The sequence below is a fragment of the Periplaneta americana genome, chromosome 5 (assembly GCF_040183065.1).
Source record: "Periplaneta americana isolate PAMFEO1 chromosome 5, P.americana_PAMFEO1_priV1, whole genome shotgun sequence".
In the NCBI taxonomy this organism is placed as follows: Eukaryota; Metazoa; Arthropoda; class Insecta; order Blattodea; family Blattidae; genus Periplaneta; species Periplaneta americana.
The window spans coordinates 143,481,372-143,553,460 of NC_091121.1; positions in this window are offsets into that span (position 1 = coordinate 143,481,372).

Below are 72,089 nucleotides of genomic sequence, written 5' to 3' on the forward strand. Positions count from 1 at the left end.
GCACATCCATATAACCTCTGCAGTTGCGAGCGTCGTTAAATAAATCATAACATTTAACATTTACATTAATACAGTAATAAACAAATATTTCTGAGAAAGACATTTTCATTGAAATTCTCAGTTTGCATCGAATGGCTGGCCATCCTTCTGAATAGCCACATTTGAAATTTTTCTTATTGCTTCTCTTCACTTCGCCGCAATGTCCATATTTCTGTCTCATTCAATGCTACACTTCACATAAAGCATTTCACTAGTCTCTTCCTTTTTGTACTATTTAAGCTTATTAGCTCCTGAGTCACACAAAATAGCACATACAAAAGAAACCTCCAGATCGAGAAATGAAACGTATTTAATTTTTTATTTTTATAGTGGGTTATTTTACGACGCTTTATCAACAGCTTAAGTTATTTAGCGTCTGAATGACACGAAGGTGATAATGTCCGTGAAATGAGTCCGGGGTCCAGCACCGAAAGTTACGCAGCATTTGCTCATATTGGGTTGAGGAAGAACCCCGGAAAAACCTCAACCAGGTAACTTGCCCCGACCGGGAATCGAACCAGGGCCTACCTGATTTCGCGGCCAGACGCGCTAACCGTTACTCCACAGGTGTGGACTTTATTTTTTTATTATTTTTTTTTCGAATACTCTCGTTCTATTCTTTGTCTTTACTCTTTCGAATTCTGCACACTTCAACACCAAATTATCTTTCGTCTCGTTTCTCTTATCAATACTCTAACCACGACGTAAATATCAGATCACTTATCTGTGGCACGCTAAGTATACCGCTTCATAGAACATCTTGTTATTCATCATCTTTTACAGTATCCACCTCGCGACAATGGAATTCCATGTTACAAAGTATTAGGGGCTGCAAGCGAATAAACACTTTTAAATACAGCTTAAAAGATAACCTTGTCAGTATTTCACTCCAATCATACTGACTTAAACTATCACTGACTACATTGTTACTTCTTCCTTTAGACCTGCATCCTGATAGTGCTGTATTTTCAAAAATGTCTCATAATAATTTCTATTATCTAACATTATTTGAAATATATTAACATTCTATGTATGTTAACTTAATTCTGCGATACATTTCGTATTTTATTGTTTAATTAATAGTTCATAATACTTTGCTGTCTAATTCGTAAATAACTCTTGTATACATGTAATTCTTATCTAAATCAAATTGTTGAATTCTTTGTAAGTTCATACATATGTATGTATACTTTTTGCTGGTTGAGTGGAAGAGAAAGCCATACGGCCAGCTAAAATAAATTATTATTATTATTATTATTATTATTATTATTATTATTATTATTATTATTATTATTATTTATTAGTATTATTATTATTATTATTATTATTATTATTATTATTATTATTATTATTATTATATTCAGAATTTTTAACGTGACCTAAGAAGATATCAGATGATAGACGACATTAAAATATGGATCATATGCGGAGACAAAGAGGAACACAGAAAATAGGAAAGACTGGAGAATGCTGGGTTTGCAGTGAAATACCTGTCCTTGGGCAGAATGAATGAATGAATTAATTAATTAATTAATTAATTAATTAATTAATTAATTCCATCTCCGTGACCCTAAGCTTAGCTTCTTCTGGGGAGGAGGCCGTGCAGAGTTTTTACGCCATGTCTAAAAGTTTATTGTAAATTTGGTGTAATGGCCAGGATGACAAAAATTACCAGATCACAGAGGACGACCTGACGAGTCTGTTACAGGAGAGGAGGGTGCTTGCAAACATCTGACCCAGATCACTTTCTGACGCTGACCCCTTCCCACTGTGCCCGCATCCCACACGTTAGTGCCTCACACATCACACACCGACCGGCACGCCTACCATCTATCGGACATCTCTGCAGCGATTTATGTATAATGCATTGACCTACGCCGCGGACGTATCGTATTTGACAGGTAACAGGAGGATATCATTTTACTTACAAATTTTTCCCTTCATCAAAATATAATGTAATTTCCATGTCAGAAGTTTGACGGCTTCAGGACGTTTAAAACTGAAGGCATGCAATTCAGTACTTAGCACTGTTTCTCTGACCCAAGCTACTCTGGATGAAGTGTAATTATTTTGAGTTCAAACGCCATATTAAACAAACATCTCTACTGTCTTTGCAGGTGTACAAATTAATATGTAACGAGAACTGAAAGATTTCGAGTTTACGGTAAAAAGATTAAAAGATTGAAATTGAGACAGCAGATCAAAAACCCACTAACTCCAATTTTTGACAAAATTGAGTTATGGGCTGGATGATGCTTTTTAGTTTGTCCCGCATGCGTGGAAGGCAAGAATATACTAATATCGACATTCATCTGCATTCTGGGGGCTGTTTTAAAACTCGTGGAACTCAGAACTCCACTTAATAATCCGTGGCGCTACAGCCCGTGAAGGGCCTAGACCGACCAGCCGGCTGCTGGCTTCACGCCCACATGCCGAAGCAGAGGTGGACGATCATCCATCCAGAATGGAGGTATCGTGTGATTAGCACGATGATCCCCCCGCTAGTATTCGCAACCGGATTTCGCTACCTATCGTAGCTCCCTAAGTGCATCACGATGCTGGGTGGGCACCGGTCCCATACACTGGCCGAAATTTCATGAGAAAATTTCTTCCCCCATGAGGACTCGAACCAGCGCGCATTCCGTAACGCGAATCCTAGGCGAGATGTCTTAGACCGCGACGCCACGGCGCGGGACTAGAACTTCACTTACTCCATGGAATAAGAGAGTTTTTGTATTCCAAGCTTAATTTCCCGGTAGGTGGCAACACTATCGCTCAATCAGCTGAGTAAAGTGATACGGTATTCAGAATATCACAAAAATCTATTAAATTCATGTAAGTAAGACTACTAAAGACACAATATTATAGAGTAGATTAACTTCCAGGAACCCAATACAGATGCATCATTCCCCAGTCAACTAAAGTACAATTCAGCATTGCCATTGAAAGAAAAAAGCAAAATCAGTTTATTTCTGAGGAAAGTAGGATGAATTACCAAACTCTGTTTGCGGACAGTAATAATCTAGAATCTAGACACAGGAAGAACATGAGAGTGAGAGAAAAAAACAGAATCTGTAACATGAATCAGACTGTGTTAACATTTTAATATTTTTTGTGGTTTTATTTGTGTATTTTGATGTGCTTTATGGTAATTTGTGATTTTCTGTCTGATATATTTGAAATTTAAAAAAATATAGCAATATTAATCTTAATAATAAACTTCCATTTTCTCGTATATTCCAATGTGTCATAAGGGAAATACTTATTTTTTCTTCACATGGCTCATACTTATTCACTTTTCTTAATTCATACACTGTGGAAGTCAGAAAACCACTAACTCCAGGAGTCTTTATTTCAAATTGTAGCGTAAGATAATGTAAAAATTTAGGTTTTGAAGTATTTAATTGATAATGAATGTAATTTTACACAATATTAATAGATAGATGTATAATATTTAAAGTTAGTAAGAGAAATAAGAAGTTTTTTCTCTCTCCTGTAAAATTTGGTTTATTGGAATTAGGGAGTTTTTGATTTCTCTGTCTCATTATTGCAAGTACGGTGAAAATTATATTGTAGGACTTGTTGTGCAGATATTATACCGGTATAAAACACAAATAATGAAATATAATGTAAAAAAGTGACATGTCAACGCATTGTATATAAATGTTTGGCAAGAAGTTTTCCATAACACAAATCAATCCTGTATGTAATAAATTACGAGCATAAAGTTACAGATGGATCGTTGTTGAAATTAGCTTAGGTACGTACGTAAAAAGAGAATACTAAAGCTACCACCTACAACACTGCAGAGTAGCTAATAGCCCCTTGAGGGTTGTAAAATGTCGGTTGAAAAGTGCCCATGCTAATTAATCCCGTGTAACTTTACTTCTTTTTTTTTTTTCCTCTCGCTCTTTAACTCTGACATGTAGATGCAAAATTTAACTCTGTCAAAGTGAAAAACAGACATCCTTAATAATTTATTGTAAACCTAAAATAGGTTTCCAGTCCGTCGTGGTATCCTCCAATACTGCTTATTTCATTAATTCGTTCCTTATTTCATTCACTCGTTCCTTCTCTCATTCATTCCAGTGTTCGTTCTTTCTTTCGTTCCTTATTTTATTCGTTCGTTCCTTATTTCATTCATTCGTTCCTTATTTTTATTCATTCGTTCCTTATTTAATTCATTTGTTTCTTCTCTCATTCATTCATTCATTCATTCATTCCAATGTTCAATCTTTACTTCGTTCCTTATTTTATTCGTTCGTTCCTTATTTCATTCATTCGTTCCTTATTTCATTCATTCGTTCCTTCTCTCATTCATTCATTCCAATGTTCGTTCTTTACTTCGTTCCTTATTTTATTCATTCGTTCCTTACTATTATTCATTTGTTCCTTATTTCATTCATTCGTTCCTTCTCTCATTCATTCATTCCAATGTTCGTTTTTTATTTCGTTCCTTATTTTATTCATTCGTTCCTTACTATTATTCATTTGTTCCTTATTTCATTCATTCGTTCCTTCTCTCATTCATTCCAATGTTCGTTCTTTCTTTCGTTCCTTATTTTGTTCGTTCGTTCCTGATTTTGTTCGTTCGTTCCTTATTTCATTTATTCGTCCCTTCTCTCATTTATTAATTCATTCATTCATACATTCATTCATTCATTCATTCATTTATCCCAATGTTCGTTCTTTACTTCGTTCCTTATTTTATTCATTCGTTCCTTACTTTTATTGATTTGTTCCTTATTTCATTCATTCGTTCCTTCTCTCATTCATTCACTCATTCATTCATTCCAATGTTCGTTCTTTCTTTCGTTCCTTATTTTGTTCGTTTGTTCCTGATTTTGTTCGTTCGTTCCTGATTTTGTTCGTTCGTTCCTGATTTTGTTCGTTCGTTCCTTATTTCATTCATTCGTTCCTTACTTTTATTCATTTGTTCCTTATTTCATTAATTCGTTCCTTCTCTTATTCATTCATTCATTCATTCATTCCAATGTTCATTCTTTCGTTCCTTATTTTGTTCGTCCGTTTCTGATTTTCTTCGTTCGTTCCTTATTTCATTCATTCGTTCCTTGTTTCATTCATTCATTTATTCATTCATTCATTCATTCATTCATTCATTCATTCGTTCAGTCATTCGTTCCTTCCAATGTTCGTTCTTTCTTTCGTTTCTGATTTTATTCGTTCGTTCCTTATTACATTCATTCGTTCCTTACTTCATTCATTCGTTCCTTATTTTTATTCATTCGTTCCTTCTTTCCATTCATTCATTCATTCATTCATTCATTCATTCATTCATTCATTCATTCATTCCAATATTCGTTTCTTATTTCTTTCTTTCGTTTCTTATTTCATTCGTTCGTTCCTTATTTCATTCATTCGTTCCTTATTTCATTCATTCGTTCCTTATTTCATTCATTCGTGCCTTATGTCACTAATTAATTAATTAATTAATTAATTAATTAATTAATTAATTAATTCAGTGATGCGGATAGCGATCAAACTTGATAAGCTGCATCTGATCGCTACCGCGGAGTAGAAAGCTGTACTGCCCGGAACGCTGACCGCAAGATCGCAGCCTGTCTGAAAGCGTGTATTACGTTCAGTAGGAAATATGACCGCTACCGCCACTGCGAACGCCTTCGCTCTGTTGTATGGTAGCCTTAATGTAGAAACGTGTAATCTTTTAAGGTTTCGTTAGAAAGTTTTCGAATTGAGGCAGAATTGTGGATATAAGAGAATAATGTAATTTCTCTGACACAGTAATTTTTGGGAACTTGAGGATAACACAAATCAATTCCTCTCATTACTTGTATCATAGCAGACAAATGTAGAAGAAAATGATTATTTTATTTTTGTTGTATCGTCATTGATTAATTTTTTAAATAAGACACTATTTTAAGAGAAGACGATTTTATTTCAAGTGTGATTTTCCAAAAAATCAACTTTTAGACAATGAATATAAACAAAATCCGTAAAACACCTTGGAAAAAAGACGCTGTGCATTATCAAAGAAACTGAGAGACTTTATTTACAGAGATGAAATGCTGAACGGAAAATTTCAACCAGCAATAGATTTTCCGGTATTCCACCGTGTTCTATAATTTAACATTTCCTACGTTTCGGAAGTATTTACAAGTTCTATCTTAGCCTAAGGATAGATAAGTAAGATGAGACGGATGACTTTCTCTGTTTTGTATTTATTTATTTATTTATTTATTTATTTATTTACAGTATTTAATCTATTTATTTATACATTTATTTATTTAGTTATTTATTTATTAGTTATCCATCTATCTGTCTGTCTGTCCGTCCGTCCGTCCGTCCGTCCGTCTGTCTGTCTATCTATCTATCTATCTATCTATCTATCTATCTATCTATCTATCTATCTATCTATCTATCTATCTATCTATCTATCTATCTATCTATCTATCTATCTATCTATCTATCTATCTATCTATCTATCTATCTATCTATCTATCTATCTATCTATCTATCTATCTATCTATCTATCTATCTATCTATCTATCTATCTATCTATCTATCTATCTATCTATCTATCTATCTATCTATCTATCTATCTATCTATCTATCTATCTATCTATCTATCTATCTATCTATCTATCTATCTATCTATCTATCTATCTATCTATCTATCTATCCCATCCCATCCCATCCCATCCCATCCCATATTATCTCACCTCACCTCACCTCACCTCACCTCACCTCACCTTATCTAATCGTATCTAATCTCTCTTTCTGTCTGTGTGTCTAATGTACTTATTTATTATGAAAAGGGAACTACAAAATACAACAAAATAATACAACAGAAACAGAAATACAATAGAAACTATTATGTATATTAAACAGAAATAAACATGCCAAATATTCAAAACAAAGACAGAAATATTTGCTTCGTTATGTCTTACTACTCCAGGCAGCACACGGTAGAATACCAAAAAGTATATCTCTGATCACATTCACCGTGAAAGCCTAATAACCATAGTACCACTATTTCCGAGAGGTTAAATTCAAACCAGATAATCGGCCCGAGCATAGCATTGTTATTCAAGTTTTCACGTGGACGGTATTTTGTCATGAAATCTTGGCCAGTGAATCGGACTGGTGCAGGATGGATCCAACTGCTAATCTAACTGGACAAAAGTATTTTTTCCACTACCTTCGTATAAAAAACAGACAATTACTCAACTGCTTTTAGAGACAAAAGAAGGTTCTGTTTTGGCTAAACTATTCTATTCTTTACTGAGAAATAACTTTCATTATTTGTTTCTATGTTTGTTTTTTTGGTTGTACACGCTCTAAGGAAGGTGACGAGTTCAATTTTGGTCGTTTTCAGTCAAAAATCGCACTTTTGTTTTCTTATGGAAATTATTATTATTATTATTATTATTATTATTATTATTATTATTATTATTATTATTATTATTATTATTATTATATTGGGTTATTTTACGACGCTGTATCAAGATCTAGATTATTTAGCGTCTGAATGAAATGAAGGTGATAATGCAGGTGAAATGAGTCCGGGGTCCAGCACCGAAAGTTACCCAGCATTTGCTAATATTGGGTTGAGGGAAAACCCCGAAAAAAACCTCAACCAGGTAACTTGTCCCGACCGGGATTCGAACCCGGGCCACCTGGTTTCGCGGCCAGACGCGCTGACCGTTACTCCACAGATGTGGACTTTTATGGAAATGAATTCGCAATCTTCTATTCATATATTGAGCAAGTTTCAATGCTGTGCGATGTTCGAAAGCATACAAATTACACAATATAGGCTATAAATGGCTGCAGCTTTGAACTTCAATTCCATGCAGATTTTACAAGCTGTTTTCTCACATATTTTTCAGCACATTTTGTCAGGTTCGAAGTGTGAAGGCTCTTACAATTTTGATGATGAGAACATGACATTTCTGCTGCATGTTCTGTATACTGTGGTTAACAAAATAGCATATCCGTTGTATGACTGGATAGGTAGATCGATATTTATTTGTCATCAACATTTATATTAGTTATGGTGTACCACAACTTATGTATACGGGTTTCACCATAACTTTCTATTAATATAACTACAATTAGCGTGCAATCTCGACAGCCTATTCATCTACTCTCGCTATTAACTTAACTCCAAACAGTCAATTTCTTCTTAATGATCTTACATGTCCACCATATCATTATAATCTTATTAAATCTTGACATGAGTATCTAGTTGAAGCTGTAGTCGAGTGGTCTAGTAATAGGAAGAGAAATTTCTTTTATATCAAATACGGTATAGCTTCATCTCAGATATTTCTCCGTTTCTCAAGGTGTTCGAACCCAAGCGGTGGTGAACGGCGAAGCGCATAATAGGTGTTTTGTTCTCACAGACGTGCAGGCGGCAATTACCTTAAGCCTAAGTGTGTGGGCACTCAACCTGAAGACGCGCACAGGTTACTGAACTCTAGCGCAGCATAGGTTCTGGAAGCGTGGGTTTTCATTGTCGAGGAACGCGCGCGATGTCTTAAGCTAGCCAACACAAAAGTAGCGTCTTGAGAGCGCGTCATTACGGCAGGTATTTAAACGTGTGGCGAACCAAGACGCCTTCTCATATAATTCCCGGCCATTGAGCCGATAGTGGTGGTAAAGTGCCGACCCCGAATGGTCTGTTTTCGAGTTTGTGACTTACTCGGGAAATAGTAGTGGTGATTTAAACAGGCGTTCGATAGAAGAAAAACGTTGCCGAGATTACGGAGAAGATAACAGCCAGTATTCCGTCGCTCATACTCACGTAGGGACGTGATCATAATAAACCAGATTAGTGGAACTTTACTCCATGGTTTTCTCATTGTGTTCGTGTGATCGACAAAAATCACCATAAAATCCTTCACCCACAAAACCACAGTGTCCCTGAAAAGAGATCATGTCCACCGTGGGACAGCAGCGTATATCGGCGTCCCAGCAGAGCTAACCGATCCGGACTTTGTCGGCGACGCGGCAGAGGAAGGAGAGAGCAACCATCGTGATTGGCGCCCACGTGGACCAACACACACGCATTGACCGTCGCAAATGGCGCAACCAACGTGCGGCACAGATCAACCGTCGCATATTTCACTTTAGTTTGATCATTCATTTCTTAACCACAATCAACACTCAGAAAAAAACCATAGGAAATTGTAAATACTATCACTAAGATCATCTGTCATAACTTCACTACATCACTTTCTAATATTTACTTCTTTACAGTAAACTTCAATCAGTAACTATATTTATTAACTAGCCACTTTTTAATTTCTCAACTTTTGTTTTAACTTCCAACCTGATCTCTATATCTATGATCCCCTAAACACATTTTCATCGATTTACGATTTACGACATTAAATCACCAAACTTCCTGTTGTATTTTCATTCAGACTTTTCATTTATTTTTTACCGCTCATGCACCAACTTCTAAGATTATAATTTTTTGGCCCTTAAATGTACCCGTCAACGATAAAATACTGCCTTGTGGTGACGAAATCACTATCTATTCCGCTGCATGATTAAATGAATACTTTTTGAAATAAAAATGTAACATTTATTGTAGCAATGCGAAATTTCTATTTTTAGGTACGCAGTGGTAATAAAAAATTCCCCTTTTGTAGTAAAGATACAGGACAATTAATGCGTAATCCTTTTTTTTTATAATTGTGTCACTGATCTTGGAAAAAAATTTCAAACATTTTATTGAAAAAGTGAGCGACACATTTCAATTTTAAATATTCAATTGTTTTTAAATATTTTTGTTAATAACTCAGAAACTAGAATGAATTTAATTGTCAGTAAATTCCCAGTAGACCTACTCAAGCACACAATTATCTACTTACTTATTTAATATTAAATATATTATTTGCTTTGGTTATAGTAAGTCACACATCATAAAATCACGTCACCGTAAACTCAGTCCGCTTAGCCTGAATGCCAGAGTAGTGATGAACTCAACCGATGCAATTTCTCCGTAAGAAAACTGAGTAAAGAAAAGGGGAACTGTGCAAACACAAATATACTCATACAAGTGTCTTATCCAATCACCTTCCTACGAGAAGAAGCTGCGATTAAAAAAACTGGGGAAGAATAAACACAAAATCCCTGGTGACATTTGTTCTTCTCTTATATGATAATATGAGGAATATGATAAAAAAATTTAATCAATTTTTTGTTCTTGTTCTAAAAAGTATTTAACTCAAATTCTAAATAGTTTATGATAATTAAAATAGAAAATAAAAGGAAGAAAAAAAAAGAACTTAGTTTTGAAGCAAAAACCAAGAACTCCTACAAACAATAAATTTAGTGTAAATTATCCTTTTATCCCTAGACGGCACTCAAATTCCCTGCAGAAAATTGAGCTTAAAATAGCACGTCAGCTATTTAAATTACCCGCATTTGTTATCTTAGCGTTCCTAATCTTTCAGACAATATGCCACCTATAGAAATGTAAACAGTCAATATAACATAACCATAATTACAATTTTCGCCTAATGGCATGAATTTTGAGTTAATGTTAATTAAATTTTTCTAAAGTTATTGTCTTTGTGCGTATATTATATTCTTAAGCGTATGAGATTTTATTTAAAAATGTATTAGCTAGGCCTATATAAATATAAATAATTTGTTATTTCGTGATTTCAATCTATATTGCTTTCAATAAGAAACTTTGTATAATTAAAAGCGAAAACAATTTGGAACATTTTCCTTCCCCTTTAAAAAGGCGGATCCAATTTTGTTTCGAACATTCTTTTTTACTTAACTGAACAAGGAGGAATGTTTGGCATCACTGACTTCCCCTCCACTCACTTGTTAAGTATCTCTCAACTTCGTTTATTTAATTTCAAGCATGTGCAATTAATTTCAAATTAGTTCGACACTTGTACGCATGGAAGCTAAAGGCTCTGTAGACGACGAACTGGATTGCTACTGGAAATCAGTAACTGCCTGTGAATTCTCTATAACCTTCCGTTTACGTACTCCTCAAAATTCACCAAATTTAGTAACGGAATCTTAAGCCATGGACTTCTACTATAATTATTGAAATAATTGAGATTTGAGATAAAGCACCAAATTGAAATGGTGATTCCAAATAAAGTTAACAGGGTGAAGAGATCTAGCTACATCTTTATAGAGAAAGTACTATAATTCTGGAAAAATATACATATTTCTATTATTTTTAACAAAGTTTAGACATAACATTAGCATAATTAAAGGCAAGAATTTCTTTAGCATGCAAGCTGTTATTCCTGTCACCTTTTATCTTCCGTTTCTTTGTAATTTCGTTCATGCACGAAACTTGAAACTTAATTATTCCAGTATTCGCAATAAATACGTATAATATATTTACCTTAAAAGGATAAATAGCATTCTTTTATATCCTTAGGACCTAAATTATACTAAATACTGAGTTTAAAGCAAATATTAGGATATTTTTCTTAGATTGTTCTTAAAAATATAGTGCAAATAATATGACATAAGACACACATTTATAGGTACCGATACTGTAGTTGTAAAGCTTTCTTGTCATAATATTAGCTTGTAGAAGTGAAAGTGTCCTCGTTCGTTTACATCTTTTTGTTGGTGTGGAAGATAAATTAGCGGGAAATGAGATGTTGCATAAACAGAATCTTCAAATAGACGTTCATCCGTGAGTGTGCTGCCGTTCGTGGCGGCTGGAAGCACGCTGTTTGCCGGCAGAGTAGCATATTCATAGCTCCTTAAGTTAAGCGCATACATTCCTCTTGCAAATTACAATTAACCACCTAAATTTGTTATAGAATATGTTGGAAATGTTGGAATCCACTTCTTGAAGTAGATATTATCCTTCCCATATAAACACGTCCCCTGCAATAATGATGTTTTAAAGGCGAAATAGTGTAATTCCGGCAAGGAAGAGGAACTGTCCCGTATAACACCGTGTTTGTCTACCACAGATTCTGCTTTGACTCGTTGGGGTATGAAATCCGATTTTCAACCTGAAAATCGATGATCTGGTCGTTGGGCTAGATTTGCATAAAACAGAAACAGTGTCCATCTACCTGACGTCAGGCGATCGAGCTCGGAATTGAAGTGAATCACAATTATGTTTTTATATATGAAACTCCTGTTGAAATTATTCTTATTATCAATAATGGTAGGTCTATATCTAAATACACAATAAGTAATAAATAACAATCTAGGGAACTTGCGTACATCAATAGAGTCCGGTTTTTAGGTGTTGACCTATTTAATCCCTTGTTATTATACTTGAATACTTTTAAAACTTTCCTCGGTTTCACACAGCGTAGAGCAAAATATGTGAATTTTATTCGACCTAAAAAGACTGAAATTGGCGTCAGAGCCTAACGAGACATAAATCATTCCTCTTGACTGTAGAGCAAAACATGAGAATTTTATTGGACCTAAAAATGCCTGAAAGTGATGTCACAATTTAAAATCAGCTAAATCATTGCATTCGATTTATGTTTCCCCACATTACAGCCGTCATTGAAATGCATACGTATGAACGCATGCACACACATGCTTTTAAGAAGGAGATATAGAGAAATTTGTACAATAATGCATTATTGTAACAAAACTTCTAATTCTCTAGCTGGATTCAGAATAGAGTCACTTCTTTGATTTTGATTCCCCTGCCTTTTTGTTACTGTTTCATTGATATACAAGGTGAACAGTAAGTTACTCCATTAACTTCAAGGAGTTATTCTTTGAGATATTTAAGACAAAAATTTCAATGTAATTTTGCTCGTTTTTCTTCCTTCTCGAGAAAGAAAAATATTTTATATGAAACATTTCATAGCGTATTTTGAGAAAGCTATTGAATTAATTCCCAATATGCTAAGTGAATTTAAAGCAGCAGTGTATTATGATAGTAATGATTGAAAGAATTTTAGTTTTGTCCTTTAAATGTGCAGGAATATGATTCGAAACAAATGTAAGTTTTCTTTCTGCAAATACATTTTAAAAGTAGTGCACTGTGACAACGCTGTAAAGGTTATTGTCTGAAGAGATGCAGGTCGCGTATCCGAAGAATGGGCGAGACAACGATAAATGTAGATATAACACAATTGCTTTCAATGAAGGGTCAGGAAATTTGATTTCTTGCAGGTAAGTTTATCCGTTACTGCTTTAAAAATTTAAAATTAAACTCGGAGGTAACCATTTCTAATTAGCTTGAACGTACGAAAAATGGAGATTTTTTTTTTTAAATATTAGACTTATATAACGTCAAATAAGCTTTTCTTATTACCTGTGTTCAATGAATGTTTAATTAACACCTCAACAATTTCTGTGTCTGTTTCAATAAATTTTTCCAATGAAATTGTGTTTTCTTTCTGTTAACGGCCCCTGGCGAACTTATTTTTTACGGCCCTCGTAATTGCAGTTGAGTGGCCAAAATTTGTATGAGCACTTCTTTTGACATTATTAACATGGTGAAAGAAAAAAAATAACTTTTTTATCTGCCCCCAGTCCACACCTGTGGAGTAACGGTCAGCGCGTCTGGCCGCGAAACCAGGTGGCCCGGGTTCGAATCCCGGTCGGGACAAGTTACCTGGTTGAGGTTTTTTCCGGGGTTTTCCCTCAACCCAATACGAGCAAATGCTGGGTAACTTTCGGTGCTGAACCCAAGACTCATTTTACCGGCATTATCACCTTCATATCATTCAGACGCTAAATAACCTAGATGGTGATATAGCGTCATAAAATAACCCAATAAAAAATATCTGCCCCCATCAGAATGTTTGCTTGTGAGTTTCCATGAATAAGTTCCCTCTTCTACAGATACCTTTTCCTACTCCAACATCAAGGTTCTAGCTTGGCTTACCTTGAGCAGTTGTTGAGCCTGCAGTGCTTCTCTTATTGATTTATTATCCTTTTACAAGGCTTGAACTGGAAATGCCAAGCTGAAGGAGCCTTTACTGTATCATTGACAGCTGATGTCCAGTCAGATACCTGTGTCCTACATCTATTCCCAGTTTTAATATTGCCCTAAACTAAATAATATTTGTAACATAATGTGATTCATATTTGAGGGGCCCGCGCGTAAAACATGGTAAGTGACATTTTGGCCAAAAATGAAATATGTAACGTATAATATAGTATCTTATATTCTGCGTCTGATGTAGTAGTTAGTTTTCCAACATCTCAGCAGATGGCAGGAGTAGGCTGTGCAGATTTCACTTTCCTATTAACTATACAAACTGTTGCATATATAAATGTTTAACTACCTAATAACTTCAAAACACTGAAACGGCATTTACCATTTTTCACTCCCGAACCCTTCATTTGTTAATTTATCAGATATTATTGATTCAGAAAAAGTGTGAATATAACTTTGTTTGCAACTGTTTCTTCTATAATGCCCTTTTTACTACTGGAATTAACAGGCTTTGCTGCTATATACTATCATGAACATAAAGTTTTATGGATCTATAGGTAACAGTCAAGGACTTGAACTGTAGCCAACATTCAGTAGTAAATTTGAATAGGGAATAAGGTCTATGATACCTTTGAATGTAGGTTAAAAGATGTAAGACAGTGCCATTTATCAAATGATGTACAAAACTCAAATTTGAATTTTTTTAACTTAACGGTTTCTGGAAATGGGCGACTCTCTTGATATAATTCGCGCATGGAACGATTACCGAAAAGCAATGGTGGCGTTGCTGTCTGTTTTGACGTGTGTACTTATGTAGGCACGCCGAGGGGGTGAGAGATGAGGGCCGATGGAAGTACTGTCTCTTCCGAGAAGATGAACAGGTGAGGACATCGCTGTGGAAATAAAGAACGTAGCAAGAGAAAAATTCGAAGCTAATTAAACGCACAACGCATGTTTACGAATGAAATAATAATATCGTGCGATACACGACACGTATTCACATGTAGTGGAATAAACTAAAGTCGTAATGTAACTACCACAACGCAAGTCTGAACTTATCGATATCATTTCTCTTCCGACTGTACTCTTGAATATCATTCAAGCTATCTCGTGACCTTTCCTGTCGCCCTCTCTTCCTTATCGCATTGTTTCATTCGCATTCCTTCCGTCGGTATTCCCTGCTTGCGAGACTTATATAGATATATTTCCTGCGTAATGTTCCGTGTTTTGATAAGAAAATAAAGCAGGCATGTCAATTGATGCCCACAGGAGCAAGCGCTTTAGATCCCAGGAGAGCCTGAGCGCTTTACAGCGGAAAGGAAAGAGACAGACGAAAGAGGTAGTATATGCCGCTTGGTCTAGCTATATTCAGGGATGACCAGCACTGATTCAATGGATAAAGGGAAGAGAACTTGTTAAAACTGTATCCATGTTAATTTTTAGATTTGCCTGAGAATTATAAGTGCATTATAAGAATGTAAGTTTTAATTTTAATGCTCATTTTTCACAAGTTTGATTTTTTTATTCAAAGAAATATTTTCTCAACTTTTCGTATAGATAAGTGAAATTTTCAGGTATAGGCCTATTTATTTGGTAGATTTACAGAATGTTTTCGTAAATCTAGTATACCGTATATACGTATTACTGAATATAGTGTATTGAAAATTTTGAAAATATTCGCATGGAAATTGTTTGTAAGGAAATGAATTAACAAAGCAACTACTGTTACATCATAAGCAAAAGATACGTGCTCATGTTTTGTTAAAATGTCAGCTCTATAGCTTCAGCAGATTTCGAGAAAATAATTTAATATTCTGATGATAGGAAGTTGCTCACAAATATCACCTTAAAAGCATACTGCGATAAGAGTTTTGTTATATAATATTAGTTACACTTAAAACAGATACAGTACCTAGGTAACTTTGCTTTGTACTGTAATATTGTTTTGATTAGTTTATTGATTACTTTTGTAAGGCTAAAGATACCATCAATATAAATTCCAACTTATCATGTCATACTCAATCTCTTTCTCTGGAATATCATTTTCTTTATGAATGATGTGTTTCATCCACTTAATACAGTATAATATTATACTACTATGGAATTTAAGTGAATATTCCTTCTTAACTCTCTTTTATGTTATTAAGATTTAAAACACAAGTTCAATATTAAGAAATCAGTGTTAGTACTTTTGTTTTACAGACAATAGGCCTATATAGTGGGGATCACGTAAGAGTAGTTCTTAAAAGACTAATTTGGCCGTCTCTTCAGTGTTGCCAACTAAGAACTAATACCAGATATCACCAAAGAGGGAAAAATCACAATGCTACGTTCTGACATAATAATAATAATAATAATAATAATAATAATAATAATAATAATAATAATAATAATATAGTGTTAACAATAACAATGTCCTGCTTATTTACCACATCTCATCTTTATGTTGCGAGGTGTTTCCTAAATGGTTCAATAAATGATGAAATAGTAGACCTATATTTTCTTCCTGGACTTTTCGCATATTATGTGGTAATTAGGATATTAGTATGTTCTAATATTATAATTTATTTTGTTAGGCAACATGAAATTTATTGCTTTGACTAAAGAGTTTACGATTCATGAGATCTAACCTAAAAATGTACCTACTTCCATTTTCATCAGTTTGCTTTACTGTAAACCGAAATCATTGCTGCCAACATAACAGAAAATAACTGCCAGTTGTAGTATTTGTCAGTAACCGAAATTCGAAAAGAAGTTGGTAAAAGAAAATTCAACCTGAGAGCTAGAAAATCACTATAATCCACTAGCATATTTAGTAATAGTTGAAAAATGGTTATGTTTCACCCTTAGGGTATTAAGTAAGCTGATCCGGACTATAGATAATATTAAACAGAAAGAAGCCATATAAAAATAACGACATAAAATTTCACGTTCCGTTTGAAGTTTGTGTACCACCGTTTTCTTAACCCAACAGGTTGCTTATTCATATACACAACCCTTCCTCTTTCCATACTTAGCGCTTGCTGCCCGCGCACGACGTCAAGGTCAGAAAAATGCGCTTGATTTGACATCACTGCTATAAAGCAACATCTTACAAAAATTTCCGGTTGTATGGTAACTAAGCACTAATTATCACACAAGACCGTTAACAATATAAATAAATTTTGTGAGAAATAGGAACATCCCACTCGTTCGTAGAAATGGGACTCTTTGATCATGTTTTGAGCATGGCGGAAGAACGCTATATAATAGAATCTAGGTGACCAGGATTCTTAAGGAATTTATAAGTCAGAAGTTATTCAAAGCACAATACTTAGGCCTGGTTTCTTCAACCTTTGTTAAAATGCACCTTACATAGCGTTAATTAACTGTAAGTTAAAGGTATGAATTGCTGTTAAAAATATTGCGTTTCTTCAACTTTATATTTCACATTTTAACATTCTGTTTGTTAACTCTCTGTTAGGACCAGAGATTCTTAACCATAACCTATAAGCAAGTATAGGCTCACTTCTGTTTTCTGAACTCTGACAAAAATTACGGTTCTCGCTTGTTTCCGTTGTTTGATTCAGAGGGGATAGAAGTCTTTCTATTCTCTCAGGTTTGATTTCTGCTTCTTTCCTCGTCTGTATCACAATAGTGTGGAGCGGCGTATTGGTAGTGCTGTTATGAAATGGAAAACACTGGAACAAAAAGAAATCGTGGGACTAATTTATCTTCGTTCGAGAGAAGCCTTCTGCTGGAAATTATTTCGCAGTATAAACCAATTGATGAAAGTAAACAAACGGATCTAAGTTGAAAGCGAAAAGTGAGGCTTGGCAGAAAATAGCCTATGCCTTTGTATGAATTTCTATTCTGTCAAATCACAGAAATCATCCCCTCTGTTTATGTATTCATGGATATCATTTAGAAATAATCCAGATATACAAGTTCAGCATCTAACGTACCAGCCATATTGGATACTTCTATGCTAACAGAGGATTAAATTATTTAACTGCATGGAATTGGGCAGTTAAATTAACATAGATTTTAACAGCCTGTTAGTACTAACAGTAGTTGAAGAAATGCTTCAACTGTTAAGTTTACAGTTAAAATGGAATAACACACTGTTATAATTTAACAAAGGTTGAAGTCCACACCTGTGGAGTAACGGCCAGCGCGTCTGGCCGCGAAACCAGGTGGCCCGGATTCGATTCCCGGTCGGGGCAAGTTACCTGGTTGAGTTTTTTCCGGGGTTTTCCCTCAACCCAATATGAGCAAATGCTGGGTAACTTTCGGTGCTGGACCCCGGACTCATTTCACCGGCATTATCACCTTCATTTCATTCAGAAGCTAAATAACCTAAGCTGCTGATAAAGCGTCGTAAAATAACCCACTAAAAAAAACAAAGGTTGAAGAAACAGGGCCTTAGAATGCATGCAGAGAGCACCGTCATTCTAGCGTTATGAACGAAGGTCGACCATAAAGTAAAGGACTGCAAATCGAATTCGTGGGGCAGTTCCGAAATTTATCAGCATAACACGAATAGACATGGACACTGTCCTATGCTTTTACTCATTTGAGGAACACAGAGCTGTATGACAGAGCTGGCCAGTAAATTAGCAGCAACAAAGCGAACAAGCCATGTTTGTATTTTGTGAGCATACGCCCGCCCTCTGGTGTCGCACCTGTGATTCACCACGCTGTCATTTCAGATCTTGTTTACATGCAGTTACTGTCTAGAAGCTGATGTTTAAACTCAAACATTGAATCCCTTTGGTTTGTTCAGCCATGTTACGGCCATTGATTTTCATTTGTTTTGCTAAAGTCGTATTGTCGTAATTATTACGAATTCAGTTTACCTGGAATGTTGCACCCATTAATAGTTGAAATTGTTGCGTTTAGTACTATTATTTCAGAAAATGTTTCCATTTTCAGATTATTTCACTCTCGTTGCTGCTAACTATGCCCGTGAATTCAAAAGAAATTCTGAAGTTTTTCCTATAGAGGATTCCACTTTAAGGAAATAGCATTGAACATATGAAGGCTGTTCCAGCAACTATTTTCTTGAGAACTGGGAATTAATTAGTTTCATTTAATTCATAGAACATAATTTCATTGAGAAGTAGATCGATATCGTATGCTAAAATTTTATTACACCTCTAAAATTACCATATATTTAATTTACGAATAACGGGGGAACAGCTAAATTGATGGAATAGTCTTCCGCTCTCTTGCCAAAGATCTCCTCTGAAAAACATAAGAGAAAAGTAGGGGTGGTTCAGTTGAGGCTAAGATTTCACACTGTTAAAACACGCTTATTTGAATAAATACACAAAATTTTTACTGTCAACAAAACAACGAAGGCATTAGGTATGTATCTTAGGTTCTTGTTTTGTTATAGTGTTAAGTTAATAATGGAAAAAGTGTGCTGTACGTAATCCTAAATTTGTATTATAAGCACTCCTTAACTTTTTTAATAATGGAAAAAGTATACTGCACATAATCTTAATTTTGTATTATAAGAGCTCCGTAACATTTAATAACGGAAAACGTGTGCTGCAAATAATCTTAAGTCTGTATTATAAGCACTTCTTAACCCAATAAAATAACTGTTTTATTATGATGATGATGATTATTATTATTATTGTTATTATTATTAATATTATTATTATTATTATTATTCAAATACTTGGGATGTAGGCCTGCTATAAGCGGTAACATGAGAATAGCAATAGCAAAGGAAGCTTTTAATAGAAAAAAGACGTCTGGAGAAAGAACTGAGGAAGAGACTAGTGAAGTACTTTGTGTGGAGTGTACCATTCTATGGGGAAGAAACATGGACATTATGACGAAGTGAAGAGAAGCGAATAGAAGCATTTGAAATGTAGATATGGAGAAGGATGGAGCGTGTGAAATTGACAGACAGATTAAGAAAAGATGATGTGTTGGAAAAAGTGGATGAAGAAAGAATGATGCTGAAACTGACCAGAAAGAGGAAAAGGAATTGGCTGGTTCACTACTGGTTGAGAAGGAAATTCCTTCTGAAGGATGCACTGGAAGGAATGGTAAATGGGAGAACGGGAGAAGAGTTCGGGTCAGAAGAAGATATCAGATGATAGACGACATTAAGATATATGGATCATATATATGCGGAGACAGAAGAAGGTAGAAAATAGGTAAGATTGTAGAATGCTGGGTTTGCAGTGAACTACTTGCCCTTGGGCAGAACACTATGAATGAATTATTATTATTATTATTATTATTATTATTATTATTAGTAGTAGTAGTAGTAGTAGTAGTAGTAGTAGTAGTAGTAGTAGTAGTAGTAGTAGTAGTACTGATTATTTGTAATTGCAGTAACTTTTTAGGTTCCTAAAACTGTATTTTAATGCGTACTTTCGATCATTATGGAGCCTAGTTGAGGTGTCTGAAAGTTGGTTAATGGCCTAAATATAAAAAATCTAGTTATAATGTATATAAAATATGTATATTTTTGCAGGCATCATTGTGGCATTCATAGGTTTTTTTTATCATGTCAACGAACCTATGTTGTGCGATAAATTTACTAGAACGCTGAACGTATTTGCAAGAGAGTGAGATAGAGATACTATACCTCACTCGTTCTACTAACGGAGGCATCTTGCGGCAACAGTGTACTAGCCAAGACCCGTAAGACCAATGTTTTTTTCTTAAGGTGGAATAGTCTATAGGCTTGTAAAAGTAAGTTCTACTTCAAGAATTTGAAATCTTAATATATAAAATTGAATGTGAGTATGTATGTATGTATATGTATGTGTGTATGTTCTCTATATAAATCTACGCGATTTGACCGATATGTGCCAAAGTTTGCACATTTAACCTTCATAACCAGGAGAAGAACATAGGCTACATTAAAATTGTGAAAATGGACGTTACATTAATTAAAATTGTAAAAAATAAAAATAAATAGATCAAATATTCATTTGTAATATTAAAATGCAAAATCTTCTACAGTCAACTGTTTTTTATTATGGTCTGTTGTATTCAACATCGACTTTCACGAAGCCATGGAAATTTTAACACGAAATTAAATTACATTGTTGTTACAGATCGCGAAGGCTAAAACTAGATAATTCATGCAATAAGTATCTTTACGCAGTCCAGGACCGTATTATGAATTCCTCGATGCAGTTTTGTAGAGAGTGAGCAAATAACTTTTATGCAACTGAATTCTAGAATTCTTTGAAACTACAAGGATTGCTACCACATAATTTACTTAATATTGAATAACTAATAGTACTATTGCGAAATATTGACCCACCAAAATAAATTATGCACGAATAAGAATTGGTGTAAAAAACTCATACGAAATGTAATAGAATTGGTAATATTAACTGCAAAAATAAAAGGAGATGTTTTTATTCCACGTATTGCTAGGATACTCATTCAATTTTAAGCAACTGCAATTTCAATGCCACTAGCATTTGTAATGGCCATATTAAAATGAACCTCAAGGACAGTCGCTCAAAGTTGCAGACATTAACTTAAAAACTGCGTGTTTTTCACATCCTCAACTACATTTTATACAAAGAAGTGGGGGAAAAAAAAAAAAAAAGATTTTACACATATCAATAAGCAATTCAATGATACTTTTGTCATGTTGCTAATGTAGTATGTGAATGTACATTAGCCCACTGAAAATAACATTGTATTAATTCTCAAAAAATTGTAGTTCACATCCCAAAAATGTGTTGCTGCGAAATTATATCTGTATAATCACGTTGCAAATTTAGTATGTTAAGCGTTGTGGAAATAAAAATCTCTTAATTTCTAAAATACCGGTAGGCCTACACTTTTCTACGTTTTGAATTTATGAGATATAGTTTCAAGTTATATTAAAAAAGACTGGGTATGATATAAGTGAGTGTGCAACGGTCCGGTCAAGAGGTAAAAAAATCTTCCAATATAAATTAAATTATATATATATATATATATATATATATATATATATATATATATTGATTCGATGCTGAAACTGATCAGAAAGAGGAGAAGGAATTATATTTTCGTTGGGTTTTACTTTGTTTATAGTTTGATTTTTCTATTACCGGTACTTTATTTGTATTTCTGGCGGTGTGGAAGAGAAGGCCTAATGACCTTAACTATACCAGAATAAATCAATAAATAAATAAATGAACAGAAACAAATAAGTAAATAAATAAACAAAAACAAATAAATATGTAAATAAAAACAAATAAATAAATTTAAAGCAACAGTTTAATGTCAGTCACATGATGAATAATGTTTTCTTTTCGGTGGCTGATTTACAACTGTTTTAAATTGAGTTAACCCTGGCAGGCATTTGCCTAAGTAATTCATTAATTCATGTAAGTGACGTTAAGTAAAGATTCATCTTTATGGGCGAGGAAAGCTTAGTAAAGACAATTCGTTTTGGTTGTGTATAGTTAGGTTTCCGAGATTTCCGAAAATTTAACAACCAATTTAATTAAAAATAGAAGCAGAAATGAAAACCCGGGCAACGCTGGGTACTTTCAGCTAGTAGGTTATAAAATATGAACAATCATTATAGGAGCTGAAATAAGTTCTAATTTTGTCAGAATTTCTTTATAATATCATGTTAAAAACTATTTAAAATAAAGGAGGGAGAAGCGCACACAATAAAACCACTTATAACGGCCCTAATTTCCAATTTCTTGACGAGACTCTTCCCATTGGGTTAGAGGTCAAATATTATGTAAACAAACACTAAAAATATGATTACAATTATATCATCTTCCTCCACACTAACATCACATAAGTTACATTAAACGGTAGAGCTCTTCGGTCCGCTCTGTGTGGAGACATTCCACGATCACGGGCCAACAATAACCATGCACAAATAATTAAACTACAAGGTCGAACCGGAGCGAATTTTTCTCCTCTAATATTAATTGTTACCATAACAGAAGTATTCTATAGGACCAAAATCTTTATGTAGATTCTTCGAGCACCAGTGCATAGTACTGTACACATTACTGTGCATATTACTGAGGAATCTCGGCCACCAAGTTACTCAACTGAGTGCGCTCCTTGTATAATGGCAGTTGACTTAATGTAAAATGTCAACATACATGCCACAAAGGAAAAAACACTGAAGAAGAGGGGTTCGATCCGGTGCCGTGGATTGAACGTCGATGTAGCTCAATGGTGAGAGCGCTTGGTACGTAGAACCAAGGACCCGGGTTCGATCCCCGTCGTCGGAGCGGATTTTTCTCTAATATTAATTGTTACCATAACAGATGTATTCCGTAGAACCAAAATAATAATCTTTACTTAGATTCTTCGAGCAACAGTACATATTACTGTACAGATTACTGTGCATATTATTGTGGAATCCCGGCCACCAAGTCACTCAACTGAGTACGCTCCTTTGTATAGATCCTAATGGCAGTTGACTTAATACAAAATGTCAACATACATGCTCAACATGGAGTCAGGCAACAAAGGGAAAAACCAATGACGCGGGTACGATCCCCGGCGCCGGAGCGAATTTTTCTCCTCTAATATTAATTGTTACAATAACAGATGTATTCTGTAGGACCAAAATAATCATCTTTACGTAGATTCCATGTGAGGTGATTGTACAGGAAGATACGAAACATAACGTCTAGTCCAAATTACACATGTTACAGTACTTATCCCTTTTTAACTTCTGTCCTAGTTCTCTCCAAGCACTTCTGCACCTGGCGACACTAGACCAGTGACCTCCTACTAGTTGGCCTGCCTTAAATTCTCTTGCCTGTGTAGAGGTTCCACATGGTGGTTGACTAAGCCCATCTGTCCTTTTTGTTATCTCGCCACATTCCTCTCCATTTCCACTTTGTTAACAGCGAATTGTACTCCAAATCTAAGAATTCTTGAAGCTTCTTATTGAATATCCTGTCCCTCAGTGTGATGTTTAGTATCTTCCTTTCCATTCTTCTTTGGTTTGCTTCCATGTTTTTCCGTTATTTCTGGGTAAGGCACCAAGTTTGGCATCCGTATAGCAATCCTGATAGAACACAAGTTTTGAGTGTCTCTATTCTCAGTTTATGGTTTAGGTCTTTGTTTAAAATCATGAATTTCAGTGACCAGAAGACCTTCCAAGCTTGAAGTATTCTGTGTTATCCTTTTTAATTATCTGTCCATTTTGTGGTTAAATGATTCAGATAGACATATTCATCCAAATGCTACACCTCTATATCATCTACTTCAATTGGTCTTCGTGACTTGTTTGACATTAGTTTAGTTTAGTTTTGGTTCACTGAGAAACCAATATCTTTGCCATGCTTGTTTAATTCTTGAAGAATTTTTTGCAGTTCGTAGGAAAACCTGGGAAATGGCACTACATCATATGTGAATCTTGAATTTGTTATTCTCCTTCCATTAATGTTTATGCCATATTTGTTCCATTTTAATTTTCTAAGCACATCTTCTAGAACACAGGTGAAGAGTTAGGCGAATATTGGTTCGATCTGTTCTGAAGTCCCTGCCGAGTTTTAGGGTCGTATTCATAAACGAAACTTTGGCTGAAGACTTCCCAAAGTCGACTTTCGTAGTAAAGTTTAACTTTGTTTCAAGTCCTATTCATGGACAATACTTCGGTAAGTCGAGATTTGACGATCTTTTATGAATGTTGGCAATCACAATCATGGCCTTCTAAACGAATTAAATTAATGAATAGCTGAAGTAGAGTATGTATTGCCGCAATAAAAGCCATCTTTTGAGTCACAAATCAGTGAAACAATTGAACATCGGCAGACGTTAAGCGATTGTTGCAGCATTATATAATATGATTTCAATGTAAAGTAATTCTGAAGACGTGAAAGATACGATACCACCAATGACAGATTATGAAAGAGACATGCTACTAGAACTGGTGAAGACGTATAAAGAATACAATTAAATATACAAAATCAATAGTAAACCATTAATCATTATACACATAGAGCAATATCGAAGTGAAATAAGAGTGTTATTAATGGAACAGGTAATCCTTTTTTATTATTCTATTATTCATCAGTGCATGTTCAATCGTGGATATTATTTAATACAGTCCATTTTCAAATCTCTATCTTGATTTGAATTTATTATCTCTATAAAATTGAATAGAGTTTTGTACATGTCTAATAATACGCTGAGAAACATGAGGAGATTCAATAATTTCTTTGATGTTATCAATCTTCACGGCAAATATAACAATTTCCCAAATATCAGCCATTTTTCTTATGTCCACGAACGAAAGTCAAAGCCAAAGTCTAGATTTTCGGCGACTTCGAAGTAAAGTCACGATCGAAGTTTACTTTCGTCAAATTGTCGACTGTGAATAGAAAAATGGCGACTTTGTACTTTCCAAAGTCAACTTTGGTCAAAAGTATCGTCTATGAATACGACCCTTAAGGCTTGTCATATTATTTCTGTCTTCTCTTCGGCTACGTGCTGTCTGTACAGCTTGTTTAGAATTATAATATATATATTTTTTTCTGATTCCTTGGTCGCACAATGCCTGAAATACACTGGCGTGTTCCACCGAGTCGAACGCCTTGGTATAATCTACAGAACTATGTAAAGTGGCATCTTGGGCACTTCTGATTTCTCAATAATCTGGTTAACGGATTGAAGATGGTCTATTATGCTGAATCCAGAGCGGAAGACTGCTTCTTCATTAGCATAGTTATCGTTCAGGCTTTTCGTCAGTCTTCTTGTTATCATCTTAGAGAATATTTTGTACAGGTTTGACATTAGGCTAATGGGCCTGTAGTTGCTCAGGTCATCTGTTGGGTCTTTCTTGTGCAATAATATAATAAATTATATTCGATTTCCATTGTTCAGTCCACACCTGTGGAGTAACGGTCAGCGTGTCTGGCCGCGAAACCAGATGACCAGGGTTCGAATTCCGGTCGGGCCAAGTTACCTGTTTGAGGTTTTTCCGGGGTTTTCCCTCAACCCAATACGAGCAAATGCTGGCTAACTTTCGGTGCTGGACCTCGGACTCATTTCACCGGCATTATCACCTTCATTTCATTCAGACGCTAAATAACCTAGATGTTGATACAGCGTCGTAAAATAACCCAACAAAAATTTCATTGTTCAGGTATGATTTCAGATTGCAATATCTTGTTGAATATCTTGGTGAATGGATTAATAATAAGAAATTCTGATCCGAGTTGTACATATTTGTTAGAAATATCATCTTCGTCAGGGGTTTATTCTATTTTCAGTTCTTCTATGGCGCTCCTAACCCCTGAAGAATAAAAATAATTTGTCTTCATTATCACGTTATTAAAAGTTACTCTTACATAGTCCTATATTTAGTTTATAAACACATGTTTACTAAGAAACATTTGGACACTTACGTAGGCCTATATTTTAGTTTATAAGCACATGTATACTAAGAAAATTTTGAACACTTACGTAGGACTATATTTTAGTTTGTAAGCACATGTTTACTAAGAAAATGTTGAACACTTACGTAGCAGTATATTTCAATTCGCTTCAATTCAATTTATTAAGCCATTAAACGTACAGTGATAGGCTTCGTTACAACATACATTTGAAAAAATACACATGTAATTGAAAAAAATAAAGTTTAATTACAATGAAAACACAAAACATTTTGAAACTCTAAAATTAATTAAAACTCTTCACTCTTAATGTAATAATTGTAACTAAATGTAAATAACTTTATTTATTAAAAAACAATTTCGTATGAATTTATGTTAAGCCAATTATAAAATCTATAAAATAAAAACTATTTGTTGGTAACTTATAATATTGACTGGGAAGCTTATTATATAATTTCATCCTCGTGACAGAAAAATTTGTACTAGTTTTATGTAATCTACAGTATGGGATATTAATTTGTTCACTATTTCTAATTTGATGAAAATGTATATTGGCTATTAATGAGTAATTGTCTATATTATGTAGAGTGTAAAGGACTAGGTCTTGTTGTGTGTGTGTGTGTGTATATAATTTTTTGACAGTTAATATCTGTGATTGTTTGAAAAGAGGTCGACAATGTTCAAGATAGTTTGATTGACGTAGAATTCCAATGGCTTTCTTTTGCAAAATCAAGACACTCCCAATTTTGCCACCATTTCCCCAGAAAATTAAGGCATACCTAATTATCGACGTAATTAGTTTATAACCACATGTTTACTAAGAAAAGTTTGAACATTTATGTAGGCCTATATTTTAGTTTATAAGCATTTGTTTACTGAGAAAAGTTTGAACACTTACGTAGGCCTGTATTTTAGTTTACAAGCACATATTTACCAAGAAAATTTTGAACACTTACGTAGGCCTGTATTTTAGTTTACAAGCACATGTTTACCAAGAAAAGTTTGAACACTTACGTAGGCCTCTATTTTAGTTTACAAGCACATATTTACCAAGAAAATTTTGAACACTTACATAAGGCTATATTTTAGTTTATAAGCATATGTTTACTAAGAAACGTTTGATCACTTACGTAGGCCTATACTTTAGTTTACATGCACATGTTCACTAAGAAAAGTTTGAACACTTACGTAGGCCTATACTTTAGTTTACATGCACATGTTCACTAAGAAAAGTTTGAACACTTACGTTGGCCTATACTTTAGTTTACATGCACATGTTCACTAAGAAAAGTTTGAACACTTACGTTGGCCTATACTTTAGTTTACATGCACATGTTCACTAAGAAAAGTTTGAACACTTACGTTGGCCTATACTTTAGTTTACATGCACATGTTCACTAAGAAAAGTTTGAACACTTACGTTGGCCTATACTTTAGTTTACATGCACATGTTCACTAAGAAAAGTTTGAACACTTACGTTGGCCTATACTTTAGTTTACATGCACATGTTCACTAAGAAAAGTTTGAACACTTACGTTGGCCTATACTTTAGTTTACATGCACATGTTCACTAAGAAAAGTTTGAACACTTACGTTGGCCTATACTTTAGTTTACATGCACATGTTCACTAAGAAAAGTTTGAACACTTACGTTGGCCTATACTTTAGTTTACATGCACATGTTCACTAAGAAAAGTTTGAACACTTACGTTGGCCTATACTTTAGTTTACATGCACATGTTCACTAAGAAAAGTTTGAACACTTACGTTGGCCTATATTTTAGTTTACATGCACATGTTCACTAAGAAAAATTTGAACACTTACGTTGGCCTGTATTTTAGTTTATAAACACATGTTTACTAAGAAACGTTTGATCACTTACGTAGGCCTATACTTTAGTTTACATGCACATGTTCACTAAGAAAAGTTTGAACACTTACGTTGGCCTATACTTTAGTTTACATGCACATGTTCACTAAGAAAAGTTTGAACACTTACGTTGGCCTATACTTTAGTTTACATGCACATGTTCACTAAGAAAAGTTTGAACACTTACGTTGGCCTATACTTTAGTTTACATGCACATGTTCACTAAGAAAAGTTTGAACACTTACGTTGGCCTATATTTTAGTTTACATGCACATGTTCACTAAGAAAAATTTGAACACTTACGTTGGCCTGTATTTTAGTTTATAAACACATGTTTACTAAGAAACGTTTGATCACTTACGTAGGCCTATACTTTAGTTTAAATGCACATGTTCACTAAGAAAAGTTTGAACACTTACGTTGGCCTGTATTTTAGTGTATAAGCACATGTTTACCAAGAAAAGTTTGAACACTTATGTAGGTTATATTTTAGTTTAAAAGTACATGTTTACTAAGAAAAGTTTAAACACTTACGTAGGCTTGTATTTTAGTTCATAGGCACATATTTACTAAGAAAAATTTTGAACACTTCCGTAGGCCTGTATTTTAGTTTTTAAGCACAAGTTTACTAAACAATTTGAATTGATTAAATTGTTTGAAATTATTATTCCTTGGTTTCCTTGGTGTGCCTATAGCGTTCTTGGTACTCTGTGATAATATTAACAATGTACTGTTTCACTGCCCAGGTACAATGTCGCGTTGAAGGAGTGCACTTGTTAACTGAGTGATGTACCACATTCCTCTACATCCTGTAGCAGGAAACTTGGCTGCGACTATAAAGCAGATAGCCCATTGATGTTAAAAAGCTTCGGTCCACCCTTCTACATCTCTTGTGTATGGGTGACAAAACAATATCCCCTTCCCTTTCCTTCCGTACTGATAGTCCATTGGCTAAATACGAGCAAACCCCATACCCCAGCGTGAGGCAATACGCAATTACCAGGGAAAGGGCTTCGGTGCGGCCAAGACTGGGCTGCCAGGCAGTTTGCAGAGTTGACATGTCAGCTCGAACCTTTGAACTCTATCCTAACACTGTAATGGGATAGGCGGCCGCTCTCGCTAGTTGTATTCGACATCAGATTAACTAGGGATACAATTACTTCGTTTACTTTTATTTTATTCGAAAAGCAGTGAGGGACGATGGAGCTTTGTGTGCCTGGATAACGACTCTACTTGCTGTCGGGATGAAGAAGTATGGGGCAAAAAAGTCACAGCGCTATGAAAAAGAGGGACTGGCGAATATTTTAGTTTTACATTACCGCAAAATATATTACATTCATACACAATCTTGGGCAATAAGAAACATTCTAAAATAAATAAAATTTGACTAACGTGCCCGGAAATTTATATAATCAGTTTTTAAATTGATAAAATAATCATTATTAGATAGGATAATGCACGAATCAATGCTCTCATTAGCATGAAGTAGGGTATAAACAATTTTACTTCAGTTTTCCACGAAATTTTAGAACGCTCATTCCAATGTCTTTTAGGACGTTCAGGCTAGAGATGAACAAAACTAACTGGTGCTCTCGCTCGATGTGTTCGTTGCATTTGTCTTTCGAGTCTCGTCCCGTCATTTTCGTGCGCTTCGAGTCTCGCTCATCATTCTCGAAAAAGCATTTGGTCGGCGTGGAAAGATTTCGTAACTTTGAATAACATACATCATTGAAATAAATAACATTATAAATGTTTAAGTGAGACAAAAAGATGAAACAGAACAGTTTCTTAGTTATCAAAATGTGCTGGTTCTGTTATACGATATTATCTATGGTTGTATAAATAGAAAAAAAAAACAATTTTCAAATAAATTTTTATTTCTAAGAAACATAAAACATAACGTTAATATCTTTTACTTAAGATTGTACACTTGACCTCAAACATATGAAAAGAAAATTCCTAGCCTTTTATTAAATAAAGATTGGGGAACGGATTATTATACACTGAAAAGTATAGATGATGTTTCAAATAGGCTACTTGATTGTATATACATATACCGTATAACAGTTGCCAAAGTAGATAAAAGTTCAGTTAGGTATAAACAACTGTGGCGATTAAAGGTTGCTTGACGTTCCAGACTTCGAGAGTGATCGATTTCGATGTATCGAAACACTCACAAGTAGTCTTTACGTCATCGACGCGACGTATAGAACATTGTCGTGCGGGTTTTCGGCTTTGCGGGCGCTGTTAGTCTTGCTTTCTCGATCGTTGTTCACCTCTAGTTCAGGCCTTATTTGTTTCGTACAACTTCCGATAGTGGAACCTCAGTTGTAGGCAGTTTGATTATAGGCAGTTCAATTCTAGGATGGAGCACATCGACTCAGAGTTCAGCCACCTTATGAGGTCCGCAAGAACAATGTTCACTATTTCAGGTTCTCATTGTATATCGTAATTTTATCAACAGAGATTCGGGGCAATTTCGTAAATTAGATCGCAAGAATGTAACAAATAGGTATATTTTAAAGAAAATTAATTTATTGCGGTTTAATGTAGACATCTGATAAATAAATGGACCAATATTAAAACAAGGACGAATTTTAAACTTTTGTGACGTCTTTTTGATGGAAGAACTCTGCACTCTAGAGAATTAAAATATTCATAAATGAAAGAAACTTAATTTTGCTCGTGCCACGGAATAAAATATACTTCCTTTATATATCACAGCACATACTGATCCTTTGAGAGAGCTAAGAAAGAGCTTAATCACTCCATTATTTATAGTTGGTCTGTTTACTGTGTTATATTGTCAAAAATTGAAAATTAATTAAAGTTAAATTATGGTATATTTAACGACGCTCACAACTGCAGAGATTATATCAGCGTCGCCGGTGTACCGGAATTTTGTCCCGCAAGAGTTCTTTGACATACCAGTAAATCTTTGTTTATTTTATTGGGTTATTTTACGACGCTGTATCAACATCTCAGGTTATTTAGCGTCTGAACGAAATGAAGGTGAAAACGCAGGTGAAATGAGTACGGGGTCCAGCACCGAGAGTTACCCAGCATTTGCTCGTATTGGGTAGAGGGAAAATCCCGGAAAAAACCTCAACCAAGTAACTTGCCCCGACCGGGATTCGAACCCGGGCCACCTGGTTTCGCGGCCAGACGCGCTGACCGTTACTCCACAGGTGTGGACACCAGTAAGTCTATTGACATGAGCCTGTCGCATTTAAACACACTTAAATGCCATCAACCTTGGCCGGGATAGAACCCGCAATCTCGAGCATAGAAGGCCAGCGCTATACCAACTACGCTACCGAGGCCGACTCAAAATTTGAACTGGGAATAGTATCAAAATCACTGTTGCTAGTAATACTCCTCTTCCACTCCGCTAATATACTCTCTGGTATGGACAGTTCTATAGCTAAACTTGCTACACTTTCACCTTTCTTTATTCTCCTCTATTGCAGCGAACTTAATTTTCATCTAGTATGAATTTCCTTTTTCTTTTAAGCGTCGTTGCGCTCGATACAAACACCCGACTACTACCAAGAGAGAACTGTACACGAATATCTCACCTTCGTTACTCATTCCCCATCCCCTACTGCGTTATAAGGAAAGGATAAAGAAGACAATTTTCCCTGCCTAAAATTGAGCCTACAGTATATTTGATATGAGTGGAGTATTCAATTATTTATCTGTTTATATAAATAATTCCTGTCTATACATAGGCCTACTCGATTCCCTTATTATGTAAACAATTTGTATTCTCCTCTTTCACGTTGAAGCCATATCTCTTCACTTCCAATTTTTTCATCCGATTCTTTCTCACCGGCTGCTTTGCTACTTTTTCTCAGTCATAAACCAATGTTGAGATTAACTTACTTCCTAGAATTTTACGATTCGGTGGTCTAGTGGTTAAAGCGCTGGATTTATAATCCTATGGACCCGGGTTCGATCCCCGGCATACTCCCGATTTATAATTTGTGTTGGGCAAGCGAGTGGTCCAGGTAACACAGGAGTTCTCTCCGGGAACTCTAGTTCCCCATGGCATCCCAACAAATCCTTATATATTATACGTTGCATGAGGTAGTAAGTGACTCTTATGATCCCGCCTACTTAATCCCAAAGCTATAGGTCTTGCGGTTGTTCAGAAATTGAGAAAATTCCTAGTCAAAGTTCCTCCCAACATGGTAGCTACATTACTGACTTAATCAGTATCACATTGGAATTTATGCTTGAGGTAACTAATTTTTTTTCCGTTCCCTAAGAATCACAAAACCTAAGGATTATATTTATTGAAGGAGGACAACGTTTTAAATTTCACAGCATGGATTCATAGAGATATTAATTCTAAAAAAGACTAATTGAAGGGTTCAGAGCCATAGTGTGCTAAGCGCCATTTATTAAAAACGGAGAAAGCAAGGGATAAAGTTAAGTGAATACCGTAGTTTAATGAAGATTGACATGTCATTTAGTTTTAATGTGTATAGTTTATTTTTCTTGCTATATGTTTCCATTGAATTATGGTAATAATTTCATTTTAATGTTTGCATTCTACGGTTTTGGTAAATGGCGCTTGGCCCACTATAGTTCTGAACCCTTATATTATACTTTACATTAAATTAAATTATTTAATTTCATGGAGCACAAGCTGGAAAAATTATATAATTGTACAAGTAGCTAAGAAACCAAACGAAGACGGAACGGGAAGAAGATATCATGTCACACGCCTGTGAGTTGATGTAATTCCCGGTATTATGTGGACATGAAGGGCCAACTTTCAAAGCGGGTTTCTTACGACTAAAATGGTTTTTCATTTCGTATTTTAGGCCTGTGATATTGTTTACGTTAAGCGATTACATGATAGTATCAGCTATTTTTTTTGTACCGAAAGTTTTTTCCGCTTTGTCTTCAAATGTAACATTACAGATTTTTGAATGGAAGAATAATAGAACTTAGAGTAAAAATTAATCGAGGAAAATTAACATATTTCTCCTGATGAAGGAAACTAAGAAGACATGAGGAATTTCATAATGAACAAAATAAATTAATATAATGATACAGTAGCGTGCAAATTAATCCGAACAACGTAATTAGTTATGCAAAAACACTCAAACGGGATAAAAAAGGATCTAAGACATACCTCAGTAATCTATGTGGCCTCCCTTGTTCCTAATAACAGCTCTGAGACTATTTGGCATGGATTCCACAAATTTCCCACAAATATCCTTCATTTCTTCATCGTGAAACCATACACCAATGAGGGCAGAAATCATGTTCTCCTTTGTAGAACAATCCATTTTTTGCATTCTTCTTTTGCAAATTGACCACAAGTTCTCAATGGGGTTGATGTCGGGTGAGTTGCCTGGCCAGGGGAGTACCTGAACATTCTTCTTATTGAAGAATTCTGTAGTTTTTCGAGACGTATGGCATGGTGCCAGGTCTTGTTGGAACACACCTCCGCCTTCCGGAAATGATTTTTGCAGCTGGGGTACGATTCTGGTTTCCAATAAGTGAATATATTTGTCGGAATTCATCATTCCCTTGATAGGTATTAATGCTCCATGCCCTTCATGTATAAAACAACCCCAAAACATTACTTTAGTGGGGTATTTGGGTGCTTGTTGGAGATGAGCTCCTGTTACTTTTTCGGATCCTTTCCGTACGTAAGAAACACGGTGGCCGTGGACCTCGAAATGAGACTCATCGGAAAAAAGTACATTCTTCCTGTCATTCACTGTCCAGTGTTGATGTAATTTTTCCCACATTAAGCGTTTTTTGCAAATAACAGGGGTTAGCAGTTGCTGCTTAATAGGCTTACGAGCTCTTTGTCCAGCTTCCAAAAGCCTACGCCGCACTGTTGTGACGTGAATATTCGCCCCAGTGGTAGCCATTAACTCGCGGGTTAAGTCGACAGCAGTTAGTCTAGGATTTAATTTACTTTTCCTGACAATTAAACGATCATCTGCAGGTGAAGTCTTCCTTTTCCGGCCACAGTTTCCTTTTTTCTAGGGTGTGATGGATCCAGTCTCCCTGTATCGTTTTATGATCGAATTAACAGTAGCCAAACCGATGTGACATTCTGCAGCAATTTGCCTCTGTGTCATAGAAGAATGCTCTGCTAATATTATAATTTTAGACCGTTTTCGTGGAGTTGTATCCATTTGTGAAGACGACAGAATGTACACAGGATTTCAGTATTAAGTCTTCAACACAACTGAAATGCTTATGAGTACAAAACGACAGGCAAAATGTCACATATAATAAAAAAAATAATGACAGACCTTCAACAATGGAATTACACGTACTACAGATGTCAATTAAAGTGGTATGGGCAGCTGTGAGGCCAACAATGACAGAAAATGTAAAAATATATCGTTTTGGGATTAATTAGCACGCTACTGTATTACATTTGTAGCTGGCGTTAATGCTAGAATAGTTAATTCATCAGTCATTGGTATAGTTAATCAATTCGGAGAATGAACTATAAATGTAAATATTCGTGACTTAATTGATTTTACTTTGCATAATAATATGAAAAAGTTATTAATGTTTCTTTTTAACATAAACACATATATTCAGTCTGCTGGTAACTCTTAAATTATTATCGACTATTATATAACTAGTCACAAACGATAAATACTTTTATAACCGAGCTTAAAGAGGATGTGAAATTAATTTCATTCCTTATTATTTTAAAGGTAGAGTTATAGTTCTGGCCAAATGACAATAAAAATTGATGCCCCAAAAATGGTAAAATTGTTTAATTACGGCATAATAAGTGTATATCTTAACAATATAAAGGCATTTAGAAATAAATTATATCCCTATGACCAATAACATTAAAAAGGATAAGAATATAGAAATAATAATACAAAATACCTTATATAGAAGTTTAGGGAAATTTAGAACGCTTATATAAGAAAGCACATACTACCATAGTCATTAAGTTCGTGGACTGGGATGACGAGCGTACTGGTCGGCCACAAACGATCCGTACTGAACGCAAGATCGAAGAAGTTGCAATGTTGGTGGGTGGCAACCGCTTCCAATCGGTAGACGAACTCGCTGCACCAGCAGGGACCAGCCATGGTACGTGCCACAAGATTCAGTCTGATGACTTGAACATGTCGCGTGTTACCCAGCACTGTGCCACACGTCCTGACACAAGACCAGCGTGACGATCGCACGACGATTTGCGGTGACGTGATCGATAGTGCTGACGATGATCCGACGTTTCTCAACCTCAACATAACAGGAGACGAAACATGGTGTTTCCTTTACGATCCGTAACTGGAGCGACAGTCGGCCATCTGGAAATCGGGATTATCGCCACGACTGAAAAAACCGCGACGAGACAGGTCAAAAGGCAAGGTGATGATTGAACTGTTCTTTAATTCACTGGTAATTTATTCACATGGAATTGATACCAGACGGAGTAACTAAACAAGACCTGATACAAGAAGATCCTTCGCCGGCTATACCAACGTTGGCAGACGTGCATAGCGGCCAACGACGACTATTTCGACGGACGATATGTGTCAGTGAACGCCGTGTTGCGCGGCAACTGACGTGACACCTGGATTCTGCTTTCCGCCTACGCTCCAGGCGCCAGTCCACGAACTTAATGACTCTACTACGTTTAACCGAGATAAAAAAAACCAACCTGAGAAAAACTGTCATAATATGTTAAACACACAAAAATCATAATATCAAATGAATTATAAAAATATTCAAGGGCTATCGCAAGAAAACAAGTGTAAAAATATAAACAAAATTAGGGTAGCTTTACATCTTCCATGGAAATGAAATTTTATAGTGACTAGGATAACAAGCACCTCTAAAATCTTCAATCGAATGAGGAAAGACGTAAGACGATCAGTGGACACATGTTCAGAGAAACACTTTCTAAGTGTAGGATAACAAAAGTTATGATGGAGTTAAACTTACCTTAGCCAATATAGGAGAAACAACATTATAGAATTCAAGAAATAAAATTAGTAATAAAAATAGAAAAAAAGGTAATTCTCTAGGAGTACACGGACAAAATTTGGAACTCTAAATGCATGGAGAACAGAAATTCAACATCACTGTGCTTCACGTTTTTCAACTATACATATTCAACAATGACGCCCAGTCAGTCGGCTTCCTATATTGGTAAATAGAACTCGAATCCCGGTGAGTCCAAATGAAAGTTACGTTGAGCAAAGACCGTGTTTGGTATTAGGTTTTCGAGGGGGACTCTCTTTTCACCTAACGACATTCTACCATTGTTCCATTAATGATTATGTTGTGCTATTGTGGTTAGTCTTCTTTATTGCACCAAGGAGAAAGTCTACGATTATAGAAAGAACTAAAGCTTCGCTCAGAGATGGGGACGTTTGAGTGAACGATACAAAATCAAGTACTCGGCATTGGAGGAAAAAGTAAATTTGTTAAACTTACTAATTGGTATAGAATGAAAGGGAATTATTGTTATTACGATGTATGAAAAATGCATAAAGTATCCTTGTAATTACGGTGGCATAAGTTTATTAAATTTCTGCGTTGAAATATAACTCTGTTATTAAACGAGAAATTAGAAATATTTACGTCAAAATTTACTCATGGAAATCGGAAGAGTTTTATAAAACAAAGAATACGTATGCACAATATATTTACATTAAACTAAACAGCCTGGGAGATTTTATCTCGGAGATAAAATATTAGATACAGTAAATAAAACTTTATTATTTAAATTATTTTAAGAGCAAATGCAATAGAAATCTGTTCATACAATATAACAGATGTAAAAGCAAACAATAAACCACAGCTGCAAAACAAATAAATAGAGAAATCGGACAGAGATGCCCTCTATTCCCTACACCTACACTATTCAGTATATACATGAACGGAATAGTCACAAAAGTGGATAAAATATACACTAAAGGAATTATAATTGAAAATCAGACAACTTTATCCACTTCGCTCCAAGCCAACCAGAAATAATAATAAATAGTTCTGATGATAAGCTTTAAAGAGGAGAGGAGTAGGCCCATGTGTGTGATATTCAACAAAAGTTGAATGCCTTCAGGAATGAAAATATATTTATATAAATTAAAGGTTTTGTTATATCAACAACCTACATGACGGATGATTGTAATTGAAAGTAAAATTTTAAGTTAATATGTTCGACATATTAAAGCGAACACGATATTCAAGTAAAAATTACAAAATTTGCCAAAATCGTAAGTTTATTGAATAACATTTTGAAATCAGAATTAGGCTTTTGGGTATTTTCCACCGTGTCCTGAAACTTGACATTTCCAACGTTTCGGAACTACATCTTACAGTTGTCATCATCAGGGCACATAGGTAATACCAGAGGAGTCTGTTGGGCTTGTTACGTCAGGCCAATTCCCAAAACTGACAAACTGTTTTCATGAGTTAATTAATTTCCCGTCCTCTCTTCCCTTTCCTCCATTAGCTTTCCTCTCTTTCTTTTCTCCCCTCTACCAATATCCTACCCTTTCTTTCCTTTCTACCATTAGTTTCTCTCACATTCTTACCTTTCCTCTATTTCTTACCCTCCATCCTTTCATTCCCTCCTTAATTTTACCCGCTTTCTTTCCTCATTTCTATTTCCTTCCTGTCATTTCTTTCCTTTCCATCTCAGTTTTCCTCTCTTCCTTCTATTTATTTATAGCCCTTTCTTTCCTTTTCGCACTCTTTCTTCCTTTCTTAAATTTCCTTACCGACCTTTCTATCATTTCCTCCGCCAGTTTCCTTTTCTCTGGAACCCTACACATTTCCTTTCCTCTATTTCTTTCTCTCTCTTTCTTACATTCCCTTTATAGCTCTTCCTCTTTTCCCTTACGGTTATTTTCCTTCCTTCACTTCTCTTCTTTTCCTCTAACTCTCTTTGTACATCTATCTCCCAGCCGACATTATTTTCCGTATATACGGTTCTATATTTCTTTCTTATTCAATTTATTCTTTCGTTTCTTGAATATTTCTTCATTTATGTGTTACTACTACTTTGCCGCAAAAACAAGGGAACCGCCTCACGTCGTGCACCTTGAATTTAATGGAAATGTATAATTAAGCTAATTTCAGTTCTTTAAGAAACGTGATGAGCAGGCTTCGAGACTTTGGATCCGATACAATAAGTTTACTGTGGATGCACTATAGGTTGTTGACTCGCTGCAGGTAGATAGAGATGTGTTGAGGTAACAACATTGCTATTCAGAGTAGAGTACGGTAGTATGGGGAAACACACATATGTACATTCTGAAAGTAAATATACATTACACAATGATAATGTCAAACGACTGTGAAAAGAATTTATTCTCCTGTCTTTTATCGGCATTTGTGTTTAATCACACACAGTGATAATGGTGGAAATAAGCATGTAGCAATTTAAATTTTTTCATTTATCCTATTGGTCGTCTTTAGGAAGTGCAGTTACAGTACTGAATCGCAATGTACTACAAGATACATTCTCAGTGTCTCAAACGTAAATTATTTTCGGTTATCTGCCAAAGTTTGTACTGAAGAAAGCTGCGCTCTACGTCGCATGACGTGATAGGAGGAGAACAAAAAAACCTAACATTATTGCAGTCTGTAAGACACAGTTCTTTATTCTCGGGTGACTCTATGTCCATTAATTTGCTGTTTATGTTACACATTGTTCCATATCCGTTATTTTTACATAAAATTGATTTCCACTTCTGTTTTACACGTTCAGTAACCGGTCTACTTGATGTTTAATTAATTCTCTGCATCATTTTCTAAATTAATTTGAGGGCTTCCGGGATCTCTTGCTCTGACTTTTCTAACCATGTAATAGTTTCAGACACAGTTTGTATGAAAACAAAATTATTCATCAGAACCTTCAAATCCAGAGCGTTTTCCTTTGCGTATTTGTTGGCATTCATTCTACAGTACCCCCCACCCACTGTACGTTTTACCACTATACTCAGCACGCCGTTATGCGGATTACCCACAGAACTGCTCTATTGGGTCCGAAGTTTCGAAGCCTGGTGATGAGAGTCGTTCGTTTCGCTTTTTTCTCGTTTACAAAATATAATGACTTGAAAATCGATGCTGCTTATGCCACTTCTTGCGCGCACTCGGATTCTCATAGTTCCGCGACACCGTATCGCAGTTCTCGCGTTAATGCTTTAGTCTATTTTTTTTCTCTTCACTTATATTAATACAGTACTCTTGCTGAAATACAAATTCAGTTTACATTTAAAATATGTTTTAACTTTATGACTCATCTTAAATATGATACTGTGGATTTGAAATGAAATGGTCGGGACAAAGAGCCATTGAATAGTACAAACATTTTATATAGGATGGTTTTTCACATTCTTCTGTAACACACACACACACACACACACACACACACACTGTTTCCAATATGCAACATTGTTGCAAAATCGTTATCAAACTTTATCACATGTTTCTCCGTCACATATCCACACCTCTCCTCTGCCTTGCGTATATTAGCATGATGAATGAAACTGGTGATAAATCTTAGAGTGTAATGTCATTATGAAGCCCTTATCGTGGAATGTGTCTGGAATGATTTTACAGATAATTTTATGTCTGAAATACTCTTCTAGCAATCGAGTTACAATTTTATATGGTCTAAAAGAATACACATCCAAGGGTTGCACAAATATTGTTGTTTTTGGAGGGATAATTTGTGTTTTAATTGTCTTAGTATGTAAAGTATTGTTCACTTCATCAGTAAATTAGTGTCATCTATTTGACCACTCTAGGATCCAGAAGTGGTAGTGTGTCTTTCTTAAAATCCGGGAGAAATACATCTCTTAACCATATCCTCACATGATTTTTTCGTCAGTTAACCGGAACTATCTTGCATCGACGCATAGTCATGTTCCTATACTTTCAGCAGCATACCTATGAATTTGGAATGTGTACTATTGAGTGACAGATGTCATGGATTTCACTAACACTGTATTAATCTGAGTTTATTTAAGAGACGCAGAACTATGAGGATCCGAGTACGCGCAAGAAAAAGCGAAACGAATGACTATCACCACGTTTCTTAACGGACGAAAATCAGCTTAAATATGCATTTTCATTAAATTCAAGAAGTGCGATCTGGAACGGTCTTGTTAGCTGAAATACCGTATCTCCTCCAGAAATGATGGACTAAAACGCAAAAACGCTTTTGTGTCCATGAAATAATGAAGCACTCTACGGTATTTTTATGCAATATTTCAATGTCTTCTAAGATTGTGAAATAATGAAAATGTTATGGTGTATAATTTAGACCAAATTTTCCCGCCAAGTACGTAGAAATGGAGGTACGGTCTTTTGGCTTCCGAATCGGGTTTCCTTTGTAATATGAATATGATAAGTCAACAGTATGTCCATGTCAGATTAATTATTTATTTAGGCCTGTTGATCAATGTGTAGACTTACGATTGTATAACGTCCCAGTTAAAATGTATATTAGTTAATTATTCAGTAACATAACTGACAACTACAAATTATGAAACAAATCTTGTTACACTTGCTGACAAGAATTAAAATGAACTGTTTTGTGTTGGTGCTGAAGTATTTACATACGCAATCAATTTCAAGTAACACTAGGGATTTAACATAGGGCGAACATTAATGCATCTTTTGTTACAGTTTTGATCAGTAGTATGTCATTATAAAAACAACATATGATATTTAAAATATAAATAATAGTTTGAGCTCACAATGTTTATATTATTGTTTTAATAACTCATAGCTCACATAGAGTTCTGAGGCTTGAATATTCAGAAAATATATATATATATATATATATATATATATATATATATATATATATATTTTATGTTTTCGGGCATGAGAGGTAACATCTTATGTACAGGACATAATTTTATTTTTCTCAATTCTTATTGTACCTAAGATTTTGAATGTACTTCACTCCCACCCCTTCTACTACTAAACTTCCAACTTTTATTTTTACTTCAATTTTTATTGTACCTGAGTTTTTGAATGTACTTCACGCTCACCCCCTCTACTAGTAAACTTCCAACCGTCCTCCATACAGAACCAAGGCCGCATATGGAGTCAGTCGCCTTCCGGTTATAGTAACCAGTATTGAGTTAGTGAGTATAGTACGTTCCAGAAATATATTCGCGTTTTTCAGTGACGAAAGAGCTTTCAATATTGAATCAGATTGTCGTCCGTTTGCCTACGTCGCATGCCGGTTTCATCCACCCGTTTCTGCTCGCCCCTTTGTAAAGGTTAGTGGCTGGGCTGTCAAAGCTCTTTCCTGAAAACGTTAATTTCTGTTAGAAATTGGACGTCTACGTAATATTGTACAACTGTTTAAAATAACTTAAATAAAAGGGCCTCGTTAAGTAATTAACGTGATTTCCCCCCTTTCTACGACCCTGCGACAAAACGACTGGACGGACAGTAGATAGCATGTCTCAGTAATTTTATCTTTTCGGATCGGACAGAAGTGAAGATTGAATTTACAGTACGTATGGCACTATTTTATAGAATACGTACAGAATTCTTTCAACATCAATTACTAGTACGAAGGACCAAACTGGTAATTGGAATTAGGTACAATAATCTGTAGGGCGATACTATGCACAAAAGAACTGAAGCCTGTATCGAAATGAACGGCCACCATTTTCAAAAATGTGTTTAAATATCCATATTACGATTATTTTTCAATTTAACTTCATTCTCTATATTGTATGCTAATGTCCTGTAGACAGTATAATATACACTGCAAAATGAATACGTCCGAATGGATTGTTCAGTTCGTGAGTAAAAACACTTATTGTTAATATTGTACAGTATTTTGATTAAACAAAAACCTAATAAAAATTATCAAACTCAAAATTGCGATATTTCCTAGTTTACGTAAATGGATGAAATACTTTTCTTTCCTCCTATACCTAGTAAAGTGATTTGTTTGTATTTTACGTCAGTATCATCGAACTCTATTCGTGGAACGGGGTAGCAAACGGTGCTTCCGGTTCTCAACCGTTAATCCAAAGGTACAGCCAGGTTAGTATTACAAATGTTAGTAAAAATAAAATGATGTCCCTTTATTACATCCAACTTCTCCCAGGAGGAAATAGAATAATTCTCATTTTATTCTTTATCCTTTTCACTCTTTTTGTACCCTTGTAGTTAGTAAATAGAAGTAAGATATTGTCGTATTTACCGATGTTTTTAAAAAGAGCAGTAGGCTAGCAATGAGAACGTAGTGAGTACATGATACTCATAGCTTGAAGTATGGATTTTGTTTCATTTTGTAATTTCAATTACAAGGCTTTCATTTTATGGTTTAATGGTAGCGATAAAGTAATGTTATCTGAAGAACGATGCCGCTCGTCTTCATTGTATGACAAGTTAAACAAACTTGACATTTCTCTGTGGTTCAATGAGAAGTTCCGATTTCCGCTCAGTAAGCATAAGAAGCTAAGAAAAATTGTAATTCACATGTCCAAAGGAGTTGCGGTAATTTTGCTTCGTACTGCGATATGCGACTTTCTGCCTGCTCTGATAGGAAGCTATAAAATCATAATTCAAGATAACATAGGCCTATGTACTTACGACATTTTCGTTTCTATTTTGGAGATACTGTACTGTTGGTTTGTTTCGTAGGACCTTCGTATTGGGACTTGCGGCATTAATAAAACTCTTTTTTTTTTTCGTGAAGAGAAATAGAAGTTTCATAATTTTTATAACTTTAGCACGTCAGAAATGCTACCCTGATTCAAAAAGGTATTAAGGCGTTTTTTCTTAGTACGACAACATTTCTCTTTTCTTCTCGCACTTGCTCATTTTCTCATCTTTTTTCTCTTCTACCATACTACTTCTAGGTTTTATTTCACTTTACAGACTAGGACAAGAAGTAATGGATCATTCTTTCGTGATGTAAAGTACCAGTTACAAAATACCTAATGAAAGATAACACATTGCAAAGAAAAGAGAAAACATTAATTCCTGAAACGCGATTCGAAGCCATGTCTGTCGCACAACGTATTTACTTACTTACTTACTTAATTACAAATGGCTTTTAAGGAACACTCAGGTTGATCGCCACCCTCACATAAGTCCGCCATCGGTCTCTATCCTGTGCAAGATTAATCCAGTCTCTATCATCATATCCCATCTCCCTCAAATCCATTTTAATATTATCCTCCCATCTACGTCTCGGCATTCCCTAAGATCTTTTTCCCTCCAGCCTCCCAACTAACATTCTCTATGCATTTCTGGATTCGCTCATACGTGCTACATGTCCTAACCGAGGTTTATTGTGAGGTTTCGTAACAAGCTGTTTTTTTACGTTAATGAGTTGTTAGTCCTTCGCCCAACCGCCAAGCTGGAGGACTACCCTTTATGGGCTGTCCACTACTGCTTATTCAATATATTCGCAACTACCTTCCATATCTGGAGGCCGTCCCCTCTACCCGCAACCCGAGGACGCGCCATCCCGTGGTGATAGGGACCAAAAATACATGGCGCACAACGTATTATGACAATTATTTCTGTAAGCTCCAACAACGAACGGAAAACATGTTGGATGATCGAGGTGTTGTAAATTACGTTTCCGTGTACAGATAAGAAATTAAAATTTGCAGCGAGACTTCATGGGAGTCCACCTATTTGTCGGCAACAATTTCGCACGACTGTCCACAAGTAGCATATATACATGGGCTTTTGTTTACTGCACATGCGCAGTGTGTTGTAAGCGAAACAAAATAAGGCAGCTCCAAATTTTAATTCCGTATCTGTACACACGGTCAAAGATCACAGGACCCAGTGGATTGCGGTTTAGGCCTACATAAATTTAGTATTTTCATCTATGAAGGAGGTAACGCAGTCAGCAACACTATTCGATCGCTTTTAACCCTTCTATCCAGAACTACTCGGCGCTCTATTTTATAGGAGGATTCGGGAGCTGTTTAGAAATTTACGACGGTTAGAAAATTTCAGCCATCGCCTGAGTTTTAAACCATCCATTGTCAGTTCAGTCTCTAAGTCTACCGACAGACCTAAAGCGCCTCCACCAGTGAAATATGTAGGGACTGTGTTCTGTCCCAGGGCGTACGCAGATAAGCTTAGTTGTTCATAGACTATATTGGCGTGACGTCATGTTGGAGCGTGACGCAGATACTGTGAGAAAGGCCTGCAGAACTCGTAAGTAGGGGAAATATGACGTCAGCCTTACTCCACTTCTATTGGGGATGATCGACTTCCGCGTAGAGTTGTTTACATTCTCTGCCCGTGCAAAGATCCATCATTAGCGGCATGTAATTTTCAAAAAGGATTGTTATAAATTTATTGTATTTATAATCCGTTATCTCGTTTCAAGGTTTACAATTAGGCCTATTCTAGATTTCCTGTCAGTAGTTTCTTTGAGATTTCTTTGCACCTAACCTACTTTAGATTTTCGAAAACTTTCCTCCTATCATCACCTACGGAAACATAAATTTATAGCATTTAAGTAATGAACCTTGAAATTCACCATTAATTTCAATTCAAAATGAACACAACGAGTGACGTCCTTTATTTAACAGTATAAGAGTTCCTAATAATGAACTTACCCGAAAGTTTGTGCAGTCCGTAATTTTTAATATGGGATTTGTTGAAATGTGATTTAATATTGAAATGACGAGTAGAAATAAATTGGATAGGACACAGTAAACAAGCAATTCTTTCGACTTCAACAACAAAATAATCATATTCCCATTGGAAGTAGTATTTCTTCACGGGTTTAAATTTTGCCATGTTCCAGTTCAGTTTATGCAGTACACGTATTGTGTATTTATATATAGGCCCTATATATATATATATATATATATATATATATATATATATATATATATATATTTGGCTGGAGTGCGTTACAATGTTGAATCATAGCATTGACATCCGGTCACATAGCTATCACTCACTTATCTACGTACAGCTTATTTATCGTCCTATTACTAGTAAAACCAGTTAAGGCCAATAATGCAAGTTTTGTAGAAAAGGGAATTAAAACTTTATTAATGCAAGGAAAATCATAATAAATTCTTCAAATAAAGTAATTGGTTTGTTGCCTGCATGAAACATTTCGGACTTATTCTATTTTAGTAGAATACAGAGCACGGAAAAACATGTCAGAGTCTGTACTTAACTTATTTTACACAAAAAGTGGACTTAATCGGCTTTACTAGTAATAGGACGATACATACATAGGTAGACCTTCTTATATGCACACATACATTTTAAAATTTATTTTACATGTCTTTTAACTTATTTCTTTCTCTCATACATTTTTCTCTTACTTTCTAAAGATATGCTCCTAAGGATTTTATAATCTGTTCATTTGTAATTCTTTGTAACGTATTGTATACCTGCCGCCGCGCGAATCAATATTGATGCAGCAGAGCGTAACTAAACGCCATGATCGCACTGGTAGAAAAGGTGGGTGGGGTAAGAAGGAGTAGTAAGACAGTCGCTCTGGGGAGCTACAGTTCTGCAGGTCTGCTATGAGAGAATATTTGCATCTTGTCTTTTCTGCAGTTAACGTTCTGTTAATGATTCAGAACTTGACCATGGAGACTGTTGAAAATGCATTCTAGTGCTAAAGATTGATACTAGGATGACCTTTTCTAAAATTTAAGTTAATTGTTTATTTATTTGATTTATTTTTACTGGTACTGTCATAGTTAAGGCCATAAAACTTTCTCTTCCACTCACCCAGTATAGAAATACATAGCAAATATAAATAACAACAATGCAGAAAACTGTGGATAATAATAATAATAATAATAATAATAATAATAATAATAATAATAATAATAATAATAATAATAATAATAATAATAGCACGTATGAGAGAGTCCAAAATTGCGTTTAGAATGTTAGTTGTGAGGCCGGAGGGACAAAGACCTTTGGGGAGGCCGAGACTGAGATGGGAGAATAATATTCAAATGGATTTGAGGGAGGTGGAATATGATGATAGAGACTGGATTAATCGTGCACAGGATAGGAACCGATGGGGGAGCTTATGTGAGGGCGGAAATGAACCTCCGGGTTTCTTAAAAGCCGTAAGTAAGTAAGTAATAATAATAATAATATTAATAATAATCTAAGGTTCGAGTCCTCATGGGGGAAGAAATTTTCTCATGAAATTTCGGCCAGTGTATGGGACCGGTGCCCATTCAGCATCGTGATGCACTTAGGGAGCTACTGTAGGTAGCGAAATCCGGTTGCGAATACCAACTATAACGGCTGGGGGAATCATCGTGCTAATCACACGATACCTCCATTGTGGTTGGATGATCGTCCACCTCTGCTTCGGCATGTGGGCGTGAGGCCAGCAGCCGGCTGGTCGGTCTAGGCCCTTCACGGGCTGTAGCGCCACGGATTATTATTAATAAAAATGTAAAGAGTTAAATAATTACAATTTAGTGTTAAGCAAGAAAATTTAGATCGATGGAATGATTAACATAATGAATGAAAATGTATATGTTAAAAATAAATATTCTACTTCAGAAATATTTGAAGAAAGATGATATTCAAGAGACGAAAAGCAGTCTTTCTGACAATCGGATTTTGAAATTGTCTGCCAGCCCTGTCCACTATGCACAATAAAATACACTATTTTCACTATTACACTATCATAGAGAATGGAAACTTACGTGATCAAACATTATTTACACTGTTATACACAATTTACAAAATAATTAGGCTAGAATATTATGAAATAAAATACCTTGCATTACAATACACAACACTATAGAATTCACAAGCTTGACACTGTAAATAATGTTTGGTGACTGTTGGTCTACGTTCTTTATTATAGTGTAAATCAGTGGAGGTCAGATCTCGCTGAAATAGATAACGGGTAAGGAGTGTATCGCAATATGCACTGTCATACAGAATGGAGAGGTACAAAGCATACCCGTCAGCAGCCAGTGTTGCATGCTAGTGCCTCTATTATCCGCGGGTAAGAGACGCTAGCCCGAGGGTGCACTGTGCTGATGACAGCTGTTGTAAATGGTAAAAATAGCGTATTCTAGTGTACATCATTTAAATAACTTTTTTTTTTAATATTATCGTAAATGTTAAAGTGGTCCATGATTGTTCTGTCCCACTTTACGAAACAAGAGTAGCGTGAGCCATTAGTCAAGTAAGTTACTTGACTTGCTAGAAGCACAGCAGTCTTCCACTTAAATACTCCAGCAATACTTGAATTGAATTTACGGAAAGGGGCACTATGACCCAGCACTGCCACCTGTTAAGGTATATTGCGGTAACCCTCAAGCTAGGTGCATTCCCAAATCCACACTGGCTGATTACACTAAGGTTCGCTGCATACACAGGTGTCGAGCAGGTAATTCCCCTCGTCCCTAGGCCAGCCCCCTCCGTGCGTCGCCAGCTGGCGATCGGGGAATGCTATGGAATGGTAACGAAATAGAGAAATGGTGACGGAATGACGTAAATGCCTAATATGGAGAAAAACGGAAGAACCCCGAGAAAAACCCCAACTGCGACCTTATCTGCCACAAGTGTGACTATGGATTTTTCAAATGACCCGGGACTCGAACCCGGGCCGTCTGCGTGACAGGTTAGAGGTCTGATCACTTAACCACCGCAGGTGTTTTAGCAATACTTAATATTGAAGACTCCTAGGAGAAAGTGCGGTCTCTAGTAATATGTGATAGTTTATGTTGTCACACTTCGTCGCGAAAGAGGAAGAAACAAGATTAAAATTACTTCAGCTCATAGTTAAATTTCGAACTGGTCGTCTGCCAAAGTAAAGACTGTATTAGGCCTTGTTGTAATGGAGCTTGAGATAGTAAATAACTTATTCCGTTACAAGAGATGGGGATATCTTAGGCAACTAATACGCCCACAACATGGGGGTGTGTATTCCGTGATCCTATCACGGTCTACTGAATCGCAGCGCTGACCAGGACTTCTCCGCTCTGCTGAACAGACAAGTGCACGCTCAAACAAGCGGAATATTGGATAATCAGTAGTTAGAGAAGATATTTCTTTGTCCCATCCGCCATCCTTACATTGCAGTAGCATGTGTTAAATAGGGTGCTCTGGTACCAAGTATTAACAACAGCCACGTCATAACCAACGCGAGAAACAAAGCCTTTATGATATAGAAACACGTTTTTGGCTATCCATAAGTGTACTTCCGGAGACTGAGAGGAAGGCGGAAAAGAGGGAAGATCGGGGAATGTTGGGTTTGCAGTGAAGAAGCTGTCACTGGGCAAAAATTATGAATGAATATGATTTTGTATTATATTACTTTATGCCTAGTTGTGGTAAAGAATTCTGACACTAAGTTAATTGCTGATTGTAACGTATGAGACAAACCTTCAATCATCGCTGAATGTGGCAAAGGTTTCTATGTTATTCTTTTATTTTCAGCTCTGAATTGAAACATCACAAATCATATTGGCCGTTATAGCTGGCTTTCATAACCAGATTTCGCTACCTACCGTAGCTCCCAAGTGCATCACGATGGTGGTTGGCCACCAAACCCATGTACTGGCCGAAATTTAATGAGGAAATTTATTCACCCATGAGGACTGGAATCAGCGCGCATTCCGTAACGCGAGTCCTAGACAGGATGTCTTAGACCACGACGTCACGACCCGGGACATTAACAAATGAAGAGTCCACTGCAAGAATGATGAATGTCATTTGGAATATATTTTGCAGGAGAAGCAATTGAAAGTTTGAAATGCTTAGCGCTCAAAGCTTAACTGTGATTTTCCGATCATTATTGGACAATGACTATCAACGTTAATGCCATATAACTCTCTATGTACATTCTATATATTTTAAGCTATGCATTGACAGTCTTGGTTCATTTTCGACAAGAAAGTGACATCCATCATTCTTGCAGTGGACTCTTCAAATATTATCGGGAATATAAGAACAAATTACCCAATAAAACATTATCCACTTATAAATGCGGCTATAGGAAACGTTGGAATGTCGAAATAAAATGAATAATTAACAAATTGACAAAATATTTAATATAAAATTATCATACGAACACATTCACATGGATGCTAATAAGTACCCTTGATTCCGTCTGCGAAACCACTGAATACTTCCCACACGTCTGGACTGATATTTGGGCTGTGTAAAAAAAATTAACTGTTTATATCAGACAGCCTGTATAATAAAAAAAAGTAAATCCGTGGTGATACAGTGAAGGACCAAGACCGACCAGGCGGCTGCTGGCCTCACGTCCACATGCAGAAAGCAGAGGTGGACGATCATCCAACCAGAACGTGTGGTTAGCACGATGATCCCTCCAGTCGTTACAGCTGGTTTGCGAAACCGGATTTTCGCTACCTATCGAAGATGCCTAAGTGCATCACGATGCTGGGTGGGCACCGGTCCCATACACTCGCCGAAATTCCGTGAGGAAATTTCTTCCCTCACGAGGACTCGAACCAGCACGCATTCCGTATCTCGAGTCCTAGGCAGGATGCCTTAGACCACGACGCCACGTGCGCGACACCTGTATAATAATGTAGCTTAAAAAATTGCATGCCAATTTTTAATGTAAACTGTAACCATACATAAACAGACGTTGTACGTTTTAAAATAAAAATTACAAATCTTGGTAAATAATTCTTTAATTACATAGTTTAATGATGTGTCTACTGTTTTTAACTGTTTGTTACATATGTTAAACAACCAGATATCCTTGTTTAGAATTGGATATTTGTTTTATATGTTGTTAATTTGAAAGGCAAGGTGAGGGCCGATAAGCTGATACAATAACAATAGGAGTTTTGTCAGGATCCGTCTGTGCTTATCTATTTAACAAATATTAATAGTTTACAATATTTATCACATTTATTTATTTAGTTTTTTAACGTTTTCGGCTTGAGTAAGCCATCTTCAGAAAAGTTTTATGCCTATATACATGAATGTGGTACATATGTGTATAGTACAAAGAAATGAAACAGTTGAAAAATAAGTCTCTGTGGAGATGAGTGAACATACCCGGAGCGTCTACAGGGATGTCTTCACAGTACACATGATATTGATTCACCATATTCTAGTCAGATCTGGATATTACTACAGATGAACCAACCTATTTTAATCGCAATTACATCGCACATGATTTAATTTTAGTATTTAACAACTTTTAATAACTTTTGATCATGGCTTATATAGCCCTTGCTTTTAAGGTATGTATTAACGTTTGAAATGGCGTTTTTATGACTAAGCTTTTCTTTGTAATAATGTTAGCTATAAAATCCTAGTGCAGAACATTGTACGCATAAACAGCAATAACTCAGTGAAAGAAGTTTCAAAATTGAGTAGTTTTTAGAAAATATATGGCATTTTGAAGAAATAGAATAATTTTTAATTAATCATTTTTTTTAAGGAATCAAAAATTGAAATTTTAGTTTCTGATACATGGTTATGTTAGTCTACTTTCATATGATGTCTGATAAATATCTTAAAAAGTTTGGTTAAAAAATGTAGATTTTCCTCCAAAACGTTAATACATACCTTAATACAGTAGCTAATGTTTTAATCATTGTATGTTCACTCATCTCCACATAGACTTATTTTTCAACTGTTTCATTTATTTGTACTATCACGGCCGACTTGATGCTCGCTTTGCTTCTTCCTTACCGGCCTTGACAATTTATGTTGATCCCTGTGTTAAAGCTGTAATCGAGAAAATGTGAAATTTCCGCCAGATGGCATTAGTTGCCAAGGGTCGCTGAGGAATGTGTGTATGGTTTCTTGGGCGATTATACTAAAATATTGTGCTTCTTTCTACTGAAGTGAGTTATTGTGATGTGATTCAAAATGACGAATTGTTGTGTACCATTGTGTACTTCGAATAGAAAAAAGAGTGGAGGAACAATATCATTCCACGAATTTCCGAGTGATAGGGAAAGATGCGAAAAATGGCTTAAAGTGATTTCACGCCAAGACTTCGTTCCAAACAGCAACTCCCCATCTTCAGTCGTTTGTAGTTTACATTTCAAGGAAGAAGATTACTCTAATAATGGAAAATTTAGACGATTAAAACCAAATGCTGTGCCAACAACATTCCATCATTATCTTACGTATAAAGTGACAAATATCAAAAGACCAAGACGAACGATTATTAAAACTGATCTCCCTCCACCAAAGAAACGCAAATCTTTTAGTAATATTGGTTTTTCACTATTTGAACAAGATGTCCCGAGTGGCTCAACATCAGTTAGTGACATTTCCTTCTTGCCAGTTGAAAATGACCATTAAGCCACGCAAACAGACTCTGTCAACATTGACGAGCTAAAAAGAAATATTAACAGATTGCGTGTGAAAATTACACGACTTAATCGGGTGTTACAAGAGATTGCTATGCTATAAAAGAGGTAACTAAAAAACGCAAATTTCGAGTTACCTAGTTCTTGCATTCAGGCGACGATATATTGTTAGCTAAAAAAAAGTTAAAGAAACAGAAAACCTAGGCTTAAGAGATTGTCAACCTTTAACTAATAGCTTATTGGCCCAACACAGAGGAACTGGTCACTAGTGTTAGAAAACTTAGGGTTCATGAGTATATCCATTGTGCAGAGATTAAACAGACAACAGAGGGGCAAGTATGAACTCATGAGCGGACTTTAATCCCCTTAAATCCTCGAGAGCTAATGATCAGATCCCTATGTATTTGCACCTGGCTACGGCTGGTTAGGCACGTTACAGCAAGCTGTGATCCATTATGTGTGAGAGAGGAATTAAATTACGTTCTCTTTAAGGAAGATCGCTAACGCCGACCTTCACATTATTTACGCAGTATTGAATATAAATCACATTAATTAAAAGTGTGTAAATAAGTCATATGTTTCTTGTTCTAAGTGTAATTTATTAATAAATTGTGTATTCTCAACCATCAAAGCATAACGACTTGGCAATAAATAAATAAATAAATAAATAAATAAATAAGTAAATAAGTAAGTAAATAAGTAAGTAAATAAGTAAGTAAATAAGTAAGTAAATAAATAAGTAAGTAAATAAGTAAATAAATAAGTAAGTAAATAAGTAAATAAATAAGTAAATAAATAAGTAAGTAAATAAGCAAATAAATAAGTGAGTAAATAAGTAAATAAGTAAGTAAATAAATAAGTAAATAAATAAGTAAGTAAATAAGTAAGTAAATAAGTAAGTAAGTAAATAAATAAGTAAATAAATAACTTAATAAATAAATAACGAAATAACTAAATAAATAAATAACTAACTAAATAAATAAATAAATAAAGAAAGAAATAAAGAAATAAATAAATGAAATAAATTAATTAAATAAATTAATTAAATAAATAAATAAATAAATAAGTAAATTAAATTAATTAAATAAATCAATAAATTAATTAATTAAATAAATAAATAAATAAATTAAATAAATACATAAATCTTCTTAATGTATCCAACTGTTTGCTGACAACATAAAGTCCACTATAGTCCACTGTAGCCTATTCAGTTTTTGTTTTCCATGAGAAATGAGGGATATTTTAAACGGTGCTAATCATAGATGCCTGTTGCTAGTAGCCAGAGTTGGGGTGCAAGGCTGTGTCTTCTGCAACAGATAATGATAATTTGAATTTACTTCTTTTGTGGTTTATGGATGGACGGTATAGAACAGCGATGGGGAAAAGGGGTGGAACGAACATCATCAGCAACTTACTCCACATCTAGAACAGCAAGGTCAGGCGTATTTCGTCATTTCCGGGTTTGATTGTTTACAAGCTGAGTCCAAAGCTTTGCAGTGGCGTAACCCAGTAGAAATGCGATGTAATAGTTGTGTTGTTATAATCCTGACCTAAACTAATAGGGTGCTGATAAATGCTAATAGAACGAAGCAAGCGTTTACATTTTAGTAATTAAAATGTATTTACATAAATAGAACGAAAATAATAATTGCATTACTTCATTCGGTAAACAGATCGAATGAGTAATGAACAAAGTAAATAGAATGCAAATACTTTTCTTGCAACAGATGAACTGATAGCACGAATAATTAACAAACATATAAAAATTGTTACAAAAGAAACAACAATATAGCAATAATAATAATAACAATAATAATAATAATAATAATAATACTTTATTTCCAGAACAAAGATGAATATTAATTTTTATATAAAACACTTTAGCACCCCCTGAAAGAATAAGTTACATACTCGTGCTCAGGGAGCATTCCACATAGTGTTAATACATTTTATTGAATAACAGAGTAAAAAGTAAAAAAGGGGAAGAAGAAGAAGAAGGAAAAACACAGATATCACAATAATTAAACTTTAAATTTTCTCTCTTAACAGCAATTTTTAATTGATTTTTTTAAATAAGGAGCATTAGCACATTGTATGTTTAGGACATAGCTATTATCATGTTATACAACCTTGGGCCGAAGTTGTTACTGCCTTCCGAGAACACCTAAATTTCTCTGCTAGGAGTATATGTTTTGAGAAAGGATAACTAACACGAAATATGTTTGTTGCTAAACAAACTGAAGCTGGCTCGTCTATGGTTTTAATGAATGTTTTAATTCTTAATCTGCAAAACGACTACACAAAACCGTCACTGTACTGTAATATCTGGATTTCTGTTACAATGTCACCACGATATAAATACAAATTCAAACATTTATCTGCCAAATTTTTCTCAATATATTTCTGTTCATGGAGAGATTTAAAATGCCGGAACACACTGAACAAGGAGCAGAATACCTCCTTGTTGCACAACAAACACAATGCTTTGTTATTTCGAGGATCACAAAAGTACTTATATTCCCATTCGTCTTTGTAAATGTATCTTTTTACTTTGCTGTGGGACATGGTTCCACCATTGGTACTCGCAGACTTGTTGTGAGTCGCCATTTGGACGGAAACAGATATAGGAATGAGTAGTCTGCTAGCTAGCAGTGGGAGGGGTTCAACTATGATTGAGAAGGGAACACACTGTGCTACTTTTCCCCATCGCTTGTATAGAAGAATGTATTCCAGATCTTCATCATGATTATTACACCACAGACAAGTAGGATTATCATAAATGTGAAATCGGTGTAGGTACAATTGTGCGACAATGTGACCTGTTATGGCATTTGTTAAAAATGTTTCAACATGTTCGGGCAAGGTTTTGTACGTTTCCAGGTCATTTGGTTTCTTTTGTACGGACTGTAAAATTTTTTCTTTGTCAGAAGAGAGCCAATTGTATATCCATAGGTTTATAAAATGAGACGTTCCTGAAGCAGAAACACTGGACATAGATATCACTTGAAGAGGTCTTGGTTGCAAATGTGTTGCCTGTTTTGCAATATTATCGACTTTCTCGTTTCCAGGTATACCACAATGACTAGGCATTCATTGAAATGTTATTTCCTTTCGAAGTTTTGTAGTTTACCTAGTTGTTCCTGAATTGGAATAATTCTATGTGCGTATAGGTTTGGTACATATTTGATTATCATATTTGCTCGCGTACTTTGCGCTATCGCGGTTTTTTACGCACCCTAAATTTTAAAGGATTATTTTGAACTTTAATTTTGCTCCGTGTACTTTTCGCACACATTTTTTTTTTTTTTTTTTCAGAGAAGTATGAATTTTCCTTCCCTGAATTCCATTGCCAATATTTGCATTCCACGGCATTGTTCATTGACAAGTACTCAACTCAACTACCTCCTTTACAAAGAAACCCTGAATAACGTTACTTCAACACTGATGCTTGCCCTTTTAAATCACCCCTAATGGCAGTGGCTGTGACATGTTTTACTGTTTGACAGGAATAGTGCAGTTGTCACTGAAACATGAAGAATGCGTCGATAAACCAACTGTAGGCCTATAAACTCGTACAGTGTGCTCAATTAAAGACTACCTAGTGAGAATGCTGCGTCTGCTATGTACTTTTCATTCATTATGATTGTCACATACTCAAATTAATTATTATTTATAATTCAAGATTACCATCAGTCTTAGGTGACAAAAGTACTGTATTCTTAATTAATTTATGCTCGACCATGCCGAAATGTAGTAATTATACACCTGGTAGCAGCCCTTTAATGGACCTCATTAAAGTACATCTATTCATTAAAGTTCAGGTGTTCCACCAATCAGAAAACATCATTGTAGCAATATGAAAGCGAAAGTATCGATTATTCTCGAATATGCAATCGAAAGACAACCAGCGAAACGTCACGTAGGCTGGAAATCCAATACTGTCGCAGAAGGTTATGTTCTGTTACTATAATAATTAGCGTCAATTGCAAATAATATTCAAATAAATTCAATTTGTCATCTCGTTTTTCAATGTCTAAATCAATTTCAAGGTTATATCAAGATTAATGTTTATTTTACTCCCTAGATTATATCAAGGCCAATACATTTATTTCTAGGAAAAAAATCAATACTTTCGCGTCTGCGCACATCTCACAATTTACGAGATATTGCACAAGGTCAGTTCAGCTCCCCAGTCAGATAAGAATAACATGAATACTTCTGAATAATTTCATGTTAGAAATATGGTCGAGCATAAGAAACTTGCCTATAATGGTAATTAAGACGCTCGTATGAAAATTATGATACTCGCTTGCGCTCATTTCATAAACATACTCGCATCTTAATTACTACCATTATAGGCTCGTTGCATAATGTACTAACATACTTGAATGAAACCCAGATCAAGAAGTCTAAATTTAAAAATTCGCTTATTTTACGCACCTTAATTTTTCAAACAGCCAAAGTACATTAAAAAGTGCGCAAATTACGCTACCAAATACGGTAAATACAGCCCGCTTGGAGTCGATAAGTATGCAAGTGTATGCAAATAGATTTTTCAGAAATTTGAGTTACACACTGAAAAGTAGCATCAATAGCTAGAAATTCAGTGTCAAGACAGGAAGAGGATGAACATGGTGTGAAGTAACTTTCTTGATATTTAGGAATATAATACTCTGCTCCTGATGTCCCATCATTAGGATTTAGAGATCCATCTGTATAAATTTGAAGGTGATCCTTATATGTGCTGCAGAGTAGTAGCTAAGAATGTATTGAGGATCATTTTTGGAATGATTTTCTGGAATTAGTATGCTATGTTCTGGAATAACCCATTTCCATGAAGGAATTTAGTTCACAACTGGAGTTTTAGCAATGGGTGTGTCTGTGATATAGATCGGTATTTCTTCTTTGCTTATTTTATAGAAATTGCACAGAATATATCACAGTTTGAAGAACATCTGAGATCTGGATGAGGATTGCAATTTTAAATTTAACTATGGAATAAAGATATACTGTATGTAAAACTTACATTATTTCTCCCACCTGCTGTTTAGCGGACGCTTCATTCACAACAATTTACTTAACCTGAACACATTAAGAAAACTATAGTTACTGTTATTTTTCGGAACATTGAAAATCGATTTATGAAATAGCTACAAACCTACAACACGTTAATAAATTTCAATTTCTTTTATATACAAAACTATGCAAGCTTATTTCTATAAAGCTATTAATCTGTCTAGACTTTAGTAGTTAAAATTAAAAATGTAGGCTATCCTTTAATTCCTTGTGAAAACGTATTTATCTACTCATAACAACTTTAACATTATTGGTAGAAAATTAATTCTGTCTTACGCTTTTTCAATTCACTGCTGGCTAAAGAAAGGAGTTCCACTATCACCTCTACTTTGTAACTTCGCCATTAAGAAAATTCAGGATAATTGAGAAGGTTGGGAATTGAACGGGATACATAAGCTGCTTGTAAATGCGAATTACGTGAATATACGGCAATTTTACTTGAATCAAGTGAAAAAGTAGGTTTCGAAATAAACCCCGAAAAGACGAAGTGTATGATTAGGGGAGAGATGGGTAGTATCGGACATCGGGTAATATCGGACAGTGCGTTTCTTTCATCTACCACCAGATGGTAGTACCTGAATAACATAGTTACGTTTCTGTATGCGACATCACAGAAACGTAACCATGTCATTCAGGTACTATCATCTGGTGGTAGATGAAAGAAACTCACTGTCCGATATTACCCGATGTCCGATACTACCCAACTCTCCTCTATGTCTTGTGACCAGAATATACAAGTAGTACGAAATGTAAACATAAAAATTGGAAATGTATCCTTTGAAGAGGTGGAAAATTTCAAATATCTTGGAGCAACAGTAATAGATATAAATGACATTCGAGAGGAGATTAAACGCAGAATAAATACGGGAAATGCGTATTATTATTCGGTTGACAAGCTTTTGTCATCTAGTCTGCTCTCAAAAAAGGTGAAAGTTAGAATTTATAAACAGTTATATTACCGATGATTCTGTAGGTTGTGAAACTTGGATTCTCACTTTGAGAGAGGAACAGAGACTAAGGGTATTCGAGAATAAGGCGCTTAGGAAAATATTTGGGGTTAAGATTGTTTAAGTTACAGGAGGATGGAGAAAGTTACACACGCAGAACTGCACTCATTTTATTCTTCACCTAACATAATTCGGAACATTTAATCCAGACATTTGAGATGGGCAGGGCATGTAGTACATATGGCCGATTTCAGAAATGCACATAGATTATAGAATGTTATTTGGGACGCCGGAGAGTAAAAGACCTTTGGGGAGGCGGAGATGTAGATGGGAAAATAATATTAAATTGGATATGAGAGAGGTGGGATATGATGATAGAGGTTGGATTAATCTTGGTCAGCATAGGCTTATGTGAATGCGGCAATGAACCTTCTGGTTTTCTAAAAGTCATTAGTAAGTAACTAAGTAGAAGATTAAGGAGTAATGAATGTTTCAAGATGATATGAATGGGATATTTTTAAATGCTGCCTTCGTCCTGGACAATGGCTCTTTTCACAAAAATAAAGTTTTTGGACTATGGTTCTTTTATGAAAACCACTAAAAATTTTTTCTCTTATAAAATGAACTATGATTTTTTTTTTCACTAACGACTAATTCAAAAGATGGCTGCTGCAATACACTCACCACATGCTCAATATATCAAATTTGCATTTTTTAGACTACGGTTATTTTTATATACTCAATAAAATTATTTGTATATATCTGAAGTCCGATTAGTGGAATGTGTTACTATTCAGTGATGTATGCAATGGAGAGGGAAAGGAACTGGCCAGCCTATCCCATTATCTCGTAGGTTAGTTGCTCAAGACCATTGTCTTATTGTGTAATTCACAGAGTTCCAACCTATCTTCCAACAGTTAACTAAATAATAAGCCTTACATTTTGTAATAATTGCTTGTGTTTACTCCTCATTAATCTGTTATTTTGTTGACAAATATTAGTAATTAGAAATGAGAAGCGAAGCATTAAAAATTTTTCTCCAAGAAAATGAGCGGGTAAATAATTACATAGGAGACATCAATCTTAAAATTCGTTCCCAAATGTCAGAACTGCAAATATTCTGAAATTAAATTGGAAATGTCCTAGGCAAAATTCGACTTAATTATTTATTTTTCTCGGTATGAGGTAAGAGCTAGAAATTTTTATCAAAAAGTGGATCGCTCTTAACCCGAAAGTCCATCTCGGTACGAGTAAAAGTGAACAAATCGAGGAGGTGAATGGAGCAATATGACGTTCATACATGCAACTGGAGACTCTTTGAAGGTAATTAAGCAGTCAGGGACGGAACTTTGAAGTGAGGACTCAAGGAGGCACAGCTACAGTGCAGGTGTTATCTTTGATCCAATAAGGAGCTCGATTAGTGGTTATCATGTTCACTCAAGTGATCAGACCCTTCAAGTGGAACGTGCGTTCCATGCACGCCTCAATGGCGGCTGGAGCATTTTGCCTACAAAGAAAAAGTTAGTGCCACTACTTTACATATCTATAGTTCTGACGTCCTCAGTAGTGTGGTAGTTACAGTTCTTGCTGGTGAGAATATCATCATTCGGTCCAACGTTCGCCGGTTCATTTCCTGCCAGTGGTGATTGATTGTAAAGGACAACAAAATCTTGGCATTTCTTTCTTCGAATGAGAAGCAAAATTAGTACTTTTTCTTTATAGATTATATAATAATAACAATAATAATAATAATAATAATAATAATAATAATAATAATAATAATGATTCATTCATTCATTTATTTATTTTATTCCATAGATCTTACATGAGCAATGAAGCTTTAAGATGTGGAACAAGTCAACATTTTACAATATTACAATTACAATTTTTACAAATTTTTACAGTTTTACAATTTAGTAATTTTCTAAAATTTTTACAATTTTGTGAAATTTTTTACGATATTTTGGCGAGATGTAGTGAGATGAAGTGAGGTCCGAAGATTCGCCAATATATTACCCGGCATTTGCCTTTTGGTTGGGGAAAACCTCGGAAAAACCCAACCAGGTAATCAAATCAAAGGGGTTGATTCCGAGGACTCGCCATGGACCTCGGATTTTTAATCTCCAATAGGATAGGTTGCAACACTTTTATGTAAAACCCTTAAATATATGCAACACGAGTAACTCTCGAGCGATGATATTGCCTAAAACTATATGCATTAAAGAACGTATGTATCGGCCTACGCTAAACGAGCCTAAAAATCCGATATCTATTATTAATAGTAATAATAAACTACTATTATTAAATAGTGTTATAAACCATAACAACTGTTGTCGTCTGGTTCGTTTGCTATAGGATGAATATAATTTTGTCGATAACTATTTGAAGATCGTATTTCTATTGAAAATTATTTAGAAGCTTGTTTGACTTTTAATTTTGAGGTCTAATAGCATCACCGATTGTTGTTTTGTGTTTGGTTTATTTATATGCGTTTTAACATCTAAGTCATATAATGTGTATAGGATCTGTGGGTATATTAGTAGACCGTGGACTGTTGTAGTGATTCATTTAACTGATTTTAATTTTTGAAGATTATGATAACGATGATTAAGGTGGTGATGAATCATGGTATATAAATAGCCGGCATTTGACTTTGTTACCGAGGGAAACCATGGAAATCATAGGCCCTTTCCTCGCCAAAATTTCTAATTTAGAAACATGTCTGTGCAGGTTATGTGAGAATGGAAAAATCTCCGAGGCTCTAATTAGGGTAATATAGTAAAATATTCCAATCCACCGCTGTGAGTAATAGTCAGCACGTCTGGCTGTGAAACGAGCGAGCCCGAGTTCAAATTCTGGTTGGGATTTTCCCTTAACAATTGAAGCAGAATTGCTGGGTAATTTTCGGCGTTGGACCTTGGACTCATTTCGCCATCATTAATTCGCATATCATCATCATTATTATTCATACAATAGTCCGGGTTAAGTTCATGGTGAGGCGTGCTGTACTTGTACAAGAGCGCGGCCGTTCGGCTACCCAATCATTTACAAGAATAGGAGTAGTAAGTACAAAAAGCTTCGGATGCAGTGTAAGTCTTCGGGTCCCTCCAAAAAAAAAAAAAAAAAAAAAAAATCTCTAAAATTGGTACGAAGGCTGTCGATGATTAATTTTCCTGAATAGACTGCACATAAACGAACCCTGCTAGTTTATGAAAGTCCTAAAAGCAAATTTAATAGACATTATTTTGTCCGAGTTCCTGCTGAAAAAACGTATGTAAACTTAGATAAAGAGGATAAGTCGCTAGAATATTGTTGCGTAGGTCTCAAGGGGTTATTACTTATATAATCGCGTGGACTTGTTTTGACTAACATAATGTGGTGAATAATAACAAGAGTTTGGCTTCATAGAACAATTTATGGCAATTAAAATGTCAACTTTTGGCTAGTAAATGGACGGACCAAATCTGACTGAACATACAGTGTCATCGTAGGTTTACAGTGCCAAAAATGTATATTCTTGAACTGATTTTATTTCTGTTCATGCAATATACTTTTCTATTTCTTACATCGCAAAAAAGTCTCGGATACTTCTAATAGTGACCGACCTATGGCCTTCAACTCTCCCCATTATAAAACCACTTCCCCTTTAAATTTAGTCTTTGTCAGTCGCATTCTAAAACTTTAAAATTTACTTTTATTTTCCCTGGCAACTCCAAAAGTATAGGGAAATTGTTAAGATATTCTGCATGTGTGCATGTTTTCACATTTTAATAAAACGAATGACTATCCCTGCTGTTGTATTTGTTATTGTATTAATTATTTAAAATAATACATTTGTGGAAAATATGGAATAATTGAATGTTTATTGCATAATCTTCATTCAGATTTTTATTATTTAGGACTGTGCTTTGAAAATATTAAAAATATAGAATAAAGTAGACGGAATATATCGCAAGTTTCCAAATTTCATTTGAGCAGAAGTGCAAGATACTGAGAGATAAATGTTTCAAATAACCTTAATTTATAAATTGGAAAGGTTTACCTCCCTGTAATATTCTCACAAGTTTCGTAAGAGAACAAAAGTAATCTGTTTGATAAACTTAACATAATTTTCATTACGGAAGCGATATAGTGTTAAAAGTTGTATAATCAAGATGTATACTTTTCATTTTTGCATTATACGAAATACAATGAAAACATCCTAAAATTTCGAAATAGTTTGGCAAATAATAAATGGAATGTGGTTACTATTAGATAGTGTTCATAATTTAAATTCTTAAAATATAATTAAAATACAATAAATGCAAGTTAACTGGTTGAGGTTTTTCCGGGGGTTTCCCTCAACCCAATTTGAGCAATTGCTGGGTAACTTTCGGTGCTGGACCCCGGATTCATTTCACCGGCATTACCACCTTCATCTCATTCAGACGCTAAATAACCTAAGATGTTGATAAAGCGTCGTAAACTAACCTACTAACCTATAATTTGATTCGACTCACCGAATCAATGATCAGATATTATCGTGACTGTGACTAACTATTGCGTTGTTTGTGCCAGGGATTACTTTGATTCTGTTACCACTTTGTTCTTTTTTTATTAGATTATAATGTGATGAATGTCCGCCGAGTTAGGTCTATGGCAGTGCGTCTACCTCCAGACTATCCGACCCGGGTTCGATTTCCGGCGAGGTCAGAAATGTTCATGTAAAATTTCTACCTTGGAACTACGAGAGGTAGCGGTGCACAACTTCTAATCACTAAGGGTGCTATGCATAGACATTTCGCTAGCCCGCACCACGAGCGTGCTAAACTAGTCCCGGTTATCGACTAATTATTTGTACAGGATTCATATTAGATCATCATATCGCTAACACTGGTTTATGAATACGAAAAACGTTAGTTCATTGATCATTCACCGGAAGCCCGCGCTAAGAATGTCTATGGATATGGCCTTAAGTTGTGTACCAATATGCCTAGGTTAAATCCCAAATCTCTCCGCAATGCATATTAAGAGAAGCATATGCGACTGGTAATAGTGATTCGTCCATCGGATGTGGAAGTTAAGCCTGGCAGCTCCCTAGGTACTATTCGACAGGAGAAATGTAATGGCAGAAACAAATGGGGAAACAGAATGCACCCGTTTGTCATTACGTAATACTTTCGTGTCTGTTGAATAGGAGCAACTTTTGTTTCTTGACAAAGAGCTCACAGTGGAAAATATGCTGCTTCTACAGTGATGATAAACATTTGCTCATTTCTCAGAAGATATTAATTTTAGGACCCATGTTTGTAGGACGTTTATTTCTTGTTTTGATGAATACTATCTCCTCTCTATATATTAAAACATTTTTTCAGAATACTCTGTATAACCATGTTGTCTCATGTAGCCATTTAGATAGGTAAGTAGGTAGTTAGACAGACAGAGACACAGATAGATTTATTCAGAAATATTATACATACAGATGCATTACACTATCCGAATTTGGTCTTAAATCAAATGTACGGGTCTTTTGACAGTACGTGCTTTGCAAAACAAGTTCTACTTTTTAAGGTCCACCTTCATCACCTGAGATTAAATCCAACCACTCTAAAAAAAACACACATACAGATTAACATGAAATTGCTACAAACAAAATACATTATATCATATATCCTAACCTAACATATTTTTTTATTTTATTGTGCTTCTTCAAATTAGAGGCTGCCATTAGACAAAGCATACAAAACCATATAAATGATGAAAGATAACAGAGTAAGGAAAAAGTAAACAAGGCCACAAACAAACAATGGCAATTTACAGAATAAAAAATAGTTACAAGTAAAGAAGCAATGAACGCGAATAAGAGAAAGAAAAAAGATAATGTTGCGTTAGTTTTTTTCAGTATACTGGATTAGTGACCATATAGGTGGTTTCGTAAAAGTTTGACTGACTCTCTAATTATGAGGAGGGCCAGTTCATTCAGAAACGATTTGTGCAGTCCTAGGGTCTTGCAGAATTGAGAAGAGCAGTTAGGTATCGTTCCCCTTGCTTCAAACAGGCAGTTCATTTCATTTAGTGTTATGCCCAAGGGCAGGTCTTTAACTGCAAAACCAGCTTTCTCCAATTTTTCCTATTTTCTGCCTTCCCCTTTGTTTCCTCATATGATGCATATATCTTAATTTCGTCTATCATCTGATATCTTCTTCTACCCCGAACTCTTCTTCCAGTGTATCCTTCAGTAGCCAGTTACTTCTCAGCAGTGACCCAATCAATTCCTTTTCTCTCTTCTCGATCAGTTTCAGTATCATTCTTTCTTCACCCACTCCTTCCAACAAAGCTTCATTTGTTTTTCTAGTTTATAGACCTAATTCAAAATTTAACATTATCCCTTCGTCAGTTCGCATCATAAACTTCAACAGCTGATGTTCTAACTAAACTGTCTCGCCTTCAAGAGGAACAATCCAGTCTTTTGTTCACATTCTCTATTCCCCATGAGGTCAAGACGTGCAAGCGAACACCTATTTCGATTTAGCATCGAGGGTGGTAGATATTTTCTCCAACTTTAATAAATAAAATTGCCTTGATTTATGCTGTTACCGCCTTATACTCAGAAAACTCTAGATTACTTATTTTCATATTTAAGAGGACTTCATAACATTGGTTTTAATGTTTCATTATTATTATTATGCATATATTTTAATTTTTAAGAATTAATTAAGACAAAAATTATATTTTTATAATGGTAGCCTATTATATTTTCTTGTTTTGTGTTTTAATAGCCTAAGGCAGCGTTTCTCAAACTTTTCTGAAGTGGGGACCTTTTTTTTTAAGTCAGAACAGTTCCGCGGACCACCTTACTCTTGTTCCCTTCGAAACCAATTTATCATTTATGTAGCATATTTTAATACCAGTATGCTTACATTTTAATGTAGAAATAATTAATTAAAATTAATTTAATTCGATTAATTTTATATTAGTATTAACTAATGAAGTTAATGTTAACAGAAGAAAATTTCTTATATCGTCATCTGTAAGAATAGAAATAAAAAAAATTAATGCAGAAACATGCCCGATTTTCAACAAGTAAAGATGCAATTTTGCATGTTCTAGTATTGGTGTACGACGTACAGTACGTGCCCATTTCAATGTACAGACTGGTGTCGCCAAATTATTAAGAAAGTCATAAACGCATGAAAAGGTTCAGTACTTTGGTCCTGTTATGAATTCGGGTAGTCCCTAGCTGGGTTACAGGCACGGCGTCAGATGTGGACGGAAAAGATAGCGAGAAACACCACGTTCATAGTGCTTTAAATCCCTCTTTTGTTGCTGAGAGTAGAGTGGGAAGTCAATAGACGGATAGAGTAAATAAATTTCATAAAATGTCTGTACTGGGAGAAAAAGTGAAAGGCGATTGCCATGTGTCATTTACAAACTCTAAGATTTTCAGTTATAGTGTGATACGCATTTCGTTTCAATTTTATTTTTTCTTCTGTTTTTTTTTAAGAACCACAAGAGCAGACCTCGAGGACCACAGGTGGTCCGAGGACCATAGTTTGAGAAACGCTGGCCTAAGGCTTCGTAATTTATATAAACTTACTCAAACGTCATTTCTGATACCACGGATTAAAATATGATATATTTCAAGGCGATAGATAGGACTGAATCATCACAGAATATCATGGGACTCCTAATATATAATCGGTAATTACAGATTGAACTTTATAACGTTTCGAAATAAAATAAATGTATGTCCTACTATCTGATTTCGGTTGTGCGAGACTAAACTTCACAGCTATATTGAATTAAATAAAACCTGGTAATCACAGAGAGAGACCAAGGAGTTGTAGAGGAATACATGTTAACGTGTGGTCGCTGCTATTTGCGCTGCTGGATTCCTTTGTACGGCATTGAGTCATTTGATTAGTTGTGTTGTTTCATTGTTGGACTGTTGAATCTTGGTAGAAGAGTTGATTAGTGGGTCAGCTAATCGGTCAATTAGGCTGATAATCGGCAATGTCGGATACAGAGAAATTGCCAAAGCTTTGATTCCAAGTGCGGTCACTGTCGTACTTATTCGGACGAGTTTGTGTCGCCGGGCTGCAGACAGACAAGGAGCCGGAGTGCCTTTGAATAATGAAGCATGCTGAGTAAACACAAGTGCTGAGCTACTCGGCTACCACAATTCCTCCACCATTAAATGTCTATACATATGCGAATTTACATTAGCGCACTGTGAGATTCACTGTGGACAAGCTCTGGGACAACACACACAATGCACGTCAAAATATAAAGACAATTACTTGGTGGTAAGTTCCACTCCTCCCTCCAGGAATCAATTTCGTTTCCGTGTTATATGAAGCTGCCACAAATAATTATGGATCAAGTGGGTCTTCTAATTAACCTCATTTCAAATACATCTAACAATAAATGGAAGGGTAGTCTTCTCCTTCTTCTTCTTCTTCTTCTTCTTCACTTCATGGTATAGGCCAACTATGGGGACTATAAGCAAAGTAGGGAGGGAACGTTCCTACTCACCCCACATTCGTTTGATTGACAAGCGAGGGGTAACGCAGTTCTTTTGCTAAGTCAAGTGCAGTGGTGGATTCGACACAACTTGCGCATCAGTAATTTCTCCGCTTTTATTTCTTGTTTCAAAATCTTTACAGTATTTTGTTTATAGGAAGTACACGTATCATACAATAATTATGACGGCCACCTATTGTCATTAGGTAAATTCTATATTTTTCAATTGTATAACTATTCCTTTCTTGAACTGCCTTGTGATCGACATAATACAGTATTTCTTTTTTAAAAACAATAAAGAAAAAAACAAAGCTCCATTGTCTTTTAACTTCACAATATATTAAAAGATACAATGGTCAACATAATAAATTGTTTTTTTTTAAACCAATAAAGTAACTAAGTTCCATTGTCATTTAACTTGAAAACATATTAAACACAATATAATGATCAACAAAATTAATTTATTGTTTCTTTATACTAAAGAAAGTAAAACTAAGCTCCACTCTCATTTAACTTTAAAACATATTAAACAAAATGTATGAGATATGAATGAAACGAAATACTACTGTAGACCTATACTGCTGGTTTTCAGTTTTTTTTTGATTGCCCTCGAAAGTTCTTGTTATTAACTAAAAAGGATATATTTGGCTCTAAAATAGAACAACTCAACCATAATACTGAAACTAAATGCATGTCTGTGATCCTAGACCTGGAGATACTTTTGGTCATATTCATTTTGAAAAGAAAAACAGCTCACAACAGTAAGTTGAGCCAAACAGATACAATACGCATTGCAAATGTGCGCAAATTAGGGAATTGCTCCTCTGGTAGGCATTTAAAGAGATCTAATCCATTTTTTCCTAAACACTTTAGTGGCGTGCTCTTTTGGATCTCTATTGTGGCTCTGATGCTTGGGTAACATCAAATACAAATGGATTATTGATCAGACACATCTCCTTGTCCAATGCAGTTACTTCTGAAAATCTTTCTTGGAAAGAGAACGCATCAAGTAGGCCTAATATGCACTCAAAGTTTTAAATAAGTTCAGTTCCAGATACCTAATAAAATAATAAGTAACTAAACCCTGAAAATGCCATAAACATATCTTGTTTTGTATCTTTTCACAAATATTACGAAAATAGCTTTTAAAATTGTAAATAAATACTTGTAAGATCACCGAAGTTCGCTTTATGCTTCCGATCAAAGTGGCGTTTAATATTGAAGCGTTTTATATGCGCAATTTTACACCTACATATTAAGCAACAGACTGTCTTCTTTTTGTAAGTAACAAAAAATTCTTTCTGCCACTCTTCCTGAAACTGACGTCCCGAGATCGAAGCCATACCCGCCACTGAATGAAGCGTGTCTAGAGAAGCACCAGACGGAGGAGAGGGTCGGTAGAGTGAGGTAAGGCGGCTTTGAGTGCAGTAGCCCTTCGGAGCCATTTTCCCCATGGTTGGTATAGGCAATCAAATGCCTGTTCCGTCTTGAAAGTCCTCCAGCCATCGTTTCCTAGGTCTGCCCACCGATCTTCTTCCTTTAGGATGATATTGCATTATTTGTTTAGTAAGTCTGGTATCTGGCATTCTATCGACATGTTCTTTCCAATTTTGTTTAAAATCTTTTAATCTTTCATTTATATTTAAAAAATTTCTAACCCTTCTCTTATGTTTTCATTTGTTATTTAGTCTCTCTTCGTACACCCCTTCACATTTCTTAGCAATTTCATTTCTGTCGTCTGTATTTTGCTTTGTTGTTTCTTGGTTAATGTCCAAGTCTCACTTCCGTATGCCAGCGTAGGTACAGCCATGACTTTATAAAATTTTAATTTTGTTTCTTTACGTATTTTGTTTCTAAAAGTTCTATTAATTGTTCCACATACTCTTTGAAAATTACATATTTTATTGTCCATGTCATATTCTTTATCAAAGCCAACATCACTTCCCAAATAATTAAAATGTCTTACCTGTTCTATGCAGCAGTTATTTATAACTATTTTTGTTCTAATTGGTTCCTTCCCTATAAATGCCATTACCTTTGTCTTTATTAGAGAGGTAGTAGGGTATAATATTGTAAACTGTAAGTTAAATTGTACAGGGACATCATTTTATTTTTACTTCAATTTTTATTCTACCTAAGTTTTCAATGTACTTCACTCCCACTCCTCCTAGTAGTAAACTTACACACGGCCTCCACACACAGAACCAACAGCGCATAAAGTCGCCTTACGGTCATAATATCAGTATTGAGTTAGTGAGTATAATACGTTCCAGAAATATGTTCGCGTTTTCCAGTGACGAAAGAGCTTTCGACATTGAATCATATTTTCGCACAGGCACTGACGTCCGTTTGCCTACGTCGCATCCTGGTTTCCCCCACCCGCTTGTGCTCGCCCCTCTGTAAAGACTAGTGACTGGGTTGTCTTAGCTCTTTTCTGAAAATATTAATTTCTGTTAGAAATTGAACGTTTACGTAATATTATACAACTGTTTAAAATAAGTTAAATAAAAGGGCATCGTTAAGTAATTAACTGTCACGTGATTTTCCCCCTTTCTACGACCTTGCTACATAACCACTTGGATGGAGAGTAGATAGCATATCTGAGTAATTTTATCTTTTCGGATCGGGCAGAAGCAAAGATTGAATTTACAGTACGTAAGGATTCTTTTATAGAGTAGGTATAAAGTTATTTCAACATGAGTTAGGTGCTAGTACGAAGGACGAAACTGGAAATTGGAATTAGGTACAATAGTCTATAGTGCGATAAAATGCACTAAAGAACTGAAGCCTGTATCGAAATGAACGGCCACCATTTTCAAACATGTGTTTAAATATTTATATTATGATTATTTTTCTATTTAACTTTATTCTCTATATTGTACGCAAATGTGCTGTAGACAGTATAATATACACTGCATAATGAATACGTTCGCATGGTTAACTCAGTTCGTGAGTAAAAACACTTATTGTTAAAACTGTACTGTATTTTGATTGAACAAAAACCTAATGAAAATTATTTATCAAACTCAAAATTGCAATATTTTCTAGTTTACGTAAATGGATGAATTACTTTTCTTCCCGCCTATACCTAGTAAAGTGATTTGTTTGTATTTTACGCCAGTATCATCGAACTCCAGTCAAGAAACGGGGTAGCAAACGGTGTTTCCTGTTCTCAACCGTGTCGAATCAAGTGACTTGAATTCAAGTTACTTGAAAAGTGTGAACGAGGCAATATGAAGCGTCCGCTAGATAGCTCCCTGTTTCCCCCCTTCTCTATTTATCTTACCTTTAACCTAATTCCTCCGTTGCTTTGTCTATCTTTCAGTTCGGACGAGACATGCAGCACGAGAAGGTCACGCGAGTTATTTCAACTTTTTCTCAAGTAATATTCAGTTCAGTTTGTTTGAAGCGGTCTCACAGACGTACTATATTAGTTGCGTGCGTGTATTTCACATACTGTACGTGTTTTCGTTATTTCTTTTAATTTTTTTGGATTATTTTGTGGCATAACTGTCATCTCTACTAGTAAACAAAACTGAAAAAGCAAGACTTTTATAGAGAATTCCAGGTTAAGAAAAAAGCATTGGTCTTATGGGTCTTGCCTAGTACACTGTTGCCGCAAGATGACTCCGTTAGAAGAAAGAGTGAGGTATAGTATCTCGGTCTCATTCTCTTTCTAAACGTACAGTGTTCTCGCAAGTTTATCGCACAAGATAGGTATGTCGAATCCGCTCAAATAATAAAAAGACTTATTAATGCCATAATGATTCCTGCAAAAACATATACATTATATCTTACATATGTTATAACTAGACTTCATATATTTAGGCCACACCCAACTTTTAAGCACCTCAATCAGGCTCTAAATTAATAAAAAAATAGGCGTTAAAATACAGTTTTAGGCACATAAAAATACAATTTCAGGCAGCTATGTATATAATTTTAGGAATCTAAATGTTTTTACTCACTCAAACTACAGTAACTATAACGATGCAAATAATTAGTGAATATTATTTATATTTATAGCAATGTATTACTAAATTTCGTACATAAAACCCGAAACATATTTAATTTATATTCACATAAATATAAAACCAAAAGATCAGACAACATATGCTTGACAGTTCCTAAATGTACTACAACTGTAGCATATAATCACAGTAGCAACTTCGGTCCAAGGCTTTATAACATGATAACAGATAAATTCCCAAACGTACAATTTGCTAATGCTCCTTATTTTAAAAAATCTATTAAAAATTGCTGTTAACAGAGAAAATTTAAAGTTCAATTATTGTGATACGTGTTTTTTCTTCTTCTTTTTTTTTCTTTTATTACTTTTTACTCTGTTATTCAATAAATTGTCTTAATATTAATTTATGTGGAATGCCCCCCTGAGCATGAGTATGTAACTACTCTTTCTGGGGGTGCTAGAGATTTCCTATATGAAAAAGATCAATATTTATCTTTGTTCTGGCAATAAAGTATTACTTACTTATTTACTTTTAAGGAACCCAGGGGTTCATTGCCACCCTCACATAAGCCCGCCATAGGTCCCTATCCTGAGCAAGACCAATCCAGTCTCTATCATATCCCACCTCCCTCAAATCCATTTTAATATTATCCTCCCATCTACGTCTCGTCCTCCCCAAAGGTCTTTTTCCCTCCGGCATCCCAACTAACACTCTATATGCATTTCTGGATTCGCCCATACATACCCTGTCCATCCTAAAGTTTTATTTTTATTATTATTATTATTATTATTATTATTATTATTATTATTATTATTATTATTATTATTATTATTATTATTATTATTAAGTATTACGGTATACACTGACCAACACAGTAGAAAAATTACTGAGGTTAGGAACTTTATTCTTATCGTGTCTTAAATTATGAATAATTAACTTATTATTGACGAATTCATTGGTCTCAATGCGCTCTATGGCTGCTGATACATAGATCTCAATATTACAGTTAAAAAATAATTGATTTCCTATTAGCACATTCATAATTGGCTTTGCATGACACAATGATTTCCTAGGTCTAAATTTTCTGTTTTGAGACTTTGCCTTCTGTTGCGCAAAAGTATCTTTCCGCACGACACTGCTCTTTTGTATTCCTACTGCCCGCTCAAGTGCTTAATGAAAGTAGTTACTTTCCGGGAATTTCTTCATTCCTACAACCAAACTATTACAGTGTATTTGAGTCTAAATTTTATTTTCAAATGCTGCACTAAAAATAGGCCTACCTCGCCCGTGAGGTAGTGGTTAGCCTCTCTGTCTTCCACTGTTACGTGCAGCACACGTTTTCCGTTTTAATTGTCAAGAAGCGCTTATAATAATATTTTAAGAAACTGAAAAGTTATAGCCACAATCCTCCCCTGAGAATGAGATCACTCTGTTTAGGGAGGTAATAGAATGTTGTATACATGGTGATTCACGAGGAAAGATAAAAATTTAGGATATGATATCTTGGGCCATTTTGAGTGAAAAAGTTCATATGAACACAGGTCCGTTTTCGAACGATGATGAGCTAGATGAATTTTTTTGGTAAAACGTCTCGCCCCAATGTGAATTAGACGTTACCATATGCTACTGACGTGAGACAAGGTCACCGATGAATGACGTAACATTGGAATCTGCATTGTGAGCGAGTAGATGAGAGAAAGAAACCGGGTCGTTGGCCGTTACAAATGTCCAATCGCCTGTCCTTATCTGATGTAATGACACAGAACCCGCAGATAACACAAATAGCCTACACCAGTGGCCGGCAGATGCTGCAGTTGTGACGTAAGAGCCAGTCAGATTGCAAGAGCTTGGGAGAGCGAGCAGTTGAGTCGTATTAATGTTAGCACACACCAGCGCAGTGGCGTCAGTGCAGCAGTAGAACGGGACTGTTGAAAACAAAATGATCTATCTACATTTTATAGAAGATTTCCCCAGGCAAGATTCCCTCGATTGCATAGATTTGCTGCTAGGATGTTGAGCATATTCGGATCTACGTATGTATGTGAACAGTTCTTTTCTTGTATGAAGATCTGCAAACCACAACATAGAAACCACCTGTCTGATCTGAACTTAAAACATATTCTTCGCTTGTGTGTTAGCCAGGCTATG